General features: G+C 48.2%; 2 protein-coding genes across 2 annotated transcripts; one reads left to right on the top strand and one right to left on the bottom strand.

Annotated features, from left to right (window-relative positions):
- Positions 1-16080: 16080 nt before the first annotated feature.
- On the bottom strand, positions 16081-24512 carry LOC135996718 (butyrophilin subfamily 3 member A2-like). Its single transcript, XM_065648897.1, has 12 exons — positions 24440-24512; positions 23806-24156; positions 22475-22759; positions 21531-21629; positions 21104-21130; positions 19959-19985; positions 18940-18966; positions 18250-18276; positions 17618-17644; positions 17361-17381; positions 17155-17181; positions 16081-16649 (listed from the first exon to the last, which is right to left on the bottom strand). The coding sequence occupies exons 1-12, from the start codon at positions 24510-24512 to the stop codon at positions 16081-16083; spliced, it is 1560 nt and encodes a 519-aa protein (XP_065504969.1).
- Positions 24513-24671: 159 nt separating this feature from the next.
- LOC135996719 (butyrophilin subfamily 2 member A1-like) lies at positions 24672-38833 on the top strand. Its single transcript, XM_065648898.1, has 11 exons — positions 24672-24692; positions 32169-32439; positions 33285-33383; positions 33784-33810; positions 34929-34955; positions 35948-35974; positions 36638-36664; positions 37270-37296; positions 37533-37553; positions 37733-37759; positions 38265-38833. Exons 1-11 carry the CDS (start codon positions 24672-24674, stop codon positions 38831-38833), a joined length of 1143 nt encoding a protein of 380 aa, XP_065504970.1.
- The last annotated feature ends 32110 nt before the right edge of the window (positions 38834-70943 follow it).

Genomic DNA, 70943 nt, shown 5'->3' on the forward strand with positions numbered 1-70943 from the left:
TTGTATTTGGTCTGATCCCACATGCTTGCACAGTTTTTGTTGACGGTTCAGGGAAGTCTCATAAAGCTGTAGTGGTCTGGCATGAAGATAACAATTGGCATTATTCTGCAATTAGCAGAACTTGGTGCAGCTTTACGTTACTTAAAGCTTTTTAAGGAGGAACCTCTAAATTTGATTTGTGATTCTGAGTACGTAGTCAAGGTTCAACGCATGTATCTGATTCTGAACTGTTGGGGTTTTTTTTAAAAACAAAAAGGGGGAGAAGTAGGGGAAACACCACAAAACTGATTGTCAAAAGCATTGTATGTGATGAATCACTTCTGTCTAAGTGATGCAGCCCAAATTCCCCCTGTGATGAAACGCTTTGCAAGTATGACTCAAAAACATGCTAAATCAGAAAGAACCTACATTAGCTATGGTCAAATCACTAGTTAATGGTCAATGTAAAAGGCCACATCAATTGATAACCTGGGGGACAGGCTATGCTTGTGTCCTTACAGATCAAGGGCCGCAATGGTTGCTGGTGCAAAATGTGAAACCTGTCTTATCTTCCTGGCAATGACTGCTGCAGCTGCTGCGTTTTGGATGCCTGCACAGACAAAGACTAACATGTGGATTACTTCAGCCAGCACGACTGGCCGGGACTCCATATGCCTAGCTATAGCATGTCCAGAACACCCGTTCCACACATGCTTGGTTGGCATCCCCCTTGACGGCTACAGCAGCATCACACGATTGTTTCAAAATAGTGGTTGGTGCAGAGGCATTGCAATGAAGTGCAATAATACCAACATGGCACTTTTTATTAATTGCCTCCTGGAAGCAGATATTGAACCACAGGAACTGGAATTGCTGGGATCTGTGCCCAGGGATGCTTGTATCCAGCTAGTTTGTGAACAGTGTTGGAACAATATACAAGAGCATGGATGGATAAAGCTGCAAAATGTTCATGCTACCCTTGGTGACTATAGAAATGAAACTCACTGGTGCAATGCTTTGCAGAAGAATCCAAGGGGTGCCTTTGACGATGTGGGACAGTGACCCCGAAAGCTCCCGTATGGTGTATTCTTGATCTGCGGAGATAGAGCCTCGCCAGGAATTCCTTCTGATGCTGTTGGAGGACCGTGTAATTTGGGACGATTAACTCTCTTAATGCCCAATGTATCTATAACAATAGGTCACAGAAGAGTAAGATGGGAAAAACGCTTTTTGCAAATATGTGAGTCAAAATGTGATGGTAGTGTAGATTTTTGGAGATCAGGGTTAAGAGTTTTAGGATCTCTTGTACCTGGTGTTGGCACAGCTAAAGCTTTAAATACTTTAGAAAAATTAGGATGCTGGCTAGCTAAGCAAACTAACAGAATTTCTAAGGCTTTAAGTGGGCTTTTGTTAGATGTAGATTCTGTAAGACATGCTACACTGCAGAATAGAGCCACAATAGACTTTTTGTTGTTAGCTCAAGGACATGAGTGTGAAGATTTTGGTGGTATATGCAATAAATTGCTTAGTGGTTGGGGGCTTTCAGGGTGGTTGTTATCAGTAGAGAAAACGGGACTGACTGTTTCGATGATTGTTGTGATTGTGTTACTAATGTTGCCATGCATGATTTCTCTGCTGCAAAGGGCCCTGCAGCAGACAATGAAGGCAATTTTTTAGCACAAATACAAAAAGGGGGAGTTGTGGAGGACTATGGTGGGTCCTTGGATTCCCTGACAGAAGGTATGGGAACAGAGATCAGCCTTGAAGATATGAAGGCCTACCCGTGAGGAAGATGGGAGCAAAGGAGTATCTGGGGATATTAAGGTGTACCCGTGAGAGAGAAGGGACATACCTGTGAGAGAGAAGGGAATAGAAGAGTAACATTGATGATAGCAAAATTAGCCAATGAGATGTTACTGCTGTAACTTGTAACCAATAGTGAAGACACACATGAATTTGTAAAACGGTATAAAAATGCACTTGTGGCAATAAATGGCATCTACCACTTTCATCTTGGAAGAACTTGGTCTATGTCGTTTGCCCGTCTCAACCGTGACAGGAGTGAGCAGCTGTGTGGTGCTGAGCTGCCTGTTGGGGTTAAACCACGACAGTTCATTGGGATAATATCTCAGAAGAAACATGTTGAATGTCAAGAAGTGGGATGAATACTACTATTTCAGGGCAACTAATATTATCATAGCTATGAAAAGAATATAAAATAAAGAACAAAAAGTATTTATGACTTTTCCTGAGATACCCTGGGAGTCTCATAGGGTGTATGGGTACCTTAATGATGCTGAAAGACTATGCATTCAAATACTTTCCTCAGGGAATCCTTGATTTCTGTGTTCCTCATGCTGTAGATGATGGGGTTCACTGCTGGAGGTACCACCAAGTACAGAACAGACATCACCAGGTCCAGGAATGGGCAAGAGATGGAGGGGGCTTGAGATAGGCAAAAAAAGAGGTGCCGACATAAAGGGAGACCACGGCCAGGTGAGGGAGGCACATGGAAAAGGCTTTGTGCCATCCTTGCTCAGAGGGGATCCTCAGCACGGCCCTGAAGATCTGCACATAGGACAGCACAATGAACACAAAACACACAAATGCTAAAAGGCACTAAACACAATAAACCCAACTTCCCTGATATAGGACTGTGAGCAGGAGAGCTTGAGGATCTGGGGGATTTCACAGAAGAACTGGTCCAGGGCATTGCCCTTGCAGAGTGGCAGTGAAAATGTATTTGCCATGTGCAGCAGAGAGAGCATTGAGAAACCCACTGGCCCAGGCAGTTGCTGCCACGTGGACACAAGCTCTGCTGCCCAGGAGGGTCCCATAGTACAGGGGTTTGCAGATGGCAACAGAGTGAACACAGGACATGACAGTGAGGAGATAATACTTTACTGTAGTCAAGAAGGGAAGCAGAAATTCCTGTGCAACACAACCATGGTAGGAGATGGCCCTGGTGTCCCACAGAGAATTAGACATTGCACCTGGGACAGTGGTGGAGATGAAGCCAACATCTAGGAGGGAGAGGTGGAGGAGGAAGAAGTACATGGGGGTGTGGAGGTGCTGATCACAGGCTATGGTGGTGATGATGATGAGGCTGTTGCCCAGGAGGGCGGCCAGGTAGATGCCCAGGAAGAGCCAGAAGTGCAAGAGCTGCAGCTCTCGTGTGGAGCTGTGTGAGCAGGGAGGCTGTGTCAGTGGTGGGGGGGTGTATGACCCGGGGAAGGTTGGGTGACCCTGTTCCGCCCCCCCTAATTTGGGGTGTGTGTGACCTGGGGGGTGGGTTGACCCTGACTGCCCCTCCTGTTTGGGGGTACCCAGTACAGCCTGGTCATTTTCAATATGGTGGATGGTGCCCCCGAGTCCTGCGTCCAGTGTCACACACCCACCAGCAGCACCTACGAGTTCCTCACCTGGCTGGACAGCATCCAGTGAGGAGGGGGCACCCCGGAGACCCCCCAGGAGGCGGGTTTGGGGTGGGGGGGGTGGTATAGGAAACAATTATCTTGCAAATATAATAGGCCCAGGCAGGATCTCTCGGCAAAGCATATTTTAATAACAATTTTGCAAGATCAGGTGTTCTACCTAAAGGTAGGCACACATAATAGGGCAAAAACCTGAGCAGGGCACAGGGAGTCACTGCTTTTCTTCCCTCCCCACTCTGGGCCTGCTGTCTTGCGTCCCCACCTGTGTGCCTATGGCCACCACCTGCCAGAAGGCTGCCACAGATTCCTGTGTTACCACCTGCCAGAAAGCCAGACAGGAGGCTGGTGCTCAGTGACGGGTAGTTTTGACAGAGTGGTCTTTGACCCTTTCACAAAAGTAAACTGTTTTTTATACAGGCAAGAAAATTGCAGGTTTTCCTGCCACGTGTCATGGAGGCACTTCACTACGGCAACACAGAAATCAAGAGGAAGGTCCTGGCATTCCTCCAAAACATGATGGGTCACCTGAAGAGGGAGGAGACCAGCCCCATCTCTGAGCAGCTGGCAGAAAAGCTCCTGCCCCTCTTTGACGATGTAAGGCTGATGTAGGAAACTGAGCCCAGCGGGGGGGCAGCCTGCAGTGACAGCTGCCCTTCAGCCCAGCCCTATGGGCAGCACTGGCAGCAGGGTCTGCTCCTATGGGCTCTTGTGGGATGGCTTCTGGGCTTTGCAGCCCAGCACGGCTCCCTGCTGCACAATCCGACCCTGGAGCATCTCCTCACACGTCAGCCCCGATACTGCCCCTACTCACCGTGAGCAGAGAGCTGCTGGGTTTGAAGTCTGACTTTCTGCCTTCCTCCCAGGAGTCCAGCCAGCTGCGAGAGCTCTCCATCTGCCTCTTCAGAGGGTGGGTGCAGTCAGTGATGGAGCACAAGAAGAGGCTGAAGAGCTACATGCACCATGCACTGCTCCCCCTCTTCTTTCATCTGAGCAACCAGAGCGACAGTGTGGCCAAGGTACAGATTTCCACACTGAGCACTGAGGCAGAGGAGGGCGTGCTGACAGCACACGGGTGGCCTGGGCAACAGGGGACAGGGCTGCTGGCAGCCTCAACCAGCACAGCCCTTGGAAGGATCCCTGCAGACCCAGCATGAGCAGCAATAGAGAAGCTGCCATGGACATTTCCACCACCTGCCCTACCTGGTCCCACAGGGCTCAGCAGCAGCCCATGGCCACCAAGGCCTGAAGAGGCGCATCCCTACGGGCTCCTGAGCTGTCCCTGCAGGTGCTGGGGCTCGAGCTTTGAGCCTCAGACCCTGTCACCCAGGGCTGTGCCCAAGAGAGGCCCAGATGTTTGGGCCAGAGCGTGTCCCTGCTCCCAAAGGGCAGGATCATGCCAGGAACAAAGCCAAGAGGAGGAGGACACCAGGTCTCCTGCCCCAGGCCGTGGTGCCATCTCCCAGCTTCTGCTGTTCCGCAGGCCACTGGGGAAGCCCTCCTTGCTGCAGCAGAGCTGCTCAAGTGCAAACAGCTCAAACACCTGGTGCAGACGCAGCCAACATGGCAGACTGGGGAGAGCTTGGTGAGGACAACCCCCAGGGGCCAAGGCCCAGGCTGGACAAGGGCTGTCCCACATATCTGTGCTGTGGGATCTGCAGATGTGCCTCGCCTGCCCTGCTGCAGCCCGGAGCTGCATCCTCGTTCCGTGTCCTCAAGAACAGAGCCCCCAGGGGCTCTTCTCTCTGCCCTGCTCCCCTCCCCACTCCCAGCGGGAGGGAGGGCTCTCAGCACCCCTGGGACCCCTCTGCCTGTGTCTCTCTCTCAGCCTCAGCCCCACAGGGCTCCTGGCTGGTACAAGGGAATGGCCTGAAGGGGAAGTGGGTTCCTGGAAGGAGGGACTGGTCCAGCCAGCTGGGGAGCGACAGTGACATGCTCATCCCCTTGTGCTCTCTCCAGCTGGAGCAGGACAGGAGCAGGGCTGAAGAATACTTGAGTCAGAGCCTGCTGTACCTGAGGGGTCTGACGGAACTCTGTGCCCAGGGCTGGCTGCACAGCCCCTGAGGGACCGAAGGGAGGAGGAGAAGCTGCAGTGGTGAGTAGGGAGTGTGGTCGGGAGGGGATGCCTGGGGGTCTCTGCAGACATGGGAGGTTATCTGGGCTCTGCTTCTTTCTGTTGCAGCCTAAAGGTAGGCACACATAATCGGGCAACCCCCCCCGCTTATATCCCCCCCAAATCCCGGCAGCAAATTCCCTTCCCTGCTCCCCATTTGTTGGTACTGCAGGGTTTACAGACTACCCGACCCTGCCTCAGTTCACATATTTCATTCATCTAATCCGAATAATACCCTTCCCCTTATCGATCTATTTAAAATATGGGTTCCTGATTCTTTGGCTACCCTTCCCCCTAGATCAACTTGTATATACAGGTATCAGTATGCATTCCGGGATTCGTTCAAAGAGACTTTGTTTTACATTAAGGATTCACAGTCTGATGTCTCTCTGTCCTTTCCCCGACTGGGGTCAGGCACCAGCACCTTAGTTTTGTAAAAACAACATCACTTTGTTAAATGTTCCATACAGTGGGAAGTGGGGGATTTGGGGTTCAGACCCAGCAGCAGCACCTACAAATTACTTGTGGTATGAGGATGCGGGGGGAAAATTTGGGGATAGGGGATAATTGGGGTGGGGGAGGGGGAGAGGCACCCCCAGGGACCCTCATGGGGGGGCAGATTTGGATCTAGGGGGGAAATTGTTTTTTTTTTGGCAGGGGGGGTATCCCAACCTATGGATGTGCAGTGACCAGGGGTGTTTTGTGTGGGGAAGTGTCGGGAGGGGAGGGTCTTTGGGGGAGTGGGAGTGTTTGGAGGTGGGGGGGCCCCAAGAAGTAAGGGGGGTTGCTAATTGGGAGGGTGTGTCTTGGGGAGCACCAAAATGTAGGGTGAGGGAGTTATGGGGGCACACCCTTTGAAGTGGGCAGTGCTGAGCCTCTCATCCCCCCCCCTCAAAAAAAAAGACCTCCCCCGAATCTCCTCTCCCCCAACACCCCCCCCAGGTTCGTGGGGGGGCAGTGAGAGCTGCAGCCTGATCGCCGAGGGGCTCAGCACGGTCCTGCAGCTCTTCGACAGTTTCAAGAAGACGCGGGAGCGAATGTGAGTGAAACAGGGGGGACGGGGCGACTGGCCCCCCACTCCGGGACCCCCTGCCTCCCCCGCTGTACCCCCCACAAAGGGCAGACGCACAAGGTGTGTGTCCTGACCTGCACCTCCCCCCGTACCTGCTGCCGGCCATGGAGAGCACCACGAACTTGGGGTGCAGCACCGAGAGCCTGGTCCAGCGCATCGGGGAGGTGGGGAACCCCCGTGGGGAAACGGGGGGGCTGCTGGGACCCCCCCCCCAGGAAGGAATGACCTCCCCGGGGGGAGCAGGGTCCCTTCCCCCTGTGGTGGTTAGGGGCAGGTGGATATTGGGGTCCCCATCGTGGGCAGGGGGGATGTTGGAGTGTCCCTGATGTGTGTGTGGGGGCTATTCCCCCCGGCAGGGGGGGTGGGGCAAACTGGACCCCCCTCAAAAAAGGGGATGACTTCCCCAGATTTGTGGGTTCATGGGGGGTACCCCACTATAGGGGGGAAGGGGAGAGTGGGGGGTGAGGCTGAGCCCCCTCTCTGGTGTGTCTGGCTCATGGGGGTGGGGTCCCTGTTTTTGGGGCCCCCCTGATTACCCCATTTTCCCCCACGACTTCCAAAACCACCCCCTGCTGGGCCCCCAAGCCCTACCAGGTACCTCCAAAAAGGGGGGGTGAGTGGGTGTGTCCTAGGGGGTCCCCAACCCCCTTACTCACCCGGGTCCCCCCCAGGTGCCCCCGCCAGCTCCCTCAATGCTGCTCAAGCCGCTGCCCGGTCGGCGGCCAAGAGCCTGGAGAGTTCAGCCACGTGCTGTGAGTCAGGGGGGGCGCCGGGGGAGGAAAGGGTGGGGAACCCCCCCAAAAAAATCAGGGTAGGGGAGGGGGGTGGAGGGGACACAGTGCTGAGTTTGGGTGGGGGGGTTGGGGGTGTGGACGCTCCCCCGTCTTCAGGGGCGGTGTGGAGGGGAGGGGTGGGGGTATTTCAGGCCCATGGGGTTATGGTGGGGGGGTACAATCATTTGGGGGGGTCCCAGCCCCACGGGGATATGGGGGGAGGCGGCATTTTTTTGGGGGATACAGGAGGGGTGTATGGAGGTCACCAGCTCCATGGGGATGGGGGAAATCTGGGGGGGGAATTGGGGGATGCTGACCCCCCCCGTCTCCCCTCCTAGGTCCCCTCCCTGTCCCCCCTGCACCCCCGCTTCAGCCAGGTCCCCACCCAGCTCCTTCCCCCCCCCCCATCTCCTCCCTGCCCCCCAAACTGCTCCCCCAGCCTGGCTCGCCCCCGCCGCCGGCCTCCTGCCTCCCACCGGCGCCCCCCACCATGGTACGTATTTTGGGCGAAGTGGGAGGGGGGAAGCACATTTGGGGGGTTCAACCGCCCCCCATTTTGTGCCCATAAGGGATTTTGGGGGATGCAGGGGGGCTCAGGCTCCTTTTGGGGACCCCCTCCATGGTGGCTGTGGATTTGGGGGGGCTCAGCACCCCCGCAGAGGAGTGCACCTTTTGGGGAGGGGGGTCACAGGGTTAAACCTGGGTGGGTGTGAATTGGGGTGGTTCCCAAGCCTGGGATACCCCACAATGTGTGTAGGCGCTGGCGGGGGGGGCACACCAGGTTGGGGGAGGCTGTATAAATTTGATGGGGTCCAATTTCTCTACATTTATATGGGGGGGGGAGAATTTGGAGTGCGCCTCCCCCCGGTGTCCCTGTGGCCAGGGCTGTCCTGGGGGGGGTGCTGAGGTCTTTTTTTTGGGGGGGGAGGTCCCTATAGTGCTGCTGTGAAACTGGGGGGACACTGGGGATCCCAGAACTTGGGCAGGGGGGGCACAGGAAGACCTCGATGTCCCCTCAGGCCAGCGGGGGCCCCCCCAGCAGTGTCACCCCCCAAACTGCAGCCTGGATGGGTTGGGGGGGTTCTGGGGGGACTTGGAGGGGGCTCTGGGAAGGATGGGAGGGATTTGGGGGGGGTCTAAAAGGATTGGGTGGGGTCCTGGGGGGTTTGGAGGGAGCAGCTTGGGTCTGGGGAGTGGTTGGGGGGCTTGAGGCTGTTTCGAGGGGATTCTGTAGGCCTGGGAGGTGGGGAGGATGTCAAGGGACCTGGGGGAGCCCTGAGGACAAGGGGACGTTTTGGGGGGATGCCTCTGTGTTACTTGAGGGAGAACCTGAGGATATTTGGAAGGGGCCTGGAGACCAAGAGGGGATTTAGGGGCTATTGGAGGGGGGGCCCTTAGAGCTGAGGTGGGGAGTTAATTTGTGGGGAGCCTGTGCTCTGGGAGGGGAGGGTGGGTGGCCTTTTAAGCCCCCCGTCTCCCTCCTAGGTCCCCTCCCTGTCCCCCCTGCACCCCCGCTTCAGCCAGGTCCCCGCCCAGCTCCTCCCCCCCACCCCCATCTCCTCCCTGCCCCCCAAACTGCTCCCCCAGCCTGGCTCGCCCCCGCCGCCGGCCTCCTGCCTCCCACCAGTGCCCCCCACCATGGTACATATTTTGGGCGAGGGGGGAGGGGGGAAGCACATTTGGGGGGTTCAACCGCCCCCCGTTTTGTGCCCATAAGGGATTTTGGGGGAGGCAGGGGGTCTCAGACTCGTTTTGGGGACCCCCTCCATGGTGGGTGTGGAAATGGGGGGGCTCAGCACCCCCGCAGAGGAGTGCACCTTTTGGGGAGGGGGGTGTCACGGTCCATTCGGTGATGGACTCGTGATGGTTCGTTTACCTTGATCTCGAGGCGCAAAATTAAGGCAACGAAAATGCCGAGGGGTTATAATTCAATCAAGCAGTGTTGCTTTATTAATTTGCCCATAAAAGCGGCACACGATAGAAAGAGAGTAGAGGAAAAGGGAAAGGTAAAAAGAAAAAGGCAGAAATGAGGCTGGGTTTACCACCAAACGAGCTCCGAAGGCGTCCCTCTGGTCTCGGGTCCTGTGACGAGAGTCCTGCTGGTCCTCCGTCGTGGTTCAGGATCCTCCGGTGGGGAGATCTCCATGATGTCCTGTCAGGAGTTGTCTTTCATGCTTCCTCACCCCCCCTCACTCACATAGATCAAGGCCAATCTCCACCTTTATTGCTCAATCCAGGCTTAACTTCACAGGCCCAAAAATTCCTCGCTTCACTCGCCAGAGCCCATCTGCGCCTGCGTCGCCTCGGTTCAGGGGTCTCTTACCAGAACGTTGGGTGACCTCAAAACCCCTGGCGATCCTCTGCGCATGCTCTCCTTCGTTGGCCTTTGTTACAGGGAGGAGGTAGGGGGCAAGTCTGGCTCAAGCAACAGGTGAAAATCCATCTTCTGGACAGCAGTTATTGTCCTGGGGTCGGAGAGGCCTTTGTAACGCAATTCCTCTCAGGTGGTGGGGGCAAGTTTGGCTCGGGCAGCAGGTAGAGTCCATACAGCACCTGTAGCCCCCAGGTCGGAGAGACCTGCACAACACAATTCCTTGCTTCAGGCCTCTCTCCAAATCATTGTCCAATTCTTTCTCTCAGTCCGTCTCTTCTCCAAGTCCCTGATGGCGATGTTCAGGCACAAACTGTTCTTTGGAGCAACTCTCACAGGGGGTCACAGGGTTAAACCTGGGTGGGTGTTGAATTGGGGCGGTCCCCAAGCCTGGGACCCCCCCAATGTGTGTAGGCGCTGCGGAAGGGGGGTGACACCAGGTTGGGGGAGGCTGTATAAATTTGATGGGGTCCAATTTGTCTACATTTATATGGGGGGGGGGGGGAGAATTTGGGGTGCGCCCCCCCCCAGTGTCCCTGTGGCCGGGGCTGTCCTGGGGGGTGCTGAGGTCTTTTTTTGGGGGGGGGGAGGTCCCTATAGTGCTGCTGTGAAACTGGGGGGACACTGGGGATCCCAGAACTTGGAGGGGGGCACAGGAAGACCTCGATGTCCCCCCAGGCCAGCAGGGCCCCCCCCAGCAGTGTCACCCCCCAAACTGCAGCCTGGATGGGTTGGGGGGGGGCTCTGGGGGGATTTGGAGGGGGCAGCTTGGGTCTGGGGAGGGGTTGGGGGGCTTGAGGCTGTTTCAAGGGGATTCTGTAGGCCTGGGAGGTGGGGAGGACGTCATGGGACCTGGGGGAGCCCTGAGGACAAGGGGATGTTTTGGGAGGATGCCTCTGTGTTATTTGAGGGAGAACCTGAGGATATTTGGGAGGGGCCTAGAGACCAAGAGGGGATTTAGGGGCTATTGGAGGGGGGGCCCTTAGAGCTGGGGTGGGGAGTTAATTTGTGGGGAACCTGTGCTCTGGGAGGGGAGGGTGGGTGGCCTTTTAAGGGGGGGCTTTGCTCTCTAGGGTCAGATTTGGGGGTGTCCAGCCCCCCCAACACCCTGATTCCCCACTTCCAGTTACAGCTCCGGGTGCAGCAGCAGGCGGAGGCCCTGCTGGCACCCCACCAGGCCCCTCGGCCCTGGGACCACCTCAAACCACCCCCCGCAACCCACCCAAAGTGGGGGGCCCTTCTGCACCCCCAAAATCCCAGCACGAACCCCCAACTGCTCAGCCTCCTGCTGAGTCAGCAACCAGTGAGTAACGGGGACCATCTGCCCAAATGAGGAACTCCCCAAAACCAAGGATGCCCCCCCGCCCAAACAGGGATTCCACCCAAACCCAGGAGCCCCCCAAAACAGGGACCTGCCACCCCCCCCTAAAAACAGGAGACACCCCCAAACAGGCAACCCCCAAAATGAGGGGTTTAAGTATGACCCCCCACAATGATTCCAGGGTTCAGTGGCACCCTGGGGGGGTGATGGGGGGGGGTTCTGAGACCCCCCCCCAGTTGCTTGTGGGAGGGAGGTGACCTGGGGGAATTAGGGGTGGGGCAATACCCCCCCAACACTGCTTGGGGGGCTCTGAAAATCGGGGAGGGGTGGGTGGAATTGGGGGAGCAATAGCCCCCCCTTGAAGATGGGAGGGGCTGGGGGACCGTGGTGGCTCGGAGCAGGGGAAAGGGCAACACTGGAGCTCCCCCTGCCCCCGTCCGTGCCCCCACAGTCTCAGGGGGGGCTGCGCAGCCCCTGCACCACCTGCAGCCGCCCCCGCCGTGCGGCACAGCCCCTCCTGCCCCACAGGGCGCTGGGCCAGGGGCAGCTGGGGCCCCTCCTGCCCCCCCCGCCGCGGGGCAGCCCCACGCCCCCTCCCAGGTGAGTCACCCCCCACTGCCCCCGGGACCCCCCCAAACTGCCCCTGGGGTCCCCAACCGCCCCCTGGGCGCCCCCCCCAGAACTGCCGTTGGGAGTCCTGGGCACCCCCACCCCCTCCCAGGCCCCCCACCCCAGCCCCCCCTGACCCATGTTTTCCCCCCCCAGGGCAGATGCTGCTGCCCCCCAGCCCCCACGGCCCTGTCCCCCCACCCGGGTGCCCAATGTGATGGAGGAGGACATCCTGATGGATCTCATCTAGGGGGGGCAAACGCCCCCCAAAACATCCCTCCCCTAAACACCTCCTCCAAAACACACTCCCCAAAACACCCTCCCAGAACACCCTCCCAAAACCCCCCAAAACACACCCCCAAACTCCCCTCTCCCACAAAACACCCCCCCAGGGCTCTCCGCCTCAATTCCCCCGCACAGGGGGTTCCCCCCACTCAGACCCTTCCCAGCCTGGAACCCCCATTGTTTTCTGCACCCCTGCACTTTGCTCCACAAAATGGGATTTTCTTTTGTGCTGCAATGGTGAGTAGGGACTGTGGTTGGGAGGGAACGCCTGGGGGTCTCTGCAGACGTGGGAGGTTATCTGGGCTCTGCTTCTTTCTGTTGCAGCCCTTGGAGAAGGACGGTGAACCCTCCATCTGCTCCCTGGCAGCTCAGACCATCCTCATCCTGCGCTGTCCAAGGGAGCAGCCAAGACGGAGACGGACCCTGCGAGCCCTGTGCTGCTGGCCCCTCTAAGCCCGGCGGAGGTGCAGGTCTTCTCGGGAGACGGGCTGGATTTCAATAATGCTGGAACGAGAAGCCCAAAACCCTGGTGTCCTTCAGATGTGCAGCGCCCTGAGCGTGCTGAGCAGACGGTGCCGTTCCTGGCCTCTCCTGGTGCCGCAGGACGTCTGTCCCTCTGCACAGCCTGGTTCCAGGCGTAGTTACGGCAGGCGGGTGCTCGCTGGCCCACAGGCCCTGCCCTGCGGCACGCAGGCAGGGGAGGCGGATGGCCATGCGGCTACGGCAGGCACGGGGGCAGGAAGGACACGCAGTTCTAGAGTGTGGCTGGTCCCAGCGCCTCAGGAGCTGTTTCCCACTGTTTTGCCCTCAGCTCCCGCCATCCCCCGAGGCTTTCCACAGTGCCGCCTCAGGGAGTGAAACCCTCTGCTCTGGCCACGGGGCTCCCCGGCCCTGTCTCTCATGCTGAATCTCCCTCCTTCAGTTTAAAACCATCACCCCTTGTCCTGTCACAACGGGCCCTGCTAAGAAGTCTGTCCCCATCTTTCTTACAGGCCCCTTTTAAATATGGAAAGGCCACACCAAGGTCTCCCTGGAGCCTTCTCCAGGCCGAACACCCCAACTCTCTCAGCCTGTCCTCCCAGCAGAGCTGTTCCAGCCTCGGATCATTTCAGTGGCTCCTCTGGCACCTCTCCTGCAGGTCCATGTGTGTCCTGTGCTGAGAACCCCAAAGTTGGAGCAGCACTGCAGGGAGGTCTCACCAGAGAGGAGACCTGCTGGCCGTGCTCTTTTTGATCCAGCCCAAGATGTGATTGGCTTTCTGGGCTGCAGGCGCACATTGCCAGCTCATGTCCCACCCACCAGGAGGGTATTCCCTGAAGGAAACTGCAGCCCATGGAGAGCCCATGTGGGAGCTTTTTGATCCTCAAGGACTGCAGCCCATTGGAACCCACACTGGAGCAGGGAAAAAGTGTGAGAAAGGTCTGGCAGAGAGGAACTCTTATGGACTGACCATGACCCCCCTGCTCCATTCTTCTGAGCCCCTCAGGGGTGGGGGCAGGTAGAGGAGTCAGGAGTAAAGGAGTGAAGTTGAGCCTGGGAAAAAGGAGCATGGAGGGAAGGTTTTCAGATTTTTGTCTCTGTTTCTCACTATCGAAATCTCTTCTAACTAGCAGTAAATTAAATCAATTCTCCCCAGCTTGAGTCTGTGTTTCTCATGGTGGTATCAGTCTTGACCATAGGGAGGAGGACTCTGAAGGGGATGAAAAGACCAGGAGGCAGGTCCTTCCATGGATTTTTGAGACTCCTTTGACCAGTGAACATGTAAAGACCCATGCATGTTGAGAAGCATCCAGTTACCGTATTCCGTGAGTCTGCCCTGTGCCATCCACTCCGATCAAGGAGCTTGTAGAGTATGAGAGTGTTTCTATGCACTACAGGTTGGCCTTTTCTCATAATCAGCTGTCTGATCTTCCCGATCATGCAAACATTTGCCTGCATCCTGCCATGACACTGGTAATGACACGCTATGTGATGGATTAAAACCACTCTGTGTTCTCTAAGCTCCTTTCACTGTTTACATTTGTTCATCATCTTTCTGTTCTTGCACCAAGCTTCTACCTGACGCACCAGAAGGAACACATCCATTGGACACCTGCATCCCATTGGGCAGGCTCCTTGCTGCCCCATTCCAGAGGAAGAAAACCAGGATGCACTGGGCAAAGGTGATAACCTTAAGGTGACCAACTCAGCTGGAGATTTCTGCTGAACAGACACACTGAATAAAGCCCGAGTTGAGGGCACCTAAACCAAAGCGACTCTGAATGACTACGTTCTGAACAGTATCGCTTCATGTGTATAACAAGCCCTTTTGGTCTTCTGAAAAGTTTGTAACTGTTCTGCTCTCTTGCTCCTTCCTCCTCACACTTCTCTCCTGCTCCAGCATGGGTCCTCTCCGTGGGCTACAGTCCTTCAAGAGCAATCTGCTCCGGCATGGGTCCTGCAGAGGCCACAGTTCCTGTCAGGAGAACCTACTCCAGGGCGGGCTTTCCACAAGTTGCAGTCCTTTAGGATCAACGTGCTCCACCATGGGCTCTCCATGGACCTGAGCTCCTTTGGGGAATATCCACCCACCCCAGGGCTGGGTTCTCCATGGGCTGCAGTGTGAATTTCTGCTCCAGCATGATGCCTCCACAGACCTCAGGGAAATACCTGCTCCATCGTGGATCCTTCCAACATTTCCAGGGCCTGCAGGGGAGTGTCTGCTCTGGAGCCCAGGACCCTTTTCCCACAGAGGCCACCCCTGCAGCCTCCCCACCTCCAGCACCCAAAACCTTGACATGTAAACCAAATACAATTTCTGGCTGGAATTTGGTCATTTTGACTCAAGCAGCGCTGAATGTTTTTCACAACAAATAGTTCAGGGACTGAAAAAGGTTTTACTCTCTCCTCAGCCTGCCGAAATTTAACCAAGACAGGTGTGAAAACATGAAATAAAATGAAAATGCAGATGGTGTGAAGATCAGTTTACGTATGATTTATTACAAAGATTTTGTGATTTCCGTGTTTGTTGAAACCTTCAGGTATATAGTCAGATGCTGCTTCTCTGTTCTCCATGTCAGGTTTTTTCCACAGACACTTAACTTAGCTCCTTTTGCTTCAGCAGATCCCTGAACTAGCTGGAGTTCATGTGGGAAACATCTGAAACTCAAAGTAAAGCACTGTAGGTTTCTTTCAGAACCAGCTTGGAGTGTTACTTCTACCAGGCCTTACCAGCAGCAAAAAAAAGGGATCATGTTCCAATTCAAGGCGGATAGCAACACAACAAAACCCTTTGATTTAACCTCCACCCGGAAAGTCATATTACACTTGCAGGTGCTCGGAGAACAGAAAACACATTTGACAAATGGTGCTTAAATGTAAAGAGAAACACAGAAATCTAACAGCTTAGAGGTGTGGGGCCGTAACTCTTTTCTTGACTGTGCCAGTAACAACTGATAATCTTCCCCTGGGGAGGCAGTTACTGGACTGGGGGTTGCTATCTCCATCCAGTTGTCACAAATGCTCAAGGTTGCTTTGATGAGGAGTAAAAACCACATCCAAATGTGGAAAAAAATAAACAAAAACAATCTTGTCACCCGATCATGTTCTAATTAAAGAGACAACAGAGAATATAGCAGGGCCGCCACAAGGGCAAAAGACTAAATTCCCTAACAAACAAAACGATTAGTATGGGTTAACTAAAGAGTCAAACAACTCTGATGTTCCTTTTTTACTTCAAGCACTGATTTTCTTCATAGCCATTCTTGCTAGATTGTTCAGAAAGAACAATTAAGAAAAATTTCTCTTTCTTCTGGTCTTACTTAGAAGAGTGTGTTGTTTCTGATGGTTTATACACATCTTGGACTTCATACAAAGCTTGAGAATATTCTCCACCAAGAAGCAATCACTGAAGAATTTCTCTGTTCTCTTAGTTGAGAACAAATAATATTCAAAAGTTCTTTTGCTTCACAGTGCATTTCTTTTCTATTTTGAGACACTGTAATTTTTCTTAATACTTCTCCCTTTTTTCCAGGTTTCGTTGTTTTCTTCCCCAGTCCTGCTCTCTTTGTTTTAGAATTGCTGATGTCCTAAGCCATTCTAGTCTCTCCTCCTCTCAGTCCTGATCTCTTGGCAGAGAACTTTGATTCTACAAGCCATTTGACTCAAAATTTCCTTTTAGAGTGTCTTCCAGAGAGACAGAGATTAAGACCGGGCGGATAAGAGGGGTGTGTGTCCCTTCCCTTTTGGATAGAAATGGGTAAAACTTTTCTGCAGGTTCCCTTCTAAGCCTTAGAGGCATTCTCACCATGATGCCCATCTGCTCCACTTCATAAAAGTTCACTTGCCTTTCCTCCAAGTCCAGAAGCACACCGATCACTGAAATACTCTTCTGCTGCTTCTCAATTCTGCGGTCCCCTTCGCTGGAGAAAATCTCTCCCTGGGAGCTGTGCAGAGCCCAGTAGTCCTCCCCAGGAAGGGTCCCTCCCTCCTCCTGTCTCCCCTTCTCCCGCTCCACCCCCAGCACCCAGTCCTGCTGCTGGCCCACCTCCACCTCCCAGTAGTGTTTCCCAGCTGCAAACCCTTCCTTCCCCACCAGGACAGCGACTGTGGAGGAGGCGTTGGGGCCGGCAGGTTCGGACGCATTGCTCTCCACATCTGGAGGCCCCAGCACCTGGAGCTCCAGGACTCGGCAGTCGGGATCCACAGTGATGGGAACTGGAGGGGAAAATGAGAATTGTCGGATGAGTAGAATGGCTCTGGGACCTCTCTCCACACGGGGTTATGGGTTGAAGCATTCGAGGGCCTGGGTGGTCCTGGCATGGTCCACCAAAGAACGCAAACATTCCCCAGAGCAGGCGACGCAATCGCTGATGAACCCAGAGGAGCTCTCAGAACCTTGTCCTTTCTTGGGTGCAAGACCACATGCTTTAAATAAATCTCTTTGTTCCAGACATCCATCTGTCCTCTCCAGCATCGTGTCCACACCCCAGCCACGCCACACTTGGACGCCTCTCAGCAACTCTTTTTCTCAGTCTTCCCAACAGCCTCATCCCCACCTCATCTCCTGTTAACCAAGCCAGGCACATTCCTGTGACTCCAGCTTAGTCGGTACAGCTCTAACATCGTGGTGTTGTCATTTCAGGGTGACTGATGTTGTCACTTCAGGGTAGCTTGGACGGATGGCCACTGCATTTTCACACCCTTCCTCCTGCCTGCTTACCTGCGTGGCTCCGGGCTTCCCAGAAATCTGCAGAAAGGAAATGGACATTACTGTATTATGCTTTTAGAGAGATATTTCTCTGAATGAAATACTGAGAATAATGCCAATGCACAGTTCCTGCCATCACTGCAATTCTGCATCAGTTTTGGCTTTCCTCCACCTAACCCACCAATACTTCTAATTACTAGCATTTTTCAACCACTTACCCAGCTCTGCTTTCAGTTGACCTGAAAGGGAAAAATATTCCAGTCACTAACATTTGTTTGCTGTTCTTTTTTTTTTTGCTCCAGTTTTTCAAAATAGGACAACCCCAAAGCAGAGTATTCCTCTCTAGAGGTTGATATTTCACCATATTACTTGGCTCCATGTGCAAGGATAACACAGACATACTCACCTGAAGGCTTGTGTTATTGTTTCTAAACTCAACAAGAATGTCAGATTTATGTAAAATGTTTTTTCTTACCAAAGCGTTTTTTGAGTTTGGACTTCGCTGAAAAGGAATAGCATAAATGAGTGATAGAAAATCTCAAGGCAAAAAATGCAAAAACAGTTGTGAGAAAGACATCAGAATTACATCCCCAGTTGTTCCTTGTCGGAACAGTATGGACACTTATGTGGGAGATTTCTGTCATTAAATTTGCAGGAAAAAAGCGGTTACAAGGAGAGAATGAGAAAGCTGAGCTGAGAGTTTGGGTTCTATGAAATTTGCAGTTGTGTCCAGGTGACACGTGGCACTTAGGGACACAATTTGCTGGTGAATTTGGTTGTGTTAGGCTAATGATTGGACTTGATGATCCTAAGGGTCTTTTCCAACCTAAATGATTCTATGAAATCACAAAGGACAGAAAAAAAACCCTAATGCAGAGCCCTGGAGAGATGTCAGTGGACCGTTATCAGGGTCCAAGGCACAATGCATCCTGCACGCATAGGTAGGGAAGTAAATATCGTTGGCCTCTTTTCCATGGAATCACCTCTAATTAATGTTTCTCAAAAGTCATTTTAAATAAAAGTAAGCTAATTAAACAGAGTAGCTTATTTTCACTGAGGCTGTACAGCATCCATCCTCAGTGAATATTTTAGGAAAATTAGATTTACCTGCTCGATTTTTGGTTTTCTCTCCTTCTGAAAAGTTCATCCCATAGAATTTAAAAAAAAAAATATATATACATTAACAGAGTATGCATAGGATATAAGTTGCAAGTTAAAATTTACTTTGTGGACTTTTGCACTGCATTCCCTTAAGACTTAAACTTGTGTCATTTCTGTGGGAAACAAATGCATCCAACATGCTTTCTACTAGATTGTTTTACACCAGGGGTGTCAAACTCATTTTCACCAGGGGCCACATAAGCCTCGCGGTTGCCTTCAAAGGGCTGAATGTAGTTTTAGGACTGGATAAATGTAATTTTAGGACTGTATAAAGGCAATCACGAGGCTGATGCGGTCCCTTGGTGAAAATGAGTTTGACACCCCTGTTTTACACCTAAGCACACACATACGAAGTCTATAATAATTAAAGGCTTTCTATTCTGAAAAAAAAAAACAACCCACAAACGTAAATATCTCAGACCATGCCTGGAGTTTTTTTACATGAAAATTATTTGGTTCAGCTGAACCTTGTGTTTCATCTCAAATGCTTAACCACATTTAACAGTGCCATCAAACCCAGTAATCAGACCAGAACAAATACACAAAAAAACCCCCAGACAACCCAGAAAGAGCCTAAAGTGGGAACAACTTTATCATAAAGACAGCTAAACACAATGAACAAGAAAAGCATCTTACCTAACATTGACTTCAGTTTTTTTTTTTCTAGAGAAGACAATACGTAGATATCAGTGTCAGTTCTTTGACAGAGTGTCTTAATGCATCCAACAATACCAATATATGAACCCCAGAACCATAGAGCAAGCACATCCTGGGGTTAGACTGGTGACTGCTTTAAGGACATATAACGCCAATTCAACAATTTGACCCATGAATGTATCACACTATTTCAACTTCATTGTATTTAGATAACTCATGACCTTATTATTTAAAAACTCATTAAGCGGGGTGGGAACAAGGCTTATATGTATTGCTCATAGAGCTCTTCTTGCATAGTCTGTTTAGCTCCTGCCTTGACGGGACACATTGCAGAGGGATATTCAGAGGTGCAGAGGCACATGGTGCATTTGAGATGCCTTGGGGTACCCCATGTGGCATGTGGGTGTCTCTCTCAATGATCTTTGATCTCTTAGAGAAGCTCTGTTAGTTCAAATTGTACCACCAGATACAACCAAAGATCAGTGAGGTATCTGCATCCTTCCAGGCTGGCAGGCAGGAGAACAGTGGGATGACCAGGGGCATCACAATGCTCCAAGGCACCTGGATGTCCATCGGGGCTTGAACCAGAGGCATCCGAGCTCCCCATGGAGATCCATGAAGAAAGTTCACAGGGTGCCCAGGGCCACTCAGCTGACTGAAAGTGGGTCTGAATAATCGTGAAAAAGGCAGCAGAGTGGTCACCAGGAAGAGAAGGAGTGCTAGAAGCTTGCATAGAGTTTTCCACCCAACAGCAGGGATTTGGTTGGAGTTTTCAGAAAGGTCACTGCTGGTCCATGTTCCTTCCTTGTAAACATTTGCTGTCTTCACTAGAGAACAGACCCCGTGTTGGGTATGATGTGCGCTTGTCACTGTTCCCTTCATATTAGAAAGGACTGCTACTCCTGCAATTACTATATTGATAATTGACACTCGAATATTGTTTCCCTGAATTTACATCTGAACATTTTAGTATCATTTCAAATTCAAAGGACTTTTACCTTCTTTCATTTCCATCTTCATTTTTACTGAAAAAAAAAAGAAAATGGATCACAATGTTAATTATTTTTGTAAACTTCCTGTGTCATACAACAGTATACTTTATGTGCAAACAGAAATAATTGGGATTAAAACTGTAGTTTAATCTAATAAACTTCCCAAAGCTTCTTGTTAGTCCAAAGAATTATTGTTTTTTAAACTAAGCCATGTCTCATTTCTAATGGAGTTCGCAAGAAATGAGGTAGCTTTCTAAGACATCCAGCCCTTCCAAGGTGAGTCTTGTTCCAGCCGCAGCCTAACTGAGGTTCAGAGACTCTTCTGGCCCCATGGCCGTGTGTATCTTTAACTGCCAAACCTGGTTAAGGAACAGAACCAGACGTCCCTCACAGAATAAAATTATTCACGCAATTCGTTTGTTAGAAGAATCCCTGCTGTGGTTATAGCAATGGTCAATTAGCACTCTCCCTAACAACAAGCAGGTATGATCTGGGTGACAACATGAGCCAAAGGACATCGACAATAGATGGTTTGACTGTGGAAACTCTGTCCTGCTGAGCAGGAACGTCTAGCACAATCCACACAAGCTGTGCCCTGTCCCCCCACCCCATGGCAGTGGTGTTGGACTAGATGACCTTGAAAAGTCCCTTCCAACCTGAAAAATTCTGTGATTCTACGCCAACTGGATCATTTTATTTTCAAGTAGACACACAGGTGGTGAGTACCAACCAGATGTAGTCAAAGAGTAAGTTGTTTCATAGTCTCGAGACAGCCTTGGGTTGGATTGCTCTTGACCATTTGGCTAATTCATTTAGTTCTTCCTCTTTTAAAGAATCAGAGGAATGTTTCTGATCAATTAAGTCTTGAAAAATTGTGAACAAATCTTGAATATGTGTGACATGGTAGGGTATGTCAGTCAGTATTATAGTAATGGCTAGAGCTTAACTCAGGAAGGAAACAGACTTTATAAAGCACAAACGAAAAAACTCTTACAGCAACATGCTGCGTTGTGTCATGCCAATATAAATTTTAAAACTACAAAACACTGGGATGCAACTGAAAGTGCTGATTAGTTCTGTAATTCACTGTAAACAAACCTTTCAACTTACAAATTGTCATAATCTTCATATTCATCTTCCTCATTACTTACCTGAGCTAACAGTTTTCTTCTGATTACCTGGTTAAAAAAGAGCAAAAAACACCCTTTTTTTGCATGTTTTTGTAGAGTAAGGCTGACAGAAATCAGCTCTCTGATTTGTCATTTAGGCTCTACTGTCACAAACAACGCTCTGGAGTTATCTCCCCAGTGATTACAGAAAGCGAATTACACATCTAGTTTAGCTCACAGAGCTCCTCTTGTTAGATCTAAAACCACCTGCGGTGAGGGCGTGCAATTTGCATTCCTCCTTCTTCAGACCGTGTACTTTCCCACCCTTTTTTGTTCCATTTCCTAAATTGGGTCATTAAACATCACTGGTGATTTTTCTTGTGAGCTTTTGCAACAGGCATGAATTTCAATATGAACTGTTGTGATATTTCTAGATGTTGACTGACATAACATACGAAGAAATACTTACTTCTCAGCTTAGAAAATACAGTGGAAATGAGGACCATGGTAAGACACAAAATTACCAGGAAGATAATCAGCCATTTTGAAATGGAGGGAAAGAAAACATCTGTAAAAATGACCAAAAGGAATTATATTATATTAATGATTAAAACATAGAGACAGCTGTAACTCAGGATGCAGTCAATACATCTGAGGAGATGGTGAATTAGTATTTTACTTGAATTTTCCTAGTAATGTTGCTGAAGAGGAGATCTGGCCGTTCCCAGCTGAAGTTCTTTTTGGGGTCCAGCCCCATGAGGCTTGCTTCAGACTACCTGATGCTTGTCTATATACCCCGCAAACAGAAATGCGTCAAGTTCTACAGAGTACAGGAAGGCACAACATTAGCCACACCATGATTACACAGTAATGCACGTTTTAAAAAGAGGTAAGATAAAAACATAGACTAAAAACGCTTGTGAGATGTTGAAATTACCACTTTAACTCTTGTGACCATAACTCCTGTTTGCAGTTATGCTCTGTGAAACCCACCAGCGCACGTTTTATTTCACGGCCTGGTAACCTGGTTCTGGATAACAAAAGCCTTTTGAGTGCTCAACAGTCATTAAGGTAACATGTCATTTTTGTACGTGCATGCAGTCGTATCCTTAATCCATGTTAATTCAGCTCCAACAAGTTGACGGCCTTAAATTTGAAGAAGGGAATACAGGATGTCTTGATATCACCTGACTCTTTTTTAAGAGGAGAAAATGATTTACTGGGTACTGTTGGAGACCGTGCAGTTAACTAGAAATAAAGGTGGAAGAAGAGTGAAGCTCTCATGAACTTTTTTCCAAGACTGATTCTGGGAACAAATCTTCGGGCCAGCTCGTGAGATAAAAATGGGATCCTTGCCATTTAGACAGTCTGTTTTTTTAATCTGACAAGGAGGTGACTACAGACCTCACTCACCCGCAATCAGGACTCGAGACTCGCTTGTTGTATTTAGCAGATTGTTGATGATCCTGCAGGAGACTTCCATGTCAGAGCCCGGTTTTAGGTTCATGGAAGTTACGACACTGTATAGGCCTGTCGGCGACGTTGTCATCTTTGTGGTCAACAGTTCTTCCCGGACTCGTCCTTGGCCATGCAGCCAAATCACTTCAGGTTTAGGGAACCATCCAGCTGCATGGCAGGTGAGGCCAATGCCCTGCTTTGTGTGACTCCTCAGGAAAATGGAAGGCACACCACCTTTAGCTAAGAAAAAGCATATGTATTCTCCATTTCAATCAGTACCGAGAAAGGGAAATTTTCTCATTTATTGTGAATTCAACACTTCTTTTTTTTATATATATATGTGTATGTATTTATATGCAAGAACATAGAAAGACTTTTTTGAGTTTAAATTGTGCCAGAGACTTAGACACTGAAGATTCTTCATGCTCAGCAATGCAGTCTATCATATTGAGAATAAGGAACAATTTGATGGAGATTACGGGAAACAGAGCTGGGTGGGGATTGCTATTCTGGAATGGAGTTGCCAGTGGAATTGCCTAGAATTTTGTCTAAAAAAGAAAAATCCATGTAATTATGACAATTCATGGATTACAGGAAGCCTATGAACAACTAGTGGAATTTGTCCATGAAAACAGAATGCAATCATGTCTCGGGCTAATCATTTCAGGTAAAACTGCTACTGACATGATACAGATCAAAAAAACCATATTGTTTATACTCAGGTTCTCAGAAGCCACCCATGAAGATAGTATCTATGAATGTGCAGAAATGACAATAGTAGCAATGAAGGTCCAGCCACTGCTTTGTTCTGCTGTGGGCAAGCAGCAAGGTGAGCAGGGAGCAATTAGGATGGGACCAATTGATTATGACCACCATAGAGAAACCCTGGACCGTCAGCTCAGTAATGGTTGATTGCACAGTAGAAATCAAAATCTAATGTTACGTGAATTGGCTGAATACTTGCAGGGTTCCCTGAACTTTCTGACTAGGCTTTCATTGAGTATGACGGGAGATTGTGCTCTCAAGGGGGATTGTGCTCCCAAGTCACATACAGCTGCATGTGTTCCAGTATCTAAATAAAGTATCTCAAACTGGAACTAAAACTTACCTCAAATATCGGTTATAACCACTAATTTAGAGAAAACTAACTCCAATCAAACACATCCCTCTCATTTTATGTGTCACATTATATTAAATTTATGTTATAATTCCCTCAGTCAGTGATGGATATACGTGTTTCTGCTCAGCTCCAACTCTGCATAAAAAGAGAGAGAATTGCCACTGACCTGCCACTTGCAGTTTAACCAACACGTCATGGCTGGTGTCATCAAAAGAGACCACACAAGTGTACGATCCTTGGTCAGTGCTCCTGACATTCTTCAAGTGCAGAGACATGTTGCCAGCTCTAAATTCACTGTGGAAGAATTCTGTTCTGCCATGATATCTCTCATCTTGTTTCTCCTTTTTATTCTTTACGTCATATCTGCTCACAGTTATTTTTTGAGACGGTTCATGAAATATCCATTGGACAGAGAACACCTCAGGAATGTTTTCTGCTTCCACGTGGCAGGGCAGAATGACCTCCTCTCCAATGACACCAATGATGGGAGTGTTAGGAGGAGGGCTAATAAACTGACCTGTGTAAAGATAAAATGGCAGTTGTTTCTGTTTGTCCATATCACCAGCCTAGAGGGCTAAAAGTCTCCTGCAGCCCTATCATATCTTCCAGCTTATGCAGATGTCTCAGGTACCTTAACACATACTGGGGGCTTATTTGATCTTTTAATTCAATGTTTTATGTCATCCAAGTTAAAAAGAACAAAGATGTGTGCTCATTATTTTTTGACCTTTACATTTCTGCAAACCTAGGCAGAAATAAGCTATTTCATTAAAGTACATTCAAAATGGAACTGTCTTTACCTGTAATCAGGAATGATCTGCATTGAAAAGTCAGTATGTGAACAGCTGTCAGCCAATGAAAGGGGGAACCCATCAATATCCAGGCTTCCTAATCATCCACAGGACCAAAAGCAAAGCTTCCTGTAGAAATTCCTGTGTGACTCCTTCAGTCTCTTCACATGTTCAATGCAAAATAATAAGTGTAATTGCAGAGATAAAACAATAAAGAAAAATATGAATGAACTTAGAGATAATGGGTTTGATGCTGTCAAAGGTAAAGAGGATTTCAGGATTTTCTTTCCTCACTCCCCTGTCACATTTAACTACATAAATGGTGTAGAAGGAATATGTTCTTTGCTTCCTCTGTTCAGCTGTTCACATTATTTACCTTTGTCTTCCAGAAACTCTTTATTACATACACTGGCATTTTTTTCCTTTCAATGAGGAATTTAAAGCATTTCATCTTGTATTTTGATGTTAGCAGACTAGTCTTTCTTTCCCTTTCTTATAGTAAAAAAACTCCAGACAACCTCATGGGTAAATTCCTAAGAGAAATGTTACTATATTGATCTGCCTGATGACTTAATAAGCATTTTAAACAAAAACTTGTGATTTAATAAATATGACTCTCTCCAACTTCCTGCCAAGATCTTTACTTTCAACTCACTACTGAACTAACCTGTACTCACAGGCTACTCGCAGTAAAGATACATAACTCAAACTGACTAGTGAGCTGAAGGGGCACAAGACAACTTCATTACAGACACAACAGCTCCTGATTTCCTCTGGTGTTCTCTGTTTTTTTCTCACATCTCTGGTTACTGGTAAACTCAAGTGCTGTCAGAGAGAGGCATTCCCATCTGAAAATGGCAATAATGCATTTACAGCAGGCAGGTTCATTCCTAACACAGCAACCCATTAAATCCACATCAGTTAATTCAAGTAACATAGTAAATGCAATTGCTTTTCTTCACGGATTGATTTAGCAAAAGTAGAATTTCTTACCTGAAGAGTAAGAACCTTAAGACTTCTCTATGGGACACAGTTGTGATGAACCTTTGTCCTCATATCTTTATTACCACTGAAGCTTGTGATTGCATTTCCCACATCCAATAGGGCTTGAGAGGATTGGGCAGAATGACTGGGGAAAAGGTAGATGCCAAGATTCATATTGCAAGACCAAAATAACTTCTTGCTTCCCAACTCATTTATCTATACTCTTAGCTGGAAAAAGGTTCCTCCTCATCGTCCTGTGCAAAATTGTCCTCTGTTCAAGCAGCATTTAGCCAGAAAGCACTTCAGCAAGACTTACAAGTGTGTCATTAACAACTTAGCAGTGTTCTTCTTTTCTGTCACAAGCTCAAGTGCTTCCCCCTGTTTGTAAATATATCTGGGTCTTGGTAGTGTTGGGATTTTTTTCTATATTGTTCTTTTTATGTCCTATGGGAGATTTCAGTCAATTTTCCTCTCATTTTAATCCTTTAGGTTTTAGGGTTTTTTCTGACTCTTGACCATCTTGTGAACAAGCATTTAGTACTCTCAAGAGACTGCGCTCTCTCTGTATCCATGTTGCACCAAAGATTCTTGTGTGTGGCAGTATAATAATGTGCTTTGTTTTTTGACTGTGTCTTTTTCTTTTTATGTGTGTGTTTTGCTATTGGGGTTTTTTTTGTCATTGTTCTTTGGTGGTTTTGGTTTTGGTTTTGGTTTTGTTTTGCAGGGGAGGATGTTTGATTTTTTTGGTTTGAGTTTTTTGGGGGGTTGTCTTTTGTCCTGGTTTCCTTTCTATTTTCCATGGAAATACAAAACCTACTGTTGACTGAAAATTCCAGCCAAAATGCTGATGAGCTGTTTTGCCAGATATTTAATTTTGTTTCTTGAAACAAAGACATGACTGTGGAAACAAAGATTTTGAAGGCAAACTGTTCCCATGTCTTCCATACTTCTAACTTTTAAGACTAATTTGATCAATTTTACCCAAATTTTATTGAGAGCGGAGTTTCTCAGAGCTATGAAGTTTCCATAAGGTCTGTGAAGACAGTTGCCTGTTCGTCTAGTGAAAGTCAAGTATTTGTGCTATTTCAAGGGAATTAATCTATGTAGTAGGGCTACAGTCATAATCTATTTCCCTGCCGTAACTGCATAGCCAGAAATCTTGAGCTAGCTGAAATGTTGTCTGGTAAAAAAATATAAAGAAAGAAGAGAAGAGAAGAGAAGAGAAGAGAAGAGAAGAGAAGAGAAGAGAAGAGAAGAGAAGAGAAGAGAAGAGAAGAGAAGAGAAGAGAAGAGAAGAGAAGAGAAGAGAAGAGGAAAGAGAAGGAAAGAGAAGGAAAAAAAGGAAAGAAAAGAAATGGAAAGAAAAGGAAAGAAAAGAAATGGAAAGAAAAGGAAAGAAAAGAGTCCTAAAAACCTCCACTGGCACTTTTGATACAAAGAGAGTGTCCCCATCACTCAAGGTTTGGTTTTGCTCAACACTCAGTTGGACCTACCCCCTCCAAGAAAACTAAATGTTTTTTTTTCCTCTGTACACCAGGACATCTGGTTCTGATTCATTTGTGTTAAATCCTAAAATCACATAGCGAAGGAGACTTTTGAAGGAGCATGAAAAAGTTTTGCAAGATCATATTTCCAGAGAAAAACTGAAGAATGCAAAATGTGATGCTTTCTCACATGAATCTTGACATCTCCTAGATGGAGTCATATTTGATGAGGTGAATACCACAGATCCATCTTGCAACCTCATCAGTGATGATACCATCTAGAAAGTGGGCACATAGAAATCATGAATTGACTTAATGCGGGAGGAGGAAGGGTTGTCTGAGATCACGATAGTAGTTAGGACTGAATTTCTCAACCGGACTCCCCATATCATCTGGATTTGGATGGTGCCACCAACGTCCAGGAATGCAATATTCTGCCTGGGAGATTTTTCATGACCCAGACCAAGGTCTGTACACCTTTTAGGCACAACTTCTTGGTTCTGCTGAATTTGATTCAACTTTGAAAAAATTCAGACAGGAATATTTTAGGTCTGACAAATTCTCCTGATATACGTGACTCGCATTATGAGAAATATGATATATGAAAGAAAACTTGTTGAACAGAAAGCTTTTAGTCACTTTATATGTCAATCGGAAAAAAAAATGCTTCGTAAAAACATAAAAGGATAGTGTCTTCTAGAATTTGTTTAGTTGGATAGCAAAAAACCAAGTTGAAGCTGCAATAATGAAAATGCTTCAATAGTCATTATAGATTTTTAAGAAAATTATTTAGTTTATTTCTAACTCTAATACTTCTACTCCACTCCCTATTGTCATTACAAATTACTAGAAAGCAAGTCTAAAAATTTGCAAATGAAATGAGACATCACCAAAGCAAACTCAAGCTTGGACTTAGCAGGGAGAACATTGACATCAGATCTTTTCTGCCAAACTAACATGTAACTTCTTGAGAAGATTTTTATGTCACTCATTAGAAGTAATCTGGCAGAGATAACAAGGTGCTATTTGGTATCATCTAATATGAGCCCAATCTAGCAGTGCTTCTGAAAATATGAGCTGGCTAGTTTTCTAAGAGAATTGAAACTGCAAATTAGAAGCATAATTAGGAAATAACGAGTTCCTTCAGTTAACAAGTCAGTAAGACAGTACTGTCTTTTCTGCAGCAGAGGAGTTATTTAGAAAAAAAAAGTTACTGTGTACATTTTTTTACAGTACATCCAGTGAAATCTAAGTTCTCATCTCTTAATGCATAGACACTTAACTTTAAAAACATTTTTGTTGTATTTTGGAGGACGTAGTGTGTGAGGGAACAAATGCAAATAAGCAGAAAACTGCAGGTTTTTTTGTCAAAAGTTTGATCATGGGAATCTACCTCCATGTGCCAAGATTTAGCTTTCCATTAATTTACCCTCAATGCCTGTCCGTGGAGAGACGCGCCTGCAATTTCAGAGATAATCTTCATGGGAAACAAACACTTATGTTCCTGAGATTGTGAAAGACCATGGCGTTTGAGTTATGAGTCATCTCATTATAAGATAAACCACCATATTTTCTTAAAGGAATCACAGTCCCAGATTCCCTAGGTGCAATTAACCTGCTGCGACCTTGGCTGTTTGAAGATGAGGTTTCAGGTCTCAGTCAGATATTTATTCTCCCTCTACAGCCAAAGGAGGGATAGGTAGCTCTACAACATGATCGATCCTTCCTGGAGTCCATAAAAACAAAAAAGTTTTAAAAAATGTTTTAAATCTATGTGTGGCCCCAGGCCTATGACACTTTTGTATGCAGAATCCACCCCACCTTTAAGTGAAGGGGAATTGAGCCCCATTTAGATGTTCATTAGTCTTTTTTCTGTGAAGGGTCTGAGTCTTGTAAATCAAGTTATTTTTTCCTGCTCACTAGACATCTTAACTTCCTCTCTCTCTAATACATAAATAAAGCTGGTGTAGTTGAATCATAAGGTCCTGCACTTCTAAATTGTGCAATTTCTGAATTGCTATAGTTTCCTATCTGGTCTCTGTCTTGTATAATTTCAAATCATCCTAGTGGGTAATAGGCTTATGAACACCACATTTTGGTTACTCTACATCCCATTCATGCTGTTTTCTCAGTTGCATTTAGTTATTGGAAAGCCATACTGGAAAATGAGTTGCAATGCACAGGTACAAAAGGATTTGAAACATAATCCTCTTGCTGTACTTTGGATCTAGGTGTGTATGCAAATCAAGTCTTTGGATATCTCCAGCTATAGGTTGTTATCTGCAGGTATTGGCTGCAATATTGCACCCAAGGGCAAAAAATTGCTTGCGGTAAAAGTTCAGGTTTTAATACTTGTAAGCTTTGGCGAGGAAATTAGTGAAGTCTATTGCCTTTATAGATGTGGAAAAAGAAAGTACATGTGTTCAGGTAATACAAGCCAAAAGTTCCTTCCTTCTATAATCCATGCTGAATTTCAAATGGACGCTTTGGATCTTGCTATTCAGGTAAGGAATTAAAGTCTGGCTGAAACAGAATTGCTCATGATTATCTTTTTGAAGGGATTTGCATCAATGTTGAGCCAGTGGTTTGCTATTTACAGCCCGCAGGCAGTCATTCCAGTTTGGAATTAAGAAGACTTCTTTCTGGCCTGGATCAGTGAGAATACGCTACTGTCATTTGTGGGTGCCATATTAATGAACTTGTTAAAGACCACTTAAGTTCCATTTTATTTACTGCCTTAAGGTAATGAACAAAATAATCTACCTGCTCAGGAGTGGATAATGCCTAAATCTGATCTATGATTATAATTTTGAATTAGGTGTTACCTGCTAGCAACCTTTATTAAAGAGATTAGTCACCGAAATGTTATTTATTAGGTTCCTCAGAAAAGACAGGTTGCTGAAAGGTTTTGATAGATGGGGCTAGTTTGAGGACTGCAATGTGCTGATTCTGAAACATATTTCCACTTATGAAAGCAATTTTATTTGCTCTTTTTGTGTCAGAAATACGGACTTGTTATGTGTTTCTTTGGTAGGCAGGTACCAATATGATGTATTATATGTGTCATGACACAGATAATCTTAATTAATGAAATATAACTCAGGTATAAATTTATTCTGCAGCTAATCAATAGAAAAAACACAGATTTTTACATTCATGTTTGTGCAAGCAACAAATCTTTGCTATATTTTGCAGCTGGTACAAATCCATGGCATTTATTTTCTATCTTTCCATTAAAAAAAAAAACTTCTAGCCTGTGTCTGAGAGCATTTAGCTTTATTTGTAAGAGCGTAAAAGGCTTTAGTTCAATTCACTCTTCTCATTTTCTGTTCTGTCCTTGAAAAGGTTACAAGAATCTTCTAAGATTTGCCCCAGAAGTTTTGGTTATTGATGTCTTACAAAACTGCGAGGTGACGGGTTCCAGATATCAGCAGACAACCACGCTTCACATCATTATTTTCCTACAGATAACTCATTCGGTCACAGGTAAATCTAGGTTCTGTTCTAATCATGACTTCATTTTACAAGACATCTAATTTCGAGAGGTAGTGGATAGATCTGGAAATAAAATAAATAAACAAGTAGATTTGTGGGGTTCTTTTTAGCAATGCATATATAATTTGAACATATTGGTAGCAATGCCTGATTTTTCATATACATAGCAGACACCCTCTATTCGCTCCACTCATTTTTTGAAGCCAGAACCAAACATGAACTCTTAATCCATTGCAATCATACAGCTGGCACAAGGCCCAGGTAATACTGAAGACTCACTTAAACCTTCAGTATGGGATTATAGACAGATTCACAGGCCCTCCATGACTGTTTTTCAGGGAGCTTCCTTTCTCATTTTTGGACTAATTTTTCAGCTTGACTGACCCTGTCACTTTATCTTGCTGAGAAAGCCTAGGTTCCATTTTGTACCTCCCACTTTAGAGCAGTGAACAGAAAGGGAAAGTAAGCTCTGTAAAGCATCATTAGTATTTTTTGCCATTAAACCTCAACACTAAGCTTGTCCTTTTTCACTAATGATCACTTTGCAATCAGTAGCCTGTGTTTGAAATGAAATGTCCTTACTGTGGTGTGCTTCCTTGTGGCAGTATTCTGACATCAGGCCTGTGAGAAACTACAAGAGTCAACAGCGTGGAAACAAGTGTTGGTGGAAAAATACAAGAAGCAAGGACTGTATGCTACTTGATACATCAAAGACAGAGGGATTGATATGGGATTGATGCATCAAGGACGGGGGAGTAACTTGTGATAGACCAAAAAATGCTTTTATGGTAGAAACTTTGGTGGGAATGCAAAATGTATTGCTTATGTAATGCCTAACTTAGCAAATCAGCAATGCTTGAGCAAGCATCCCAGGAAGTATAAATACAAGCCTGAAGCTGTAATAAATGTCTCTCATTGCACGTTATCGAGAGTCCGTGCCTCATTCGCTACACTTCCTCACTGAATACAGATGTCCTAGTGAAAAGATTATGGACATCTCAAATTGGGTAAGCAAAGTCCTGCCTTTACAAAATGAGTTATCCTTTCTGTGCAATAGACATGCTGTTTCTATGTCTGAAACAGTCTACAGCCTGAACTCGGGATTTTCAGTAGCATCTCCCTGAGGTTATAGCATGTTCTTGGAATAGATTGTAGTTGTGAAGGACGGTGAAGGATGATAGGAGCCTTCATATAAAAAAATCTGTGCTTGTATATTCTCATACGGACCTACAGAGATGTGATCTGATTACTGTCATAGGATAACTTCCTCTCCAGTCCTCTTGTCTCATCTGTCTCTGCCTGGTAAACTGGGCTTTACAGTGGCAGGTTATGAAACTTGCTCTTGAGATAACATTCTGGTAAAGAGAATTTTCTGATGTATTGATTTTTAGTAGAGCAGAATAGCTCCTTTTTCTTGCATCCACATAATTGTATGTATTCTGGATTACTATAGGAAGTGCTCACAAGAATATTTTTGACAGTGTTGTGTCCAGCTCTGGAGTTAATAACTAGAACATCTGTTAATAACTAGAATATCTTGTGAACTCCATTAGAAATGAGACATGGCTTAGTTTAAAAACCAATAATTCTTTGGACTAAAAAGAAGCTTTGGGAAGTTTATTAGATTAAATTAAAGTTTTAATCCCAATTATTTCTGTTTGCACATAAAGTGTACTGTTGTATGACACAGGAAGTTTACAAAAGTAATTAACATTGTGATCCATTTTCCTTTTTTTTTCAGTAAAAATGAAGATGGACATGAAAGAAGGTAAAAGTCTTCCATTTTCCTGAGGAGTCACACAAAGCAGGGCATTGGCCTCACCTGCCATGCAGCTGGATGGTTCCCTAAACCTGAAGTGATTTGGCTGCATGGCCAAGGACAAGTCCGGGAAGAACTGTTGACCACAAAGATGACAACGTCGCCGACAGGCCTATACAGTGTCGTAACTTCCATGAACCTAAAACCGGGCTCTGACATGGAAGTATCCTGCAGGATCATCAACAATCTGCTAAATACAACAAGCGAGTCTCGAGTCCTGATTGCGGGTGAGTGAGGTCTGTAGTCACCTCCTTGTCAGATTAAAAAAACAGACTGTCTAAATGGCAAGGATCCCATTTTTATCTCACGAGCTGGCCCGAAGATTTGTTCCCAGAATCAGTCTTGGAAAAAAGTTCATGAGAGCTTCACTCTTCTTCCACCTTTATTTCTAGTTAACTGCACGGTCTCCAACAGTACCCAGTAAATCATTTTCTCCTCTTAAAAAAGAGTCAGGTGATATCAAGACATCCTGTATTCCCTTCTTCAAATTTAAGGCCGTCAACTTGTTGGAGCTGAATTAACATGGATTAAGGATACGACTGCATGCACGTACAAAAATGACATGTTACCTTAATGACTGTTGAGCACTCAAAAGGCTTTTGTTATCCAGAACCAGGTTACCAGGCCGTGAAATAAAACGTGCGCTGGTGGGTTTCACAGAGCATAACTGCAAACAGGAGTTATGGTCACAAGAGTTAAAGTGGTAATTTCAACATCTCACAAGCGTTTTTAGTCTATGTTTTTATCTTACCTCTTTTTAAAACGTGCATTACTGTGTAATCATGGTGTGGCTAATGTTGTGCCTTCCTGTACTCTGTAGAACTTGACGCATTTCTGTTTGCGGGGTATATAGACAAGCATCAGGTAGTCTGAAGCAAGCCTCATGGGGCTGGACCCCAAAAAGAACTTCAGCTGGGAACGGCCAGATCTCCTCTTCAGCAACATTACTAGGAAAATTCAAGTAAAATACTAATTCACCATCTCCTCAGATGTATTGACTGCATCCTGAGTTACAGCTGTCTCTATGTTTTAATCATTAATATAATATAATTCCTTTTGGTCATTTTTACAGATGTTTTCTTTCCCTCCATTTCAAAATGGCTGATTATCTTCCTGGTAATTTTGTGTCTTACCATGGTCCTCATTTCCACTGTATTTTCTAAGCTGAGAAGTAAGTATTTCTTCGTATGTTATGTCAGTCAACATCTAGAAATATCACAACAGTTCATATTGAAATTCATGCCTGTTGCAAAAGCTCACAAGAAAAATCACCAGTGATGTTTAATGACCCAATTTAGGAAATGGAACAAAAAAGGGTGGGAAAGTACACGGTCTGAAGAAGGAGGAATGCAAATTGCACGCCCTCACCGCAGGTGGTTTTAGATCTAACAAGAGGAGCTCTGTGAGCTAAACTAGATGTGTAATTCGCTTTCTGTAATCACTGGGGAGATAACTCCAGAGCGTTGTTTGTGACAGTAGAGCCTAAATGACAAATCAGAGAGCTGATTTCTGTCAGCCTTACTCTACAAAAACATGCAAAAAAAGGGTGTTTTTTGCTCTTTTTTAACCAGGTAATCAGAAGAAAACTGTTAGCTCAGGTAAGTAATGAGGAAGATGAATATGAAGATTATGACAATTTGTAAGTTGAAAGGTTTGTTTACAGTGAATTACAGAACTAATCAGCACTTTCAGTTGCATCCCAGTGTTTTGTAGTTTTAAAATTTATATTGGCATGACACAACGCAGCATGTTGCTGTAAGAGTTTTTTCGTTTGTGCTTTATAAAGTCTGTTTCCTTCCTGAGTTAAGCTCTAGCCATTACTATAATACTGACTGACATACCCTACCATGTCACACATATTCAAGATTTGTTCACAATTTTTCAAGACTTAATTGATCAGAAACATTCCTCTGATTCTTTAAAAGAGGAAGAACTAAATGAATTAGCCAAATGGTCAAGAGCAATCCAACCCAAGGCTGTCTCGAGACTATGAAACAACTTACTCTTTGACTACATCTGGTTGGTACTCACCACCTGTGTGTCTACTTGAAAATAAAATGATCCAGTTGGCGTAGAATCACAGAATTTTTCAGGTTGGAAGGGACTTTTCAAGGTCATCTAGTCCAACACCACTGCCATGGGGTGGGGGGACAGGGCACAGCTTGTGTGGATTGTGCTAGACGTTCCTGCTCAGCAGGACAGAGTTTCCACAGTCAAACCATCTATTGTCGATGTCCTTTGGCTCATGTTGTCACCCAGATCATACCTGCTTGTTGTTAGGGAGAGTGCTAATTGACCATTGCTATAACCACAGCAGGGATTCTTCTAACAAACGAATTGCGTGAATAATTTTATTCTGTGAGGGACGTCTGGTTCTGTTCCTTAACCAGGTTTGGCAGTTAAAGATACACACGGCCATGGGGCCAGAAGAGTCTCTGAACCTCAGTTAGGCTGCGGCTGGAACAAGACTCACCTTGGAAGGGCTGGATGTCTTAGAAAGCTACCTCATTTCTTGCGAACTCCATTAGAAATGAGACATGGCTTAGTTTAAAAAACAATAATTCTTTGGACTAACAAGAAGCTTTGGGAAGTTTATTAGATTAAACTACAGTTTTAATCCCAATTATTTCTGTTTGCACATAAAGTATACTGTTGTATGACACAGGAAGTTTACAAAAATAATTAACATTGTGATCCATTTTCTTTTTTTTTTCAGTAAAAATGAAGATGGAAATGAAAGAAGGTAAAAGTCCTTTGAATTTGAAATGATACTAAAATGTTCAGATGTAAATTCAGGGAAACAATATTCGAGTGTCAATTATCAATATAGTAATTGCAGGAGTAGCAGTCCTTTCTAATATGAAGGGAACAGTGACAAGCGCACATCATACCCAACACGGGGTCTGTTCTCTAGTGAAGACAGCAAATGTTTACAAGGAAGGAACATGGACCAGCAGTGACCTTTCTGAAAACTCCAACCAAATCCCTGCTGTTGGGTGGAAAACTCTATGCAAGCTTCTAGCACTCCTTCTCTTCCTGGTGACCACTCTGCTGCCTTTTTCACGATTATTCAGACCCACTTTCAGTCAGCTGAGTGGCCCTGGGCACCCTGTGAACTTTCTTCATGGATCTCCATGGGGAGCTCGGATGCCTCTGGTTCAAGCCCCGATGGACATCCAGGTGCCTTGGAGCATTGTGATGCCCCTGGTCATCCCACTGTTCTCCTGCCTGCCAGCCTGGAAGGATGCAGATACCTCACTGATCTTTGGTTGTATCTGGTGGTACAATTTGAACTAACAGAGCTTCTCTAAGAGATCAAAGATCATTGAGAGAGACACCCACATGCCACATGGGGTACCCCAAGGCATCTCAAATGCACCATGTGCCTCTGCACCTCTGAATATCCCTCTGCAATGTGTCCCGTCAAGGCAGGAGCTAAACAGACTATGCAAGAAGAGCTCTATGAGCAATACATATAAGCCTTGTTCCCACCCCGCTTAATGAGTTTTTAAATAATAAGGTCATGAGTTATCTAAATACAATGAAGTTGAAATAGTGTGATACATTCATGGGTCAAATTGTTGAATTGGCGTTATATGTCCTTAAAGCAGTCACCAGTCTAACCCCAGGATGTGCTTGCTCTATGGTTCTGGGGTTCATATATTGGTATTGTTGGATGCATTAAGACACTCTGTCAAAGAACTGACACTGATATCTACGTATTGTCTTCTCTAGAAAAAAAAAAACTGAAGTCAATGTTAGGTAAGATGCTTTTCTTGTTCATTGTGTTTAGCTGTCTTTATGATAAAGTTGTTCCCACTTTAGGCTCTTTCTGGGTTGTCTGGGGGTTTTTTTGTGTATTTGTTCTGGTCTGATTACTGGGTTTGATGGCACTGTTAAATGTGGTTAAGCATTTGAGATGAAACACAAGGTTCAGCTGAACCAAATAATTTTCATGTAAAAAAACTCCAGGCATGGTCTGAGATATTTACGTTTGTGGGTTGTTTTTTTTTTTCAGAATAGAAAGCCTTTAATTATTATAGACTTCGTATGTGTGTGCTTAGGTGTAAAACAGGGGTGTCAAACTCATTTTCACCAAGGGACCGCATCAGCCTCGTGATTGCCTTTATACAGTCCTAAAATTACATTTATCCAGTCCTAAAACTACATTCAGCCCTTTGAAGGCAACCGCGAGGCTTATGTGGCCCCTGGTGAAAATGAGTTTGACACCCCTGGTGTAAAACAATCTAGTAGAAAGCATGTTGGATGCATTTGTTTCCCACAGAAATGACACAAGTTTAAGTCTTAAGGGAATGCAGTGCAAAAGTCCACAAAGTAAATTTTAACTTGCAACTTATATCCTATGCATACTCTGTTAATGTATATATATTTTTTTTTTTAAATTCTATGGGATGAACTTTTCAGAAGGAGAGAAAACCAAAAATCGAGCAGGTAAATCTAATTTTCCTAAAATATTCACTGAGGATGGATGCTGTACAGCCTCAGTGAAAATAAGCTACTCTGTTTAATTAGCTTACTTTTATTTAAAATGACTTTTGAGAAACATTAATTAGAGGTGATTCCATGGAAAAGAGGCCAACGATATTTACTTCCCTACCTATGCGTGCAGGATGCATTGTGCCTTGGACCCTGATAACGGTCCACTGACATCTCTCCAGGGCTCTGCATTAGGGTTTTTTTTCTGTCCTTTGTGATTTCATAGAATCATTTAGGTTGGAAAAGACCCTTAGGATCATCAAGTCCAATCATTAGCCTAACACAACCAAATTCACCAGCAAATTGTGTCCCTAAGTGCCACGTGTCACCTGGACACAACTGCAAATTTCATAGAACCCAAACTCTCAGCTCAGCTTTCTCATTCTCTCCTTGTAACCGCTTTTTTCCTGCAAATTTAATGACAGAAATCTCCCACATAAGTGTCCATACTGTTCCGACAAGGAACAACTGGGGATGTAATTCTGATGTCTTTCTCACAACTGTTTTTGCATTTTTTGCCTTGAGATTTTCTATCACTCATTTATGCTATTCCTTTTCAGCGAAGTCCAAACTCAAAAAACGCTTTGGTAAGAAAAAACATTTTACATAAATCTGACATTCTTGTTGAGTTTAGAAACAATAACACAAGCCTTCAGGTGAGTATGTCTGTGTTATCCTTGCACATGGAGCCAAGTAATATGGTGAAATATCAACCTCTAGAGAGGAATACTCTGCTTTGGGGTTGTCCTATTTTGAAAAACTGGAGCAAAAAAAAAAAGAACAGCAAACAAATGTTAGTGACTGGAATATTTTTCCCTTTCAGGTCAACTGAAAGCAGAGCTGGGTAAGTGGTTGAAAAATGCTAGTAATTAGAAGTATTGGTGGGTTAGGTGGAGGAAAGCCAAAACTGATGCAGAATTGCAGTGATGGCAGGAACTGTGCATTGGCATTATTCTCAGTATTTCATTCAGAGAAATATCTCTCTAAAAGCATAATACAGTAATGTCCATTTCCTTTCTGCAGATTTCTGGGAAGCCCGGAGCCACGCAGGTAAGCAGGCAGGAGGAAGGGTGTGAAAATGCAGTGGCCATCCGTCCAAGCTACCCTGAAGTGACAACATCAGTCACCCTGAAATGACAACACCACGATGTTAGAGCTGTACCGACTAAGCTGGAGTCACAGGAATGTGCCTGGCTTGGTTAACAGGAGATGAGGTGGGGATGAGGCTGTTGGGAAGACTGAGAAAAAGAGTTGCTGAGAGGCGTCCAAGTGTGGCGTGGCTGGGGTGTGGACACGATGCTGGAGAGGACAGATGGATGTCTGGAACAAAGAGATTTATTTAAAGCATGTGGTCTTGCACCCAAGAAAGGACAAGGTTCTGAGAGCTCCTCTGGGTTCATCAGCGATTGCGTCGCCTGCTCTGGGGAATGTTTGCGTTCTTTGGTGGACCATGCCAGGACCACCCAGGCCCTCGAATGCTTCAACCCATAACCCCGTGTGGAGAGAGGTCCCAGAGCCATTCTGCTCATCCGACAATTCTCATTTTCCCCTCCAGTTCCCATCACTGTGGATCCCGACTGCCGAGTCCTGGAGCTCCAGGTGCTGGGGCCTCCAGATGTGGAGAGCAACGCGTCCGAACCTGCCGGCCCCAACGCCTCCTCCACAGTCGCTGTCCTGGTGGGGAAGGAAGGGTTTGCAGCTGGGAAACACTACTGGGAGGTGGAGGTGGGCCAGCAGCAGGACTGGGTGCTGGGGGTGGAGCGGGAGAAGGGGAGACAGGAGGAGGGAGGGACCCTTCCTGGGGAGGACTACTGGGCTCTGCACAGCTCCCAGGGAGAGATTTTCTCCAGCGAAGGGGACCGCAGAATTGAGAAGCAGCAGAAGAGTATTTCAGTGATCGGTGTGCTTCTGGACTTGGAGGAAAGGCAAGTGAACTTTTATGAAGTGGAGCAGATGGGCATCATGGTGAGAATGCCTCTAAGGCTTAGAAGGGAACCTGCAGAAAAGTTTTACCCATTTCTATCCAAAAGGGAAGGGACACACACCCCTCTTATCCGCCCGGTCTTAATCTCTGTCTCTCTGGAAGACACTCTAAAAGGAAATTTTGAGTCAAATGGCTTGTAGAATCAAAGTTCTCTGCCAAGAGATCAGGACTGAGAGGAGGAGAGACTAGAATGGCTTAGGACATCAGCAATTCTAAAACAAAGAGAGCAGGACTGGGGAAGAAAACAACGAAACCTGGAAAAAAGGGAGAAGTATTAAGAAAAATTACAGTGTCTCAAAATAGAAAAGAAATGCACTGTGAAGCAAAAGAACTTTTGAATATTATTTGTTCTCAACTAAGAGAACAGAGAAATTCTTCAGTGATTGCTTCTTGGTGGAGAATATTCTCAAGCTTTGTATGAAGTCCAAGATGTGTATAAACCATCAGAAACAACACACTCTTCTAAGTAAGACCAGAAGAAAGAGAAATTTTTCTTAATTGTTCTTTCTGAACAATCTAGCAAGAATGGCTATGAAGAAAATCAGTGCTTGAAGTAAAAAAGGAACATCAGAGTTGTTTGACTCTTTAGTTAACCCATACTAATCGTTTTGTTTGTTAGGGAATTTAGTCTTTTGCCCTTGTGGCGGCCCTGCTATATTCTCTGTTGTCTCTTTAATTAGAACATGATCGGGTGACAAGATTGTTTTTGTTTATTTTTTTCCACATTTGGATGTGGTTTTTACTCCTCATCAAAGCAACCTTGAGCATTTGTGACAACTGGATGGAGATAGCAACCCCCAGTCCAGTAACTGCCTCCCCAGGGGAAGATTATCAGTTGTTACTGGCACAGTCAAGAAAAGAGTTACGGCCCCACACCTCTAAGCTGTTAGATTTCTGTGTTTCTCTTTACATTTAAGCACCATTTGTCAAACGTGTTTTCTGTTCTCCGAGCACCTGCAAGTGTAATATGACTTTCCGGGTGGAGGTTAAATCAAAGGGTTTTGTTGTGTTGCTATCCGCCTTGAATTGGAACATGATCCCTTTTTTTTGCTGCTGGTAAGGCCTGGTAGAAGTAACACTCCAAGCTGGTTCTGAAAGAAACCTACAGTGCTTTACTTTGAGTTTCAGATGTTTCCCACATGAACTCCAGCTAGTTCAGGGATCTGCTGAAGCAAAAGGAGCTAAGTTAAGTGTCTGTGGAAAAAACCTGACATGGAGAACAGAGAAGCAGCATCTGACTATATACCTGAAGGTTTCAACAAACACGGAAATCACAAAATCTTTGTAATAAATCATACGTAAACTGATCTTCACACCATCTGCATTTTCATTTTATTTCATGTTTTCACACCTGTCTTGGTTAAATTTCGGCAGGCTGAGGAGAGAGTAAAACCTTTTTCAGTCCCTGAACTATTTGTTGTGAAAAACATTCAGCGCTGCTTGAGTCAAAATGACCAAATTCCAGCCAGAAATTGTATTTGGTTTACATGTCAAGGTTTTGGGTGCTGGAGGTGGGGAGGCTGCAGGGGTGGCCTCTGTGGGAAAAGGGTCCTGGGCTCCAGAGCAGACACTCCCCTGCAGGCCCTGGAAATGTTGGAAGGATCCACGATGGAGCAGGTATTTCCCTGAGGTCTGTGGAGGCATCATGCTGGAGCAGAAATTCACACTGCAGCCCATGGAGAACCCAGCCCTGGGGTGGGTGGATATTCCCCAAAGGAGCTCAGGTCCATGGAGAGCCCATGGTGGAGCACGTTGATCCTAAAGGACTGCAACTTGTGGAAAGCCCGCCCTGGAGTAGGTTCTCCTGACAGGAACTGTGGCCTCTGCAGGACCCATGCCGGAGCAGATTGCTCTTGAAGGACTGTAGCCCACGGAGAGGACCCATGCTGGAGCAGGAGAGAAGTGTGAGGAGGAAGGAGCAAGAGAGCAGAACAGTTACAAACTTTTCAGAAGACCAAAAGGGCTTGTTATACACATGAAGCGATACTGTTCAGAACGTAGTCATTCAGAGTCGCTTTGGTTTAGGTGCCCTCAACTCGGGCTTTATTCAGTGTGTCTGTTCAGCAGAAATCTCCAGCTGAGTTGGTCACCTTAAGGTTATCACCTTTGCCCAGTGCATCCTGGTTTTCTTCCTCTGGAATGGGGCAGCAAGGAGCCTGCCCAACGGGATGCAGGTGTCCAATGGATGTGTTCCTTCTGGTGCGTCAGGTAGAAGCTTGGTGCAAGAACAGAAAGATGATGAACAAATGTAAACAGTGAAAGGAGCTTAGAGAACACAGAGTGGTTTTAATCCATCACATAGCGTGTCATTACCAGTGTCATGGCAGGATGCAGGCAAATGTTTGCATGATCGGGAAGATCAGACAGCTGATTATGAGAAAAGGCCAACCTGTAGTGCATAGAAACACTCTCATACTCTACAAGCTCCTTGATCGGAGTGGATGGCACAGGGCAGACTCACGGAATACGGTAACTGGATGCTTCTCAACATGCATGGGTCTTTACATGTTCACTGGTCAAAGGAGTCTCAAAAATCCATGGAAGGACCTGCCTCCTGGTCTTTTCATCCCCTTCAGAGTCCTCCTCCCTATGGTCAAGACTGATACCACCATGAGAAACACAGACTCAAGCTGGGGAGAATTGATTTAATTTACTGCTAGTTAGAAGAGATTTCGATAGTGAGAAACAGAGACAAAAATCTGAAAACCTTCCCTCCATGCTCCTTTTTCCCAGGCTCAACTTCACTCCTTTACTCCTGACTCCTCTACCTGCCCCCACCCCTGAGGGGCTCAGAAGAATGGAGCAGGGGGGTCATGGTCAGTCCATAAGAGTTCCTCTCTGCCAGACCTTTCTCACACTTTTTCCCTGCTCCAGTGTGGGTTCCAATGGGCTGCAGTCCTTGAGGATCAAAAAGCTCCCACATGGGCTCTCCATGGGCTGCAGTTTCCTTCAGGGAATACCCTCCTGGTGGGTGGGACATGAGCTGGCAATGTGCGCCTGCAGCCCAGAAAGCCAATCACATCTTGGGCTGGATCAAAAAGAGCACGGCCAGCAGGTCTCCTCTCTGGTGAGACCTCCCTGCAGTGCTGCTCCAACTTTGGGGTTCTCAGCACAGGACACACATGGACCTGCAGGAGAGGTGCCAGAGGAGCCACTGAAATGATCCGAGGCTGGAACAGCTCTGCTGGGAGGACAGGCTGAGAGAGTTGGGGTGTTCGGCCTGGAGAAGGCTCCAGGGAGACCTTGGTGTGGCCTTTCCATATTTAAAAGGGGCCTGTAAGAAAGATGGGGACAGACTTCTTAGCAGGGCCCGTTGTGACAGGACAAGGGGTGATGGTTTTAAACTGAAGGAGGGAGATTCAGCATGAGAGACAGGGCCGGGGAGCCCCGTGGCCAGAGCAGAGGGTTTCACTCCCTGAGGCGGCACTGTGGAAAGCCTCGGGGGATGGCGGGAGCTGAGGGCAAAACAGTGGGAAACAGCTCCTGAGGCGCTGGGACCAGCCACACTCTAGAACTGCGTGTCCTTCCTGCCCCCGTGCCTGCCGTAGCCGCACGGCCATCCGCCTCCCCTGCCTGCGTGCCGCAGGGCAGGGCCTGTGGGCCAGCGAGCACCCGCCTGCCGTAACTACGCCTGGAACCAGGCTGTGCAGAGGGACAGACGTCCTGCGGCACCAGGAGAGGCCAGGAACGGCACCGTCTGCTCAGCACGCTCAGGGCGCTGCACATCTGAAGGACACCAGGGTTTTGGGCTTCTCGTTCCAGCATTATTGAAATCCAGCCCGTCTCCCGAGAAGACCTGCACCTCCGCCGGGCTTAGCGGGGCCAGCAGCACAGGGCTCGCAGGGTCCGTCTCCGTCTTGGCTGCTCCCTTGGACAGCGCAGGATGAGGATGGTCTGAGCTGCCAGGGAGCAGATGGAGGGTTCACCGTCCTTCTCCAAGGGCTGCAACAGAAAGAAGCAGAGCCCAGATAACCTCCCACGTCTGCAGAGACCCCCAGGCGTTCCCTCCCAACCACAGTCCCTACTCACCATTGCAGCACAAAAGAAAATCCCATTTTGTGGAGCAAAGTGCAGGGGTGCAGAAAACAATGGGGGTTCCAGGCTGGGAAGGGTCTGAGTGGGGGGAACCCCCTGTGCGGGGGAATTGAGGCGGAGAGCCCTGGGGGGGTGTTTTGTGGGAGAGGGGAGTTTGGGGGTGTGTTTTGGGGGGTTTTGGGAGGGTGTTCTGGGAGGGTGTTTTGGGGAGTGTGTTTTGGAGGAGGTGTTTAGGGGAGGGATGTTTTGGGGGGCGTTTGCCCCCCCTAGATGAGATCCATCAGGATGTCCTCCTCCATCACATTGGGCACCCGGGTGGGGGGACAGGGCCGTGGGGGCTGGGGGGCAGCAGCATCTGCCCTGGGGGGGGAAAACATGGGTCAGGGGGGGCTGGGGTGGGGGGCCTGGGAGGGGGTGGGGGTGCCCAGGACTCCCAACGGCAGTTCTGGGGGGGGCGCCCAGGGGGCGGTTGGGGACCCCAGGGGCAGTTTGGGGGGGTCCCGGGGGCAGTGGGGGTGACTCACCTGGGAGGGGGCGTGGGGCTGCCCCGCGGCGGGGGGGGCAGGAGGGGCCCCAGCTGCCCCTGGCCCAGCGCCCTGTGGGGCAGGAGGGGCTGTGCCGCACGGCAGGGGCGGCTGCAGGTGGTGCAGGGGCTGCGCAGCCCCCCCTGAGACTGTGGGGGCACGGACGGGGGCAGGGGGAGCTCCAGTGTTGCCCTTTCCCCTGCTCCGAGCCACCACGGTCCCCCAGCCCCTCCCATCTTCAAGGGGGGGCTATTGCTCCCCCAATTCCACCCACCCCTCCCCGATTTTCAGAGCCCCCCAAGCAGTGTTGGGGGGGTATTGCCCCACCCCTAATTCCCCCAGGTCACCTCCCTCCCACAAGCAACTGGGGGGGGTCTCAGAACCCCCCCCCATCACCCCCCCAGGGTGCCACTGAACCCTGGAATCATTGTGGGGGGTCATACTTAAACCCCTCATTTTGGGGGTTGCCTGTTTGGGGGTGTCTCCTGTTTTTAGGGGGGGGGGCAGGTCCCTGTTTTGGGGGGCTCCTGGGTTTGGGTGGAATCCCTGTTTGGGCGGGGGGGCATCCTTGGTTTTGGGGAGTTCCTCATTTGGGCAGATGGTCCCCGTTACTCACTGGTTGCTGACTCAGCAGGAGGCTGAGCAGTTGGGGGTTCGTGCTGGGATTTTGGGGGTGCAGAAGGGCCCCCCACTTTGGGTGGGTTGCGGGGGGTGGTTTGGGGTGGTTCCAGGGCCGAGGGGCCTGGGGGGGTGCCAGCAGGGCCTCTGCCTGCTGCTGCACCCGGAGCTGTAACTGGAAGTGGGGAATCAGGGTGTTGGGGGGGCTGGACACCCCCAAATCTGACCCTAGAGAGCAAAGCCCCCCCTTAAAAGGCCACCCACCCTCCCCTCCCAGAGCACAGGTTCCCCACAAATTAACTCCCCACCCCAGCTCTAAGGGCCCCCCCTCCAATAGCCCCTAAATCCCCTCTTGGTCTCTAGGCCCCTCCCAAATATCCTCAGGTTCTCCCTCAAATAACACAGAGGCATCCTCCCAAAACATCCCCTTGTCCTCAGGGCTCCCCCAGGTCCCATGACGTCCTCCCCACCTCCCAGGCCTACAGAATCCCCTTGAAACAGCCTCAAGCCCCCCAACCCCTCCCCAGACCCAAGCTGCCCCCTCCAAATCCCCCCAGAGCCCCCCCCCAACCCATCCAGGCTGCAGTTTGGGGGGTGACACTGCTGGGGGGGCCCTGCTGGCCTGGGGGGACATCGAGGTCTTCCTGTGCCCCCCTCCAAGTTCTGGGATCCCCAGTGTCCCCCCAGTTTCACAGCAGCACTATAGGGATCTCCCCCCCCCCAAAAAAAGACCTCAGCACCCCCCAGGACAGCCCCGGCCACAGGGACACTGGGGGGGGGCGCACCCCAAATTCTCCCCCCCCCCCCCATATAAATGTAGACAAATTGGACCCCATCAAATTTATACAGCCTCCCCCAACCTGGTGTCACCCCCCTTCCGCAGCGCCTACACACATTGGGGGGGTCCCAGGCTTGGGGACCGCCCCAATTCAACACCCACCCAGGTTTAACCCTGTGACCCCCTGTGAGAGTTGCTCCAAAGAACAGTTTGTGCCTGAACATCGCCATCAGGGACTTGGAGAAGAGACGGACTGAGAGAAAGAATTGGACAATGATTTGGAGAGAGGCCTGAAGCAAGGAATTGTGTTGTGCAGGTCTCTCCGACCTGGGGGCTACAGGTGCTGTATGGACTCTACCTGCTGCCCGAGCCAAACTTGCCCCCACCACCTGAGAGGAATTGCGTTACAAAGGCCTCTCCGACCCCAGGACAATAACTGCTGTCCAGAAGATGGATTTTCACCTGTTGCTTGAGCCAGACTTGCCCCCTACCTCCTCCCTGTAACAAAGGCCAACGAAGGAGAGCATGCGCAGAGGATCGCCAGGGGTTTTGAGGTCACCCAACGTTCTGGTAAGAGACCCCTGAACCGAGGCGACGCAGGCGCAGATGGGCTCTGGCGAGTGAAGCGAGGAATTTTTGGGCCTGTGAAGTTAAGCCTGGATTGAGCAATAAAGGTGGAGATTGGCCTTGATCTATGTGAGTGAGGGGGGGTGAGGAAGCATGAAAGACAACTCCTGACAGGACATCATGGAGATCTCCCCACCGGAGGATCCTGAACCACGACGGAGGACCAGCAGGACTCTCGTCACAGGACCCGAGACCAGAGGGACGCCTTTGGAGCTCGTTTGGTGGTAAACCCAGCCTCATTTCTGCCTTTTTCTTTTTACCTTTCCCTTTTCCTCTACTCTCTTTCTATCGTGTGCCGCTTTTATGGGCAAATTAATAAAGCAACACTGCTTGATTGAATTATAACCCCTCGGCATTTTCGTTGCCTTAATTTTGCGCCTCGAGATCAAGGTAAACGAACCATCACGAGTCCATCACCGAATGGACCGTGACACCCCCCTCACCAAAAGGTGCACTCCTCTGCGGGGGTGCTGAGCCCCCCCATTTCCACACCCACCATGGAGGGGGTCCCCAAAACGAGTCTGAGACCCCCTGCCTCCCCCAAAATCCCTTATGGGCACAAAACGGGGGGCGGTTGAACCCCCCAAATGTGCTTCCCCCCTCCCCCCTCGCCCAAAATATGTACCATGGTGGGGGGCACTGGTGGGAGGCAGGAGGCCGGCGGCGGGGGCGAGCCAGGCTGGGGGAGCAGTTTGGGGGGCAGGGAGGAGATGGGGGTGGGGGGGAGGAGCTGGGCGGGGACCTGGCTGAAGCGGGGGTGCAGGGGGGACAGGGAGGGGACCTAGGAGGGAGACGGGGGGCTTGGGGGACCAGCAGGGGGTGGTTTTGGAAGTCGTGGGGGAAAATGGGGTAATCAGGGGGGCCCCAAAAACAGGGACCCCACCCCCATGAGCCAGACACACCAGAGAGGGGGCTCAGCCTCACCCCCCACTCTCCCCTTCCCCCCTATAGTGGGGTACCCCCCATGAACCCACAAATCTGGGGAAGTCATCCCCTTTTTTGAGGGGGGTCCAGTTTGCCCCACCCCCCCTGCCGGGGGGAATAGCCCCCACACACACATCAGGGACACTCCAACATCCCCCCTGCCCACGATGGGGACCCCAATATCCACCTGCCCCTAACCACCACAGGGGGAAGGGACCCTGCTGCCCCCGGGGAGGTCATTCCTTCCTGGCGGGGGGGTCCCAGCAGCCCCCCCGTTTCCCCACGGGGGTTCCCCACCTCCCCGATGCGCTGGACCAGGCTCTCGGTGCTGCACCCCAAGTTCGTGGTGCTCTCCACGGCCGGCAGCAGGTACGGGGGGAGGTGCAGGTCAGGACACACACCTTGTGCGTCTGCCCTTTGTGGGGGGTACAGCGGGGGAGGCAGGGGGTCCCGGAGTGGGGGGCCAGTCGCCCCGTCCCCCCTGTTTCACTCACATTCGCTCCCGCGTCTTCTTGAAACTGTCGAAGAGCTGCAGGACCGTGCTGAGCCCCTCGGCGATCAGGCTGCAGCTCTCACTGCCCCCCCACGAACCTGGGGGGGGTGTTGGGGGAGAGGAGATTCGGGGGAGGTCTTTTTTTTTGAGGGGGGGGGATGAGAGGCTCAGCACTGCCCACTTCAAAGGGTGTGCCCCCATAACTCCCTCACCCTACATTTTAGTGCTCCCCAAGACACACCCTCCCAATTAGCAACCCCCCTTACTTCTTGGGGCCCCCCCACCTCCAAACACTCCCACTCCCCCAAAGACCCTCCCCTCCCGACACTTCCCCACACAAAACACCCCTGGTCACTGCACATCCATAGGTTGGGATACCCCCCCTGCCAAAAAAAAACCAATTTCCCCCCTAGATCCAAATCTGCCCCCCCATGAGGGTCCCTGGGGGTGCCTCTCCCCCTCCCCCACCCCAATTATCCCCTATCCCCAAATTTTCCCCCCGCATCCTCATACCACAAGTAATTTGTAGGTGCTGCTGCTGGGTCTGAACCCCAAATCCCCCACTTCCCACTGTATGGAACATTTAACAAAGTGATGTTGTTTTTACAAAACTAAGGTGCTGGTGCCTGACCCCAGTCGGGGAAAGGACAGAGAGACATCAGACTGTGAATCCTTAATGTAAAACAAAGTCTCTTTGAACGAATCCCGGAATGCATACTGATACCTGTATATACAAGTTGATCTAGGGGGAAGGGTAGCCAAAGAATCAGGAACCCATATTTTAAATAGATCGATAAGGGGAAGGGTATTATTCGGATTAGATGAATGAAATATGTGAACTGAGGCAGGGTCGGGTAGTCTGTAAACCCTGCAGTACCAACAAATGGGGAGCAGGGAAGGGAATTTGCTGCCGGGATTTGGGGGGGATATAAGCGGGGGGGGTTGCCCGATTATGTGTGCCTACCTTTAGGCTGCAACAGAAAGAAGCAGAGCCCAGATAACCTCCCATGTCTGCAGAGACCCCCAGGCATCCCCTCCCGACCACACTCCCTACTCACCACTGCAGCTTCTCCTCCTCCCTTCGGTCCCTCAGGGGCTGTGCAGCCAGCCCTGGGCACAGAGTTCCGTCAGACCCCTCAGGTACAGCAGGCTCTGACTCAAGTATTCTTCAGCCCTGCTCCTGTCCTGCTCCAGCTGGAGAGAGCACAAGGGGATGAGCATGTCACTGTCGCTCCCCAGCTGGCTGGACCAGTCCCTCCTTCCAGGAACCCACTTCCCCTTCAGGCCATTCCCTTGTACCAGCCAGGAGCCCTGTGGGGCTGAGGCTGAGAGAGAGACACAGGCAGAGGGGTCCCAGGGGTGCTGAGAGCCCTCCCTCCCGCTGGGAGTGGGGAGGGGAGCAGGGCAGAGAGAAGAGCCCCTGGGGGCTCTGTTCTTGAGGACACGGAACGAGGATGCAGCTCCGGGCTGCAGCAGGGCAGGCGAGGCACATCTGCAGATCCCACAGCACAGATATGTGGGACAGCCCTTGTCCAGCCTGGGCCTTGGCCCCTGGGGGTTGTCCTCACCAAGCTCTCCCCAGTCTGCCATGTTGGCTGCGTCTGCACCAGGTGTTTGAGCTGTTTGCACTTGAGCAGCTCTGCTGCAGCAAGGAGGGCTTCCCCAGTGGCCTGCGGAACAGCAGAAGCTGGGAGATGGCACCACGGCCTGGGGCAGGAGACCTGGTGTCCTCCTCCTCTTGGCTTTGTTCCTGGCATGATCCTGCCCTTTGGGAGCAGGGACACGCTCTGGCCCAAACATCTGGGCCTCTCTTGGGCACAGCCCTGGGTGACAGGGTCTGAGGCTCAAAGCTCGAGCCCCAGCACCTGCAGGGACAGCTCAGGAGCCCGTAGGGATGCGCCTCTTCAGGCCTTGGTGGCCATGGGCTGCTGCTGAGCCCTGTGGGACCAGGTAGGGCAGGTGGTGGAAATGTCCATGGCAGCTTCTCTATTGCTGCTCATGCTGGGTCTGCAGGGATCCTTCCAAGGGCTGTGCTGGTTGAGGCTGCCAGCAGCCCTGTCCCCTGTTGCCCAGGCCACCCGTGTGCTGTCAGCACGCCCTCCTCTGCCTCAGTGCTCAGTGTGGAAATCTGTACCTTGGCCACACTGTCGCTCTGGTTGCTCAGATGAAAGAAGAGGGGGAGCAGTGCATGGTGCATGTAGCTCTTCAGCCTCTTCTTGTGCTCCATCACTGACTGCACCCACCCTCTGAAGAGGCAGATGGAGAGCTCTCGCAGCTGGCTGGACTCCTGGGAGGAAGGCAGAAAGTCAGACTTCAAACCCAGCAGCTCTCTGCTCACGGTGAGTAGGGGCAGTATCGGGGCTGACGTGTGAGGAGATGCTCCAGGGTCGGATTGTGCAGCAGGGAGCCGTGCTGGGCTGCAAAGCCCAGAAGCCATCCCACAAGAGCCCATAGGAGCAGACCCTGCTGCCAGTGCTGCCCATAGGGCTGGGCTGAAGGGCAGCTGTCACTGCAGGCTGCCCCCCCGCTGGGCTCAGTTTCCTACATCAGCCTTACATCGTCAAAGAGGGGCAGGAGCTTTTCTGCCAGCTGCTCAGAGATGGGGCTGGTCTCCTCCCTCTTCAGGTGACCCATCATGTTTTGGAGGAATGCCAGGACCTTCCTCTTGATTTCTGTGTTGCCGTAGTGAAGTGCCTCCATGACACGTGGCAGGAAAACCTGCAATTTTCTTGCCTGTATAAAAAACAGTTTACTTTTGTGAAAGGGTCAAAGACCACTCTGTCAAAACTACCCGTCACTGAGCACCAGCCTCCTGTCTGGCTTTCTGGCAGGTGGTAACACAGGAATCTGTGGCAGCCTTCTGGCAGGTGGTGGCCATAGGCACACAGGTGGGGACGCAAGACAGCAGGCCCAGAGTGGGGAGGGAAGAAAAGCAGTGACTCCCTGTGCCCTGCTCAGGTTTTTGCCCTATTATGTGTGCCTACCTTTAGGTAGAACACCTGATCTTGCAAAATTGTTATTAAAATATGCTTTGCCGAGAGATCCTGCCTGGGCCTATTATATTTGCAAGATAATTGTTTCCTATACCACCCCCCCCACCCCAAACCCGCCTCCTGGGGGGTCTCCGGGGTGCCCCCTCCTCACTGGATGCTGTCCAGCCAGGTGAGGAACTCGTAGGTGCTGCTGGTGGGTGTGTGACACTGGACGCAGGACTCGGGGGCACCATCCACCATATTGAAAATGACCAGGCTGTACTGGGTACCCCCAAACAGGAGGGGCAGTCAGGGTCAACCCACCCCCCAGGTCACACACACCCCAAATTAGGGGGGGCGGAACAGGGTCACCCAACCTTCCCCGGGTCATACACCCCCCCACCACTGACACAGCCTCCCTGCTCACACAGCTCCACACGAGAGCTGCAGCTCTTGCACTTCTGGCTCTTCCTGGGCATCTACCTGGCCGCCCTCCTGGGCAACAGCCTCATCATCATCACCACCATAGCCTGTGATCAGCACCTCCACACCCCCATGTACTTCTTCCTCCTCCACCTCTCCCTCCTAGATGTTGGCTTCATCTCCACCACTGTCCCAGGTGCAATGTCTAATTCTCTGTGGGACACCAGGGCCATCTCCTACCATGGTTGTGTTGCACAGGAATTTCTGCTTCCCTTCTTGACTACAGTAAAGTATTATCTCCTCACTGTCATGTCCTGTGTTCACTCTGTTGCCATCTGCAAACCCCTGTACTATGGGACCCTCCTGGGCAGCAGAGCTTGTGTCCACGTGGCAGCAACTGCCTGGGCCAGTGGGTTTCTCAATGCTCTCTCTGCTGCACATGGCAAATACATTTTCACTGCCACTCTGCAAGGGCAATGCCCTGGACCAGTTCTTCTGTGAAATCCCCCAGATCCTCAAGCTCTCCTGCTCACAGTCCTATATCAGGGAAGTTGGGTTTATTGTGTTTAGTGCCTTTTAGCATTTGTGTATTTTGTGTTCATTGTGCTGTCCTATGTGCAGATCTTCAGGGCCGTGCTGAGGATCCCCTCTGAGCAAGGATGGCACAAAGCCTTTTCCATGTGCCTCCCTCACCTGGCCGTGGTCTCCCTTTATGTCGGCACCTCTTTTTTTGCCTATCTCAAGCCCCCTCCATCTCTTGCCCATTCCTGGACCTGGTGATGTCTGTTCTGTACTTGGTGGTACCTCCAGCAGTGAACCCCATCATCTACAGCATGAGGAACACAGAAATCAAGGATTCCCTGAGGAAAGTATTTGAATGCATAGTCTTTCAGCATCATTAAGGTACCCATACACCCTATGAGACTCCCAGGGTATCTCAGGAAAAGTCATAAATACTTTTTGTTCTTTATTTTATATTCTTTTCATAGCTATGATAATATTAGTTGCCCTGAAATAGTAGTATTCATCCCACTTCTTGACATTCAACATGTTTCTTCTGAGATATTATCCCAATGAACTGTCGTGGTTTAACCCCAACAGGCAGCTCAGCACCACACAGCTGCTCACTCCTGTCACGGTTGAGACGAGCAAACGACATAGACCAAGTTCTTCCAAGATGAAAGTAGTAGATGCCATTTATTGCCACAAGTGCGTTTTTATACCGTTTTACAAATTCATGTGTGTCTTCACTATTGGTTACAAGTTACAGCAGTAACATCTCATTGGCTAATTTTGCTATCATCAATGTTAATCTTCTACTCCCTTCTCTCTCACAGGTATGTCCCTTCTCTCTCACGGGTACACCTTAATATCCCCAGATACTCCTTTGCTCCCATCTTCCTCACGGGTAGGCCTTCATATCTTCAAGGCTGATCTCTGTTCCCATACCTTCTGTCAGGGAATCCAAGGACCCCCCATAGTCCTCCACAACTCCCCCTTTTTGTATTTGTGCTAAAAAATTGCCTTCATCGTCTGCTGCAGGGCCCTTTGCAGCAGAGAAATCATGCATGGCAACATTAGTAACACAATCACAACAATCATCGAAACAGTCAGTCCCGTTTTCACTACTGATAACAACCACCCTGAAAGCCCCCAACCACTAAGCAATTTATTGCATATATCACCAAAATCTTCACACTCATGTCCTTGAGCTAACAACAAAAAGTCTATTGTGGCTCTATTCTGCAGTGTAGCATGTCTTACAGAATCTACATCTAACAAAAGCCCACTTAAAGCCTTAGAAATTCTGTTAGTTTGCTTAGCTAGCCAGCATCCTAATTTTTCTAAAGTATTTAAAGCTTTAGCTGTGCCAACACCAGGTACAAGAGATCCTAAAACTCTTAACCCTGATCTCCAAAAATCTACACTACCATCACATTTTGACTCACATATTTGCAAAAAGCGTTTTTCCCATCTTACTCTTCTGTGACCTATTGTTATAGATACATTGGGCATTAAGAGAGTTAATCGTCCCAAATTACACGGTCCTCCAACAGCATCAGAAGGAATTCCTGGCGAGGCTCTATCTCCGCAGATCAAGAATACACCATACGGGAGCTTTCGGGGTCACTGTCCCACATCGTCAAAGGCACCCCTTGGATTCTTCTGCAAAGCATTGCACCAGTGAGTTTCATTTCTATAGTCACCAAGGGTAGCATGAACATTTTGCAGTTTTATCCATCCATGCTCTTGTATATTGTTCCAACACTGTTCACAAACCAGCTGGATACAAGCATCCCTGGGCACAGATCCCAGCAATTCCAGTTCCTGTGGTTCAATATCTGCTTCCAGGAGGCAATTAATAAAAAGTGCCATGTTGGTATTATTACACTTCATTGCAATGCCTCTGCACCAACCACTATTTTGAAACAATCGTGTGATGCTGCTGTAGCCGTCAAGGGGGATGCCAACCAAGCATGTGTGGAACGGGTGTTCTGGACATGCTATAGCTAGGCATATGGAGTCCCGGCCAGTCGTGCTGGCTGAAGTAATCCACATGTTAGTCTTTGTCTGTGCAGGCATCCAAAACGCAGCAGCTGCAGCAGTCATTGCCAGGAAGATAAGACAGGTTTCACATTTTGCACCAGCAACCATTGCGGCCCTTGATCTGTAAGGACACAAGCATAGCCTGTCCCCCAGGTTATCAATTGATGTGGCCTTTTACATTGACCATTAACTAGTGATTTGACCATAGCTAATGTAGGTTCTTTCTGATTTAGCATGTTTTTGAGTCATACTTGCAAAGTGTTTCATCACAGGGGGAATTTGGGCTGCACCACTTAGACAGAAGTGATTCATCACATACAATGCTTTTGACAATCAGTTTTGTGGTGTTTCCCCTACTTCTCCCCCTTTTTGTTTTTAAAAAAAAACCCCAACAGTTCAGAATCAGATACGTGCGTTGAACCTTGACTACGTACTCAGAATCACAAATCAAATTTAGAGGTTCCTCCTTAAAAAGCTTTAAGTAACGTAAAGCTGCACCAAGTTCTGCTAATTGCAGAATAATGCCAATTGTTATCTTCATGCCAGACCACTACAGCTTTATGAGACTTCCCTGAACCATCAACAAAAACTATGCAAGCATATGGGATCAGACCAAATACAAGTATAGTCCGTGACCTGATGTGAACAACTCGCAGGTTCTGCAGCAATTTACATTTAGAGATGCCAAAAGCTACACTGTTAAGAAAATCAGCTAGTGCAATTTACAAGGACATAGACTGCAAATAAAAAAATCAAAATTAGACTTCACAAATGGTATGTATATAACAAAAGGAGCATGGCCTATTAAGACTTAAACTCATTCCCTGCATTTCTTGATCAGAGTACCAGTCAGTATATCAGTCTGTTAGCATTCTCGTCACACTGTCCCATAATAGCCACAGGTTGTTTCTATGTTGTAGCTATAAACAGACAAATCTGCAAGTCCAATTGAATGCAGTCAGCCTGTAAGGTTGTCATAAATTTATTCATCAAAGTCTCTAACTCCATTTTGGCTGTCATATTTATTGGATATTGTTTTCCCTTACCGGATCAAAGTCCTGTTTCAGTTCTATCAATGTAGTGTTGGCTTTACCGATACTTTGGCTACCAATACTGATGGATGTACAGCATTCGAAATTTTCTTGGAGATTTCTCACTTGAAGCAAGCAGATCTGCACCTTCCAAGCAGCTTCTTGTAGGACATGCAACTAAACAGAATTCTCAGAAAACATTATTTAAGCTTACAATTTCCTTTAAAATCTTGACCTAAGAGAGGTATAGGGCTTTCTGGCAAATACGAGAATTCAGTTGTTAAAACTTTGTTCCAAATTTGGCATTCCATTGGTTTCAAAAAATGGACTTTCTTTCTTTCTTTCCCATGACCTCAAAAACTAGCATGGTGAATTTACTAAGAAGTCTCTTACAACTAGTTACCACACAAAAAGTCCAGTAAAAAAAATTTTGGTTTAATTTCCCAACCTCATTAGAACTATGGATCCACTGGTGATGCCTTTAAATTTCAGACTCCTTCGTGCAGTTCTCTAGCAGTAACATTGCTGGGGGGGGAATAAAGCCTCCCTCTCGCCCCCATCTGAGATGGTAAGATCTCCAGCCCAGCATGGAAACAAATCAGTCCAAACTCCACATCAAACCAACGTGGCTCCACTCCACACCCAAATCAGCACCGGTCTGACCCAGAGAAGCACCCAGCACCCTGACCCCCCAAAGCTGACCAGCATGAAAAGACCGACCCCAGCAAGGAGGTAAAATGATGAGCTCTTTCCCCAGATGTGCCAGAACCTAAGAAACAAGACAGAAGCAAAAAGAAATAGCACTGACAACCCCTGATTCAGAGCTGAGAAGCAACGCTGTGCCACAACAAGGATGGATGATGTATGGGAATATAGTGCAAGATTGGCAAGGAGGTTAGTTAAATGTAAATAAGCTCAAAGTGACTTGCACCCGTCTGTAGAAAAAGCACATACATCACACTAATTGTTTTACTGACCTTGTGTGCTTGGTGAGTAGAACCTCTGTGTTAGATAGCATAGGCCCGTGAGAAACTCTGGGCACCTTATCACTATGTCTGAGATTCCTGCTTTGTTGTGAGCAAGAGCAGGAGGCTGCGCCTGCCTGAAGCCTTGAAATCCAGGCGAGCTCAGCAGGCGCAGTGATCTTCCAGCAGGGCTGAACTTACCAGCGCCTGCGTCCCCGCTTGTGTCAGCTCTGCCTGGGAGCTCAGGTGCGACTTCGGAGATCCCCCAGTAGAGAGGTAACTAAAATAAAACTTGCTCTTTGCAATGCATTCGTGGCCTCTGGCTCTTCTTGTGATGTGCCTGCGTATGTGTACACAGATGACAACACTCCAGGAAAAAAAAAAAAGACAGGGGTGGAATAAAGCCCCCCTTTCTCCGCTTAGCAGCGGGCAAACAGATTTTTCCTTTTTTTTTTTTTCCTCTTCTTGCTGCAGTTTAGACATAGCCAAGGCCACGCAGGTGGCGTAATCACTGGTGCTAAGGAGGAGTTGCCGGACTGCTGCGTTACAATGAGCTGAGTTTATCTTGCAGCTTGACATAGGCCTGAAATTTATGTTCAAGCTGGACAGCACAGGCCTGGGATATTTTGCTTTTTTGTTTTCCCATTTCATTCCAAACATAATACACTTTATATGCAATTCCAATTAGCTCAGCAATAGCTACATTCCTTAGCTCCATTTACCTTTTACAATTTACAGATGTCGAAAACCAGCATATTAAACATCAATCCATTATTCTTTTTTCCTAGATCCAAATCAGTTCATATTCTAGCAACTTTTAAATACAACTTCATACAATATCAAGTTCTCATCCATCATAGCATTTAGGTTTGGGGTTTTTTGTTTGTTTTTGTTTGTTTATTTGTTTGTTTGTTTGTTTGTTTTCAATGCGAATCAGAGTTTAACAGTTTAAATTCTTTTCTGGTCTCAAAATTATTTAGATAACAATAAGAGCAAATTAACTTACAGTACCGTACTTCATCCCATTTTTTCCAAAGTTCCGCAGAACAACATCAATTTCAATACAGCATTAAAACCCAGAATTCCACATTCAAGCCACATTCAAGTACAACATAATTTCAAGTTTTCTTTTATCAGAATATTTCCCCAAAAGTTACTCTAATGTGTAAGAATGCATCCTAAGGGGCAGCAAGGTGGTATTTTAGTAGTGGAACCGTTTCCCATTTTGTAATTATCTCCCCTAACCAAATTCTTTTGGTACCAAATATATATATATATATGCAAACTAAAATACTGAGCTCAGATATGAAAACCAAATACCAAGTTCAAATATGCAGATGGATCACAGTTACACTTATTCAAGACAATATCTCGATTTTTGCATCGCACCTTTGAACTGCTTACTGCTCAGCCAGGCAGAGGTGCCACTGGGTCTCCCTGACAAAACAGGTCAGTGCGCGCTGGAGCCCAGTCGGCACCTGCCCCCCTGCTGCCCTAGCAAGCTGGACTGGGCAAGGCTTTTATTAGCATCTCATCTGGTGTGCTACAACTGTTATCCCAAAACCAGGATTCTTTACTTGGTGTGCATACAAAAGAGCCAAATTCAGTACACCAAGATGAGACACAGCCTATCGCAGAGTTGCACAAGTCTGAAGGCTGGAATAGAGCTAGCATGCTAGAAAGAAAAGTAACAGCTGTTATACACAAGATTTTATCATCACATTCACGCAGTAAAAAACTAAATTACTCATTATCTTCTGTATTATCACAAAATGCACATTTTGAGTCCATGGATTCTCATTATTTAACAGTCTGCGAACTCACCATGCCACACAACAGACAAAGACCTACTAAAACTGCAACATGCTTAAACAGATACCCACAAAGAAAACAAGCTAACAAGGAAGACATCTATGATTGCTGTGTTATACTTAAAGATACTTAAAGGTTCTATTCTCTGGCCAGTTTTCCCAATCATTTAACTTATACAGCACCCACCACTCATTTCAATATTTTACAAGATCCTCTTTCCTCGTATTTCCAAGTGCTTTCCTATGCTCTAAAACACCTCCCCAAACCGATTTCTTAGGAACACAACTGAAACCAGTCATTTCCAACCCTATCTCGTAGGTAAAAAACCATGAGAAGAGGGAGGGAAGGGGGGAAGCACAGGGCTGCTTGCAGCAAGAGTGGGAAAAGTGGGGAGAAGGTTTTATGGCGCACTTATACAATCAATACCACAAAAAAAACAACTGTAACAACAACCAGTAAAACAATTAACTCACATTCCTGACAAGCTGCTTGATTTTCAGAGAGGCAATACACAGAAGCACGTAATATATACTGTAAAACTCACAGGTAACACGTTGATAGCAAACACTAGCATTCTCTGTTGCTAATTTCAACATTAGTGCTTCCTTAGCTTCTAAGTTTTCAACCTGCTTATTGATGGCCTCTTAAAGATGGTTAATAAACTGCATGTAATTCTCATTGGGACCCTGATTAATAGTCGTAAATAATTTGGCTGTTTTGTCGGTTTCAGGCACCTTTATCATAGCTTCATAGGCAAGGTCTGCTGACTGCCTCAGGATTTCAGAAACTAATCGCACCTGTAATTGTGGTGCGCCAATTAGTGTCTCTTCCAAGAGTTGGGGGATACCCGGCCCTTTCAACAAATCCCCATTGCTCCGTCCTAAATGATCTATAGCTGTTACATTGCATAGGTCTAATTTTGCTTGAGTCTTCCATGGTTTTTATCTGATCTCAGGGCAACACGTACACATACTCCTTTTCCTTTTAAGTTTTCAAGACAATGCTGCAGACCCTCATCCTCACCCAAGTCACCAGATAACGCAGACTTGAATGGTGCTGGAGAATCATTAGTAACAGGGGGGTTCGGAACAGTGCACTTTTTTTTTTTTTTCCTCCAAATCTAGCCCAGGGAAGCCACCCCCCTCCGCTGCCTCTGCCTGTTGCCGTTGCTCTTTCAATCCTCTCAAAGTCTCTAGCAAAAAGTGCCATGTCATTAACAGTTCAGTTGTTTCTTTGGATCTTTGGGTAGTGCTTTGCCTCCTAGTAATGTCCTTCATAAAGTCAATTCCAGAAAGCTAATACGCTGCTTCTTCAGAAGCAATTTCCATGTAGGTAATATAATACCCTCTTCTTTAGATAAGTTCCCTGCCATGTTCCCAGTAGCTCACCTGCTCTTGGCACGGTGTCTTTTCAAGGATCCGGATCTTTGGCAGCTCCCCCTGCTGCTCTATTAGCTGTACCAGGCTCCATCTCCCCAGCTCGTCATTGGCTGTCACAGCTTCGCCGCTGTCTCTTCTTCGTGCAAGATCCTTCTTCATGCAGGATCACGTCAGGTCACCATACGTCATGGTTGAGACAGACAAACGACATAGACCAAGTTCTTCCAGGATGAAAGTAGTAGATGCCATTAATTGCCACAAGTGCATTTTTATACCGTTTTACCAATTCATGTGTCTCTTCACTATTGGTTACAAGTTACAGCAGTACCATCTCATTGGCTAATTTTGCTATCATCAATGTTACTCTTCTACTCCCTTCTCTCTCATGGGTACGTCCCTTCTCTCTCACGGGTACACCTTAATATCTCTGGATACTCCTTTGCTCCCATCTTTCTCACAGGTAGGCCTTAATAACTTCAAGGCTGATGTCTGTTCCATGCCCTCCGCCAGGGAAACCACGGACCCACCATAGTCCCCCAGACGCTCCCTCCCCCAAAGTGAGACACGGGAGAAAATTGGAAGCATAAAAATGAGACAACTCATGTGTTGTGACAAAGGCAGTTTAACCGGTAAATCAAAAGTCATATGCATAAGCAGAGCAAAACAAGGAATTCACTCACTTCTTCCCATCGCTGGAAGGTGTTCAGCCATCTCCAGGAAAACAGGGCTCCATCACATGTAATGGTTGCTTGGGAAGATAAATGCCATCAGTCTGAATGTCCACCCCTCCCTTCTTCTGCTTCCATCTTTTATTGCTGAGCATGATGTCATATGGTTTGGAGGATCCCTTTGGTCTGTTGGGGTCATCTTTCTCAGCCGTGTCCCCTCCCAACTTCTTGTGGACCCCCAGCCTACTTGTTGTCATCACTTAAAAGAATTAATCCTGTCCGTAATTGCTAACCTAGAGATACGTAAATCCTTTCAGTTTTAGGCCGGTCTGCTCATATAACAAAGATAAGAGTGAACTACAGACACCACCGACCTTGCAGCTTTAGACATTTTGAAGCCTGCACAATTATTTGACTCTTGCTTTAACACATTTCTCAAAACCCTTGCATAAACTGTCATTTAGCTGGATGTTGCTCGTTATATGTTAAAAGGATTATGTAATGCAATATGCAAATGTGTAACCAATTGGCTCTTTAGGGTGTGAATGCAGTGATAAGATTTTCTATATAATGCCTTTTCCTTTTCTTGCTGACATGCTGGCCCTATTCCAGCATCCAGACTTGTGCAACTCTAAATAAATATCTTGTCTCTGTGTGCTAATTTGGCTCATTCATATGCACACCAGTTAAAGAACCCTGTTTTGGGACAACATACTCACTGGTTGGATGGTGTGAGAAGCAGAAAAGACTTTCATGCTGTGTAAGCACTGCTGAGCAGTAATTAAAACATCCTCATGTAATTAACACTGCTCTCAACCCAAGTTTGAAACATAGAACCACAAGCATGAAGAAATTTAACTCTATCCCAGGTGAAACCAGCACATGTACCTACAGAACGAGTCTTCTAGCAGAAGTTAAGAAGCTGGCAGAAAATAATTTGCCTGAGCTCTCACCTCTTCAAATCTTCTCTGGAGCTGGGGATACAAAGGAACCAAAATCCTAGCTGCCACATGGAGGAGCAGCCCAAGGCTGCACCTTGCTGCCTCAGCAGGCGCCTGATTGTCATCAGAGCTGCTGCTTCCCTGGAGCCACGGACAGCAGTAGGACATGGCCTCTTCAGTGCTGGTCTCTCCTTACTTCCACTGTCCTCCTGTGCCCTTGCATTTGTGCTGTCCCTAAGGTCTGGTGTAACTTGTGACAGTCCTGTTGTCCCTACAGTGGTATTCCTGTGGCTGTGGGCAGGAGGAGGCCATGTGAACCACTGTGTAAGATCTGGCCTCGCTGCTGGCACCACCATGACCACAGGGGCTCCTCAGGGCAGGGCCAGAAGGCTGGATACCCCTTCCAAAGCTGGTGTCAGGAATATATCCGAGAACTGCTCCCTCAAAAGGACTTTTGCTATCTTGGGATTCCTAATGGAGTCACAGCAACAAGCTCAGAGTCCCAGGGTGATGTGTTAGAAACCAAAGGCTGGGAAAAAAACTTCCCTTCCTGGTGACACACGTCCATGCAGACAGCACCCACTTTGGGTCTTATGGCAAATGCTATCCTGGAGAAGAATCAGAAACTGCCAAGTGATGTCAGGAGATTTCCACAGACAGCATATGAGTCTCAACTGGCAGTGACTGGCACCTCATAAAATGAGTGACCATCCAAGGAGGAGCCTCACAGATGAAAAGGTGAACCTCAGGATATCATGGACTCATGAGAGGAGAGGCTGTGAGGAGCCAGCAGGCAAAGGAACATAAGACTGGAGAGTGTTTCAGAACACCCTCTGGGACAGTCCACAGGCTGCAACTGGTGCAGCCCTCCCCTGCCCTGTGTGCCATTAGAGACACCCCATGGTCCTGCCCAGCCTTGTCCTTGGCTACTGAGCCAGCTGGGAAGATGGAAAGGGCTCAGCAGCAGTGATCTTCATCCAGCTGGGTCTGCTTCCCACCCCGACCAGCATGGCCAGTGCAGAGTTGCCCCAGAACTCCTCGCTCCGCAGAACAGTATTGTCAGCTCAGGGCCCTGCGGGGAGCACGAGGAGGGAAACAGGACCAGCCAGCCAGGCCAGCCTGGACACCCTCACCTGGGGAAATGGATGTCCCTGGAGAAGAGCAAGGGAGCATTTCTGTGCCTGCAGGAAGGAATCCAGGAGCAAGAGAAACCTCTTTCTGCAGACACTTGTTTGGGGCCGGCTGCTCTGCTGCTGGACCAGGACTCTTGTTCTGGCCTGGGGAGAGGGGCTGGCACTGAGGGCCACAGGCCGTCTCTGCTGGGGATCTCCTGGAGCTGACACCAGCAGTCCTGGATTTTCACTGGTCTCCATGTCCTTGTGCCACGTCCAGCTCCAGCCCTGGGGCTGTGGGGGAGGCTGAGACCCGTCTGTGCCCCCAGCAGCTGCTGTGCCCTTCAGAGGGGCTGGCGCTGTGGGGTGAGTGCCCGGAGCTCCCCAGCCCCCTGCACTGGGCACGGCCGTGGGGCCAGCCCAGACTGGGCTGCTCTGCTGGGCTGGGCTGGAGAGAAATGGGCTGTGGGGAGAGCTGGGGAGGGGCTGGGCCGAGCTGGAAAGTGCCCGGGAGAGGACACCCCAGTGCTGGCTGAGCTGTGTGACCGTGCAGGGGGAGGACGCACTGCAGTGGGGTGAGGTGCAGAGCCAAGACACGCAGGGGCAGGAGAGAGGAGGCCGCTCTGTGCCCTTGGTGTATGGACAGACTGGGAAGGTGCCCAGGACATTTGTCTCTCCCATCGCCATTTCCAGCACTGGCCACCCTCCTGAGTTCACGGGTGAGCTTTGCTCTCTGTCCATCTGCTTCTTCTTGTGGGACTCGGTGCCTGTGTCAGGGAACAGCCAGCCCTGCATGGCCTCTCTTCCTGCCCAGAGCTTGGCAGAGCCCAGAGCAGGGCTGTCTGCAGACCCTGCATGGGACACGGCTGGGGCTGGATGGGACCTCATCGCAGTCTGCACCTTCCTCAAGGCGGGCAGTGGAGGGGGAGGTGCTGATCTCTTCTCTCTGATAGGACATGGAAATGGAATGAATCTGCGCCAGGGGAAGTTCAGACTGGACATTAGGAAAAGGTTCTTCACTTGGAGGATGGTCTGTCACTGGAACAGGCTCCTCAGGGAAAGGGTCATGACATGAAGCCTGTCAGAGTTCAAGGAGCAGATGCTCTTAGTTTTGTGATTTAGTTTAGGTAGTCCAGCAAGGATCAAAGTGCTGGATTTGACGACTGTCACGGAGGCACCCCAAAGTCAGTTTTAGGTGGACAACAAGTTTGAAAACAGACTTTATTCTAACCGGAAAAGTGCAGCCGATAAACCGACTAGAAACAGGGTTTATACAATTAGTTATCACTCTGACAACCAAAAATACAGGTTCAGATATCAGTTGAGGAGATTATTGGGGTACAGCAAAATAAGAATAATGAGGATCCACAGCGTGCATATACGCATTCACAAGAAAACAAACCAGAGCCCTCTCTGCCCCGTTTTGCCCATAAGAGATAAACACTAGGCTATTGCGGCCAGGACTTTACGCTGGTCTGTCCCAGATGGGGAATTACACTCGCCTACCAGGCGAGGACTTATTAAAGCATATATTCAGGAATTTATCACTCACCCACACACGGAGGTGAGGTGCTCCCCCTCCCGGGAGGTTACCTTAGACGGCTTCTCCCTCTAAGGGGAGAGACTCCGGCAGCATGGCACACCCGCAGCTCCAAGACCACACAAAGGGGTTCTCCGGCGGGAACCCCATTTATAGTCTGATCAGATCTGACTGTGGGCATTCCAGAAGCTTCTTGGCTTCTCTGTGCCCCTCCCTTGACTGTGGGCATTCGAGAAGCTTCTCAACTTCTCTGGGCTGTGGTCACTCTTGGCCCCTCCTCTGCTGACGACCCTGTCCACCGACTCTAGGTCTCCATAAAGAGAGCCATTAACTGTCCCATTGGAGGCCCCAGTTCTGAGAGGGGGCTGTGCAACTGCCACACCAGTTCTTGGGGCGTGGTGGGGGGGAAGTGCAACTGCCAACACAATGATCCTTATGGGTCACTTTCAACACAAGTTATTCCATGATTTTCAAACTCAAGATGAGTCCTTCTCAGACCGATTTTTGTGTGTGTGTGATTGTTTGTCGGTCTCTGGTCTGTTGGGGAGATGAGGTGGTCCAAGGTCAACTTCTGAATAGACTCCAAATCTAAGGCCTGGTCTGGGAGGGATCTAAACCTTATGTGTGTCATATGGAAATATATTTTCCACTGACACACCCAAACATACAAATAGATAGACATTGTGGGGTTTGGAGGGTGAGGAGCAAGGTTGTCCATACAGTGATGGATCCCAGGAGACTGCTTTTCCTTCCCATTCACACCTCCTTAGGAAGCACTCTGTATCAATATCAATTAGAAAATTCTTCTATCACTTCTTCTTTTTACATACCTTCCTCTTTAATTACACTTTTGAAACTTATCTAATTAAGTGTACAAGTTCCAAAGACCAGATGTAAATTATAGAATCATAGAATCATTTTGGTTGGAAGAGACCCTCAGGATCATCGAGTCCAACCATAATGTAACTCTAGCACTAAACCATGTCCCTAAGAACCTCATCTAAAAGACTTTTAAACCCCTCCAGGGCTGGTGACTCCACCACTGTCCTGGGCAGCCTGTTCCAATGCCTGACAACCCTTTCCATGAAGAATTCTTTCCTAATATCCAGTCTAAACCTCCCCTGGCACAACGTGAGGCCATTTCCTCTTGTCCTATCACTTGCTACTTGTGAGAAGAGACCAACACTCTCATGCTCCAACCTCCTTTCAGGCAGTTGTAGACAGCGATAAGGTCTCCCCTCAGCCTCCTTTTCTCCAGGCTAAACAGCCCCAGCTCCTTCAATTGCTCCTCATGAGACTTTTGCTATAGGGCCCTGTCACGGAGGCACCCCAAAGTCAGTTTTAGGTGGACAACAAGTTCGAAAACAGACTTTATTCTAACCGGAAAAGTGCAGCCGATAAACCGACTAGAAACAGGGTTTATACAAATAATTATCATTCTGATAACAAAAAATTCCGTTTCGGATATCAGTTGAGGAGATTATTGGGGTACAGCAAAATAAGAATAATGAGGATCCACAGCATGCATGCACACGTAAGAAACAAAACGAGAGCCCTCTGATTCCAGAGTACCCACAAGAAATAATCACTCATCTGGCTTAGGCAAGGACTCACACTTGCCTCGTTACGTAAGGACTCATTCAAGGATATATCCAGTAAATAACCACTCACCCAAAAGAGGAGGTGAGCCGCTCTCAATCCCAGAACATCTCCTTAGATGGTGCCCCAGTCTAAGGAGAGGGCTCCAGTTCACAGACCCGCTGCTCCGAGAAGACCACTCCAATAGGGCCTTCAGCGGGAACCCCGTTTTATAGTCCGGTCAGATCTGGCTGTGGGCATTACAACGTGGTCCAGAAGCTTTGCAGCTACTCTGGGCACCTCCTCTGCTAACGACCCTGTCAATTGACTCAGGGTCCCATTAAGGACCCGGTCAATTGACTGAGGGTCCCACCACTCCTGCCACACCAGCTGGTGGAGGTGAAGTCACCCTGCCCCAGGGTAGGGGAGAATGTGACTGTCAGCACCTTGGGACCACCCTGGTGTGTACGTGGGGACAGGCCCAGTGGGGCACAGAAGGTACTAAAAGAGCCATTGACTGCCTCACTGAAGGCTCCAGATCTCAGGGGCATGTGCAACTGCCACAGCCCCTCACCAGCTTCATCGCCCTCATGTGCACTCTCTCTAGCAGCTCAATGTCCTTCTTGTGATCAGGGGCCCAAAACTGAAACGCACGTTTCAAGGTCTGGCCTCACCTGTGCTGATTACAGTGGCACAATCACTTCCCTAGTCCTGCTGACCACACTATTCCTGATACAAGCCAGGATGCTGGTGGCCTTTTTGGCCACCTGGGCACACACTGGCTCATGTTCAACTGGCTGTCAATCAACCCCTCCGAGATCCCTCTCTGCCAGGCAGCTTTCCAGCTGCTCTTCCCTGAGCCTGTAGCATTTCCTGGCGTTGTTAGGACTCATTTGCAGGACCCGGCACTTGGCCTTGTTAAACCTCGTACAATTGACCTCAGCTCAATGATCCAGCTGGTCCAGATCCCTCTGCATGGCATTCCTACCCTCCAGCAGATCAACACTTTGACCCAACTTGGTGTCATCTGTGAACTTAGTAAGGGTGCACTCAATCCCCTCATCCAGATCATTGACAAAGAGGTTAAACACAACTGGCCCCAGTACTGAGCCCTGGCGATACCACTTGTGATCGCCTGCCGACTGGATATGGCTCCGTTCACTACAACTCTCTGGGCCCGTTGAGGGTTAGTTCCCTCTACAGGGCGTCTCTGCCCTCAAAGGTGTTGACAGCTCCCCCCAATTTTGTGTCATCAGCAAACTTACTAAGCAATCCCTCAAGTCCTGAGTCTAAGTCATTTATGAAGACATTGAAGAGTGCTGGCCCTAAGATAGATCCCTGTGGAACACACTACTGACTGGTCGCCAGCCTGACGTGACCCCATTTACTAGAACCCTTTGAGCCCAGCCCATCAGCCAATTGCTCACCCACTGCACTGTGTGTTTACCCAGATGTGTGCTGGACATCTTGTCCAGGAGGAGACTGTGAGAGACACTATCAAAGGCTTTACTGAAACCCAAAAAGATCAGATTGACAGGCTTCCCTTGGTCAACTAGGTGAGTAACCTTGTCATAGAATGAAATTTAGTTTGTTAAGCAGGACTTACTCCTCATGAACCCATGCTGTCTGGGACCAATAATCTTCTCCATGATTTTGCCAGGCACAGAAGTGAAGCTGACAGGCCTGTAGCTGCCAGGGTCATCCCTGTTGCCCTTCTTGTAGACTGGGACAACATTTGCCAGCTTCCAGTCATCTGGAACCTCTCCAGATTTGCAGGAGCATTGAAAAATCATGGAGAGGGGTCTTGCTATGACATCAGCCAGCTCTTTAAGCACCCTGGATGAACCCCATCAGGCCACGTCAACTTGTAGGGATCTAGCTGGAGTAGCAAATCCTGTACAAGTTCCAGATTGATTAGGAGTTTATCGTTCTCGCAGCCATGGTTTTCTAGCCCAGGGTTGTTGGTGCCCGTAAGTCCATCATCGGTGTTGAAGACTGAGGTGAAGAAAGCATTAAACAGCTCAGCTTTGTCTATGTCCCTGCTAATAAGGTGACCATGCTCATCATTTAATGGGCCAACGTAGTTTCTAGTTTTCCTTTTGCCATTAATATATTTTTAAAAGCTTTTTTTATTGTCCTTCACAGTACTGGCCAGCTGCAATTCTAATTTCTAATTTCTAATTCTAATTTCTTCTACCCTTCAAGTGTTCAGGTTCAACAAGATACGACTAATCGCACTAGTGATTACTAATCACAGAAAAATTTTGCAAAGAAACTATATTTCTGCAGCATCTTAATCCATTAACCACCTTGCTGCCTTTCTATCGATCCTCATGTCTCTGGAGTTGATCTTGATATGTCACTTATCTATCACAACAGACAAGGTTGGGAGGGTTTCAAAGATATGTTAGAGGGTCTGGGATGCTGGTGGTATCTTGGTTGTCGAGGGATAACTTTTATCTTCATGGTCGGCTCCAAGATACTGAGAAGCAAAATCTTTATGTCCATGCCTGGGCTGTCCTTCTGGACCTTCAGATTGTCTGGTATCCTTTAATTAGATTGCTCTTGCAAACCACTTTGCAATGTGACCTATACATATATGTTTGTAAAGATAATATACTTTCATACTGTAAAGAGTGACTGGCATAACGGGTAGGGAGGGAAATTTTCATAACGCTATATAGACACGTATGCAGCATGGCTCCCTCTAGGTACTGGTCTTGGTCCCTCAGTCTATCCAGGAGCTGGCCCCAGGGTCTCGTCATCCCCCAGTTCCCCTGTGCCCAGAAAAGCACATACACATGCAGATGTGTGTCTCCAGCACAGCAGCACAGAACCATTGAGGCTGGAAGGCAGTCAGCTTCCACCTTCTCTGTGCTTCCTCTTCATGCTTGATTTTAGTCAGGAGCTGCTTTCCCATCCACACAAGCCTCCTGCCAACTTTGCTTTACATCCTGCATGTTGGGATGGACCATGCTGGAGCTTGAGGAGATCCTTGCCCATCAAACAGTTCCCTGTACTCTCCTCTCTGTAAGCTCGTATCCCATAGGATTCTTCCATGTAGGTCCCTCAGCAGGCCAAAGCCTACTCTTCTGGAATCCTGTTCTTTGTCTTCTTACCATCTTTCAGGAACCTCAACTCTACTTCCTCATCCATGACTGTTACATTCCTCACCAGCTCTTCCTCATTTCTAAGTGTGAAGTCTCACTGGCTCCACAGTCACCCATTTCAGGAAGACATTGTCAACAAGCTTTGAAAATGTCCCGGATGGCTGGTACCTCTGCAATGTTGCCCCTTCAGCAAATATTGGGATAGTTTAGGACACAGGCCTGCAAACATGAGGCTTCTTTCATTTTCTAAAGAAGACCTCATCTACTTCTTCTTCCTGAACAGCTGGTCCACAGGAGCCGTCTACCCACCACCGCATTGCCTGTGTTGTTCTGCCTGCTCATGCTGACTCCTCAGCCTTCAGCTGACTCATCGTCTGTCCCCGGGCAGAGCTCCATGCATTCCTGCTGGTCTCTAACATAAAGGGCGACTTCCCCTCAGAGTCCAGACCTCTGGAATTATGAGTATGTCATGGTTTAACCTGAGTTGGCAATACAACCACAATAGCAGCTCATTCATCCCCTCCCCCGCTCCCCCCCAACAGGAGAAAGAATCAAAAGGGAAGGGAGAAACTTGGGTTGAGATAAACAGTTTAATAAAATAACAAAATACTAATACACTACTAGTAAATATATTGAAAAAATAGAAATAAAAGATATTCAAAGCGATTCCTCACGAGGATGCTGACAGACACCCCAAGACCCCACAGTTTCTCCAGGAGATGGTATTTGTAGTGCCCTGCAACTCCTCATGCTGTTATCTTGGGACAGACACCCTCATCAGGATAAACCATCTGCATGCAAACATTAACAGCTGAGCGAATGGAGCTTCAGTCCAGGGAGAGTCCAGACCTTGAGAAACTTGGGGATTCAGCCATCAGAAAGCTCTGAAGTGTTACAAGGAGAAGTGGCCAGTTCTGTATCAGGACAGGAGAATAACCCCATCCATGAGGACAGACCAGGACCTGACGTGCTGAGGAGTGACCCTGAGGAGAAGGGCCTGGGCACTACAAGGACCGCCACACAAGCCCATGGTGCACGCTCACCATGAACAAGGCAGCTGCACAAGGGGCTGCATTAGGAGGAGCGTGGGGACCCAGACGCCTGGAGTTCTCATCCCATTCGGTTCAGCACTGGTGTGACCCCACACACACGGGTGTGTGCCAGTGTGCGGCTCCCAGTTTGGAGAAATAGGGAGGAACTGGAGAGTGTAGGGCTCTGCCAAGGCAGGGTTTGGGACATAGTGCACATAGTGCGGGATGGCTGAGGGACCTGGGCTGCTTTGGCGGAGCAGCGCTAGGGAAGCTGCAGCAGTGTAGGAGTAGCCTGAAAGTGCTTGAAGGGTGGTTTCAGAGATGGTGGAGGTTTTCTTCATAGTGGAAAACAGCATGGGAATGAAATAATGGCACAAAGGGCAGCCAGGGAAGTCCAGGCTGGACATGAGGAGAAAGGAATGTGACTGGAAGGGCAGTGCTGTGGTGGAGCAGGTCACCCGGAGGCAGTCTGCATCAGTCCAAGGCTTTGTGCTACAAGGAACAGCTGGGGAGGACAGAGAGATATCAGGAAAGGAAGGAACATGCTCAGAAGAGATCAAGGTGGGGTAGCAGGGGGGATGTCTCCAGCCTGCAGGGAAAGAGGGGCAGGTGATGCCACACCACTGTCGTGGAGATGACCAAAAGATGTAAAAATGCTGAAAGTCCCCAACAGACATGGGTTCCTTCTCCCCTTAGCAATGGCTGTTGTCTCCACAGCTGATGCCTGTGAGGAGACACCTTGTCCTTACAGCTATGAAATTTAGCTTCATCCACCATATTCATTTGAGCTCTCACCAACCTACTACCACTTCTTCAAGCTCCTCAAAAACCTTTTGCAGGGAAAAAGCTTCCGCAACAAGCAGGATGCAGAAAATTCTTTCCAAATGTTCATCAAATCCCAAAGCACGGATTTTTATGCTACAGGAATAAACAAACTTATTTCTCATTGGCAAAAATGTATTGAGTGTAATGGTTCCTGTTTTGATTAATAAATATGTGTTTAAGCCTAGTTATAATGATTTAAAATTCATGGTCCAAAACTTCAATTACTTTTGCACCAACCTAATAATAAAATCCTCTAGTAGCTTGAATGACCAAAACAGAAGACTGTCTTCTATGGATGGGGTCTACAGGGTGTGCTGTATTTATGTTGGAAGCTTGTCCAATGCTATACCACCTGGGGTTCCCACCATCTAAAATGACATAAGATTGCTTCTGTGATGCTCCCCTTACAGTGCCAGACCTAACAAACAGCATTTCAAATGATACCTCACAGAGTCTGAGTGTCTTTCTTCCTGGGATCATAACAGACCAACACTTCCTGGGGAAAAACACTCTCCCAGCACACTGGGATGCCAAATCTCTGGTCCCAAGGACTGGTAAGGGGGTAGTTTGCCCAAGTAACCCCTGGTTTGATCTCCATCTGCTACAGGTTGTTCTCCTCCAGAGTCCTACCAGAAAGCACAAAGGCCTAGAAGACCTTGCTAGAAGTAACTGCAGCAAGATATAGAGTATTTAGGTCTACCTACACCTAGTCTAACTAAATTCAGCAGTGGTCTCACAGTATTTAGGATTCTACTTTAACTATCTGTGAAGTAGCAACAGCTTATCTTGGTGCCCTTGAATACCTTTTTCAAGTTTCAGTTTAATTTTTATACGGACCATCACTGTGCTTGGAGAATGCTGTGCTTTAAGGCAAGATGTATCCAGGCACCCTGTGAAAGTGTTTGCTCTTTTCATTGATTGTATCATCAGGAGAGTGAGTAAAGATCCCTGTGTGATGTGCTGCTTGTCGGTGCAATGCCTGCAGCTGTTGCGTAGAGAAGAGACAGACCTTGCCTCTCTGATGACATCAGATGACTGATGTCTCTAACTGATTGTATCAGCCAACAGCCCACAGGCAATAAATCACGCTTTACAATGCTGTCTGGGGCAGCTGTGACACACCCACCCTGAATAGGGATGGATTTCCTGTAGGTGCTGTGTGGTCCATGCCAGCCTTGTCATCTCATATAGTTCTATGGGCCTGGATTTGAACATGAAATTGAGTACTTGCCTTGAGTTCTGTGAGGCAACATGGAGCTGAACATGGGACAACTGCCAGTGTAGTCATTGGAGAGCTGGTAAATTCAGCTGATGCACAAGAGAGATTGAGCTGTCCCTATGGCACAGGACTGCAGTCATTCATATGAAAACCTCTATAAACTGCTATGAACTTAATCACAGAATCACAGAATGTTAGGGATTGGAAGGGACCTCGAAAGATCATCTAGTCCAATCCCCCCGCCAGAGCAGGAACACCTAGATGAATTTACACAGGAATGTGTCCAGGCGGGTTTTGAATGTCTCCAGAGAAGGAGACTCCACAACTTCCCTGGGCAGCCTGCTCCAGTGTCTGTCACCCTCACTGTGAAAAAGTTTCTTCTCATATTTAAGTGGAACCTCCTGTGTTCCAGTTTGCACCCATTGCCCCTTGTCTTATCATTGGTTGTCACCGAGAAGAGCCTGGCCGCATCCTCCTGACACTCACCCTTTCCATATTGATAACCATGAATGAGGTCACCCCTCAGTCTCCTCTTCTCCAAGCTAAAGAGCCCCAGCTTCCTCAGCCTTTCCTCATAAGGGAAATGCTCCACTCCCTTAATCATTTTCATTGCCCTGCGCTGGACTCTGTCCAGCAGTTCCCTGTCCTTCTGGAACTGAGGGGCCCAGAACTGGACACAATATTCCAGATGTGGTCTCACCAGGGCAGAGTAGAGGGGCAGGAGAACCTCTCTCGACCTACTGACCACCCCCCTTCTAATCCCCCCCAGGTCCCGTTGGCCTTCCTGGCCACAAGGGCACAGTGCTGGCTCATGGTCATCCTGCTGTCCTCCAGGACCCCCAGGTCCCTTTCCCCTACACTGCTCTCTAACAGGTCATTCCACAACTTATACTGGAACCTGGGGTTGTTCCTGCCCAGATGCAAGACTCCACACTTGCCCTTGTTATATTTCATTAAATTTCTCCCCGCCCAACTCTCCAGTCTGTCCATGTCTCGCTGGATGGCAGCACAGCCCTCTGGCATGTCAGCCACTCCTCCCAGCTTGGTGTCATCAGCAAACTTGCTGATAGCACACTTTATTCCCTCATCCAAGTCATT

The sequence above is a fragment of the Caloenas nicobarica genome, chromosome 20, assembly GCF_036013445.1.
Source record: "Caloenas nicobarica isolate bCalNic1 chromosome 20, bCalNic1.hap1, whole genome shotgun sequence".
In the NCBI taxonomy this organism is placed as follows: domain Eukaryota; kingdom Metazoa; phylum Chordata; class Aves; order Columbiformes; family Columbidae; genus Caloenas; species Caloenas nicobarica.

What these genes read in the sequence shown, in the direction of transcription:
- LOC135996719 (XM_065648898.1), top strand. Translation starts at nt 24,672, where the DNA reads ATGGGTTTGATGCTGTCAAAG. An exon ending in TGTATTTTCTAAGCTGAGAA is followed by an intron (nt 33,384 to 33,783) that starts GTAAGTATTTCT and finishes TTTTTTAACCAG; the next exon opens with GTAATCAGAAGAAAACTGTT. An exon ending in CAAACTCAAAAAACGCTTTG is followed by an intron (nt 37,297 to 37,532) that starts GTAAGAAAAAAC and finishes TTTCCCTTTCAG; the next exon opens with GTCAACTGAAAGCAGAGCTG.
- LOC135996718 (XM_065648897.1), bottom strand. Translation starts at nt 24,512, where the DNA reads ATGGGTTCCCCCTTTCATTGGCTGACAGCTGTTCACATACTGACTTTT. An exon ending in GGTTAAACTGCAAGTGGCAG is followed by an intron (nt 22,760 to 23,805) that starts GTCAGTGGCAAT and finishes GCTTTTTCTTAG; the next exon opens with CTAAAGGTGGTGTGCCTTCC. An exon ending in CAAACTCAAAAAACGCTTTG is followed by an intron (nt 17,382 to 17,617) that starts GTAAGAAAAAAC and finishes TTTCCCTTTCAG; the next exon opens with GTCAACTGAAAGCAGAGCTG.